This window comes from Myripristis murdjan, chromosome 3, assembly GCF_902150065.1.
Source record: "Myripristis murdjan chromosome 3, fMyrMur1.1, whole genome shotgun sequence".
NCBI classification, from domain to species: domain Eukaryota; kingdom Metazoa; phylum Chordata; class Actinopteri; order Holocentriformes; family Holocentridae; genus Myripristis; species Myripristis murdjan.
The window spans coordinates 27,594,698-27,657,633 of NC_043982.1; the positions used below are offsets into that span (position 1 = coordinate 27,594,698).

The 62,936-nt window shown below is 40.6% G+C and overlaps 3 protein-coding genes and 1 pseudogene across 4 annotated transcripts; 1 reads left to right on the plus strand and 3 right to left on the minus strand.

Moving 5' to 3' along the window:
• Positions 1-11,004: 11,004 nt before the first annotated feature.
• dhcr7 (7-dehydrocholesterol reductase) lies at positions 11,005-20,967 on the minus strand. 2 transcript variants are annotated; one of them, XM_030048560.1, is made up of 8 exons: positions 20,915-20,967; positions 18,148-18,259; positions 17,636-17,858; positions 16,865-16,955; positions 15,661-15,874; positions 15,169-15,373; positions 14,049-14,180; positions 11,005-12,974 (listed from the first exon to the last, which is right to left on the minus strand). In XM_030048560.1, the coding sequence occupies exons 2-8, from the start codon at positions 18,252-18,254 to the stop codon at positions 12,510-12,512; spliced, it is 1,437 nt and encodes a 478-aa protein (XP_029904420.1). In that variant the 5' UTR covers positions 18,255-18,259; positions 20,915-20,967; the 3' UTR covers positions 11,005-12,509. The 2 variants fall into 2 exon arrangements, with proteins under 2 accessions (XP_029904420.1, XP_029904421.1); XM_030048561.1 differs by having other exon boundaries at positions 18,148-18,254; positions 20,915-20,961.
• Positions 20,968-27,073: 6,106 nt separating this feature from the next.
• LOC115356849 (macrophage mannose receptor 1-like) lies at positions 27,074-31,666 on the plus strand. The gene is made up of 6 exons (XM_030048137.1): positions 27,074-27,213; positions 28,628-28,695; positions 29,347-29,727; positions 30,397-30,732; positions 30,852-30,903; positions 31,469-31,666. Exons 2-6 carry the CDS (start codon positions 28,659-28,661, stop codon positions 31,491-31,493), a joined length of 831 nt encoding a protein of 276 aa, XP_029903997.1. The 5' UTR covers positions 27,074-27,213; positions 28,628-28,658; the 3' UTR covers positions 31,494-31,666.
• A 781-nt stretch (positions 31,667-32,447) lies between these two features.
• LOC115376769 (zinc finger protein 771-like) lies at positions 32,448-40,453 on the minus strand. The gene is made up of 2 exons (XM_030076532.1): positions 40,175-40,453; positions 32,448-36,466 (listed from the first exon to the last, which is right to left on the minus strand). The coding sequence occupies exons 1-2, from the start codon at positions 40,338-40,340 to the stop codon at positions 35,463-35,465; spliced, it is 1,170 nt and encodes a 389-aa protein (XP_029932392.1). The 5' UTR covers positions 40,341-40,453; the 3' UTR covers positions 32,448-35,462.
• Positions 40,454-50,117: 9,664 nt separating this feature from the next.
• Positions 50,118-60,487, minus strand: LOC115354289 (uncharacterized; annotated as a pseudogene).
• Positions 60,488-62,936: the final 2,449 nt, after the last annotated feature.

The following is a 62,936-nucleotide window of genomic DNA, read 5'->3' on the forward strand; positions in this document are numbered from 1 at the left end:
TTTCTAGGCTCATTCCTGCCAAATTAACCAAAGTCCAGAGCAATACAATGATTGTGATGAGATTCTTAACAGTCCTGTTAAACCTCACATCTGTGCTCAGGTCATTGTACCAGTCAGTACATCGATCCCATCCATAGAAATGTACATAACCTGTTAATGACCATTAGTGACCAACCGCTCAAAAGCTGCTGAGGAGGCAGAATTGAGCTGAGCAGCTGAAATGGACACCACTCACCAGACCGCAAATTATTATGAATAGATGGACTAGGAGGAGGGGGAAGGGGAGGAAAGGATGAGTCGAGGCCTGGTTTGGTAAGACAGTCAGATGAGGAATGATGAGATGAATGACGCCTGGGTGAGTTTATAGATGTGGACGGAACATGGGACCGTGGCTCATGGAAAGAGGGCCTGCTATGGTGAGAGCAGGGTGGGGAGGCCAAGGTCAAATTCAGGGTGGAGCCGGGAGGAGCATGTGTTAGGAGCTGTCGTGGTTATGGATGAAGGTGTGGACGGGGCTGAGAATAATGAGGAAGGATTGGAGGGGTTGGAAAGGGAAAATTGGGGATCAGGCCAAGGGAAAGCTGCAGGGTGTGGATGGGAGTGTGTAGAGTGTGTGTGGAGAGCCTAACATGGTTTTGAAATCTCTGTGGACCTGTATCCATCTTTGTAGAAGTAGATTCCACTGCTGGACTGTTCATAAACTGCAACATGTGTTTGCTCTTTATTCCTGGCTTGGGTTCTGGCAGGCTTTCTCTGGCTCGATATCAGCGCTGGAACCAACACGCAAAGGTCATCGCTAATAATGTGGCGAGGCAGAGCTGGGCTCAGTGCAGTGACGGTTCACAGAATAGGCTGAGTTTGGAAAGGACTGTGGCTGTGGTGTGAAACAAAGAAAGAACAAAACACTGTGTAGAAGCCAACAAATTGCAAGATTTAACCATTATGAGATAGATGTGGAGGGGCTGAAAAGTAACAAGATATCTTACCCAAGTAGCAGTAGGCTTACTGAGGCAGATGTAATAAAAATCTAATTGAGTTGCTAATTTAAAAAACATTTTAACAATAAATGCTATTGAGTTAGTTTTGCCATAGAAAATATTGACAGATGTGATCTTTTCCGCACAGTTTTTACACTTACAGAAGGCCAAGAGTTCAAAATATATCATTTTAATTGGAAAAACAAAATCAAGAAAGACACACATAATAGTGTTAATGGTTGCACAGATTTCTGACAACATGTTTTCATAGCAGTATCCCAAAAAACAGCTTTTCTGCAATGTAATCATCTGCCTGCATTAGCAGTGGTTGGCGGTCTCATCCAATCCCAGGAACCGAGGAAGCAATTCCATCTTCTCCTGACTCCTGGGACTAAAGTTTTTATAGGAACTTTTCAATTTGGACTGTGATTACACAGTTTTAACAAGTGATTGTTCAGCTTGGCTCAGCCTTCAGCGCCCTCTCATTAGCTCACTTGCTACCTAAGTACACATAAACAATCATAGCACAAGATGGTAAACCATGAAACAGCAGCGATAAATACTGCTACTGAATAAGCTGTAAATTTTGTCATCTATAAATTATTATATCCCCACACATCTGTACATGAAAGCAAACACGGCCACCAAATGATAAACTAGATGTAAATCCATTGTAGACTACCTGTTGTGAGTCCAGCTAACTAGTCAAATACAGTTGCCTCAAACTCTGCCTGGACTTTCATGCACGTTTCATCAGTGGGATCCCCCAGAGAAAGCATGTTAAATTGGCCTAAAAAAAGCTCTGTCACCTTAAAGAGTTGGTAAACCCTAGATGGCTGACATAGACAGGTGCGTGGTCTATGACGGCAGGTGAGGTCACCACCCACAAAGAACAAGAAGTGGTGACCTCACCTGCCAAAAAAGACAACACACCTTAACTTGCAGCATTAGAGTTCAAGCTGCACACAGATTTGGCTTTGGGGTTTAATTCACCCTGCGCTAAGTCCCGCCCCCCCCCCTTGGTTACTGTTGCTACACCTGTCAAGCTTTCACACCCAGCATGTCAATCTATGGCATCTTCAATGATATCAGTAAGAGATAGTCCTAAGGAAATAATAGCAAATTTCTGGAATAATAGCGTTGAAATATCAGAGAGAAGTAGACGGAAAGGTCACAATATAATTTTCTGGCGGAACATTGTGAATGAAGAGGAAATTAAAATCGAGGGAAAAGCACAGTTTCTCCTGTGCAGTTAATGTACAGGACATATACAGCAACAACGTTTTTGCATAGCAGGGTGCACAGTCAATAAATTGTTTTAAGCTAAAGTTTAATTATGATTCCCCATGGCTTTCATATGTTTTAGCCCATTGCTGGCAAAACTATATTATCCTGCTTTTTCATGTTGTTCAACTCTCGCCAGGATATTGCTCCCACATCGTGGTTTTGATGCATACATTAGATCCCATAAAGGCACAACAGGAAAGTCCAACAACAAATCCCTTCACTCTGTAAATTTGGTTAAGTTTTGGCAGGGGCTTCCTCAGGGTGAAGTTAGGTAAGTGACTGAATGTGTTTCACGACAGCCAGGCAAATCTCGGCATAACACTGTAATTTGATTAGTCTATTGTAGTTAATAATGACGCACTATGTTCTAATTTGCAAGCCAACCTTTTTGTTGGAGGTTTTCAGCAGCCTCCATGATGTTCCCTTCTTCAGACAGGCATAGGGACAGCAGCTTGGGACAGGGATACTCAGGAGTAGGCCGCCCATTCACAAAATGCTAAAAGATGTTAAAATGCATCTCTGTCTTGCAATCAACGTTACTACTTTTTCTGCTATGTGGTATATTTTCTTCCTCAAATGGTACACAAGTACCTAACTTAAAGTTAAAACATAAGTAACCTATAACTAATATTCATAAGCGTCTAACCTTGGAGCAAATGGCTCCAGGGTTTTTCAGCATCAGAAATGGAAAATACATGACACTTCCCTCTAAACTTTGAGAAAATCTGCTGTCTGACTCACCATTTTCCTTGTTCTGAAAGCTTCACAGGCCTCCTGTGCTTAGTTACGTTTGCTAACGCAGGATTGGACAGGGAGAAGCTAGGCGAAGGGTCAGTTACTCTTTAATGTGCACTGGTTGGCAGTGTTCAAAAAAGTTATAGAAAAAGTGCTCATAATGTCACATTTATATTTCCAGGATGCATGAACAAACACATGCATCAATATGGGAGCTGAAATGAAATTCTTCTGCACTGCACATGCTGTCTGTGGGCTTAATAAAGTCAGGTTACTCCTCTCTTCTTGACTGAGTGACTGTTCACTGAGATGGTCTTGCAAAACTTGGACCGAATGTAATTTAAAATGTAGTAGAGTACAGTATGTCTGAGAAGTCACAAGGTCAAGCTGGAAGTAAAAGTACTAATTAATTAATTGCACTCAACAAAGCACAATTACACAATAAAACTACTTACAGCAATGAGAATAACTGTTATTATGTTCACACATGTAGAGTTCATGACAGGTATTGTATTATATCAGATCCTTGATTCTAACTTGATGACTTGAGCGCGTCTCAAGAAATAGAAACGCCAAAGGGTGGCATTGCCAGACATTAGCTGTCATATGCAGTCTACACTGTGCAGCATTATAATGGCGTCCAATTGTGGCAAGCATGACTGAAGGTAATGGAAGAGTGATTTATTAAAGAGGAGGCTATTAGGCGCTGCTTGAGGTTCAGCTGCCACTTCAATTATCATTAGATCCAGTTCAGACCAGTCAGCTAATGTGTAAGCGAAAAGTGGAAGGCACATTCAGCATCTCTGTGGGTCAGAGCAACGTGGTGATTCTGCAGAGAGAAGGACCAGTGATTCCATGACACTTTGAGTTTTAATCTATTGGCAGATGTGCAAAGTATCTAAATACATTTTCTGCAGTATTGGGCTTAAGTCCAGTTTTAAGATGGTGACTGTTTTGTTAAAGTTTACTAGATTTCAGTGGCAGATATTGTGCTTTTTCCTGCTCTACTTTTATCTGACAGGTGTAGTTACTTTGAAACTAGCCAACAGTATATGGAGCACTTAGAGCTTCACTGTTAAAAATACCTCTTGCAAGCTGATGAATCTATAATTTTTGAGTATTTTTCCATTATGATACTGCTCCTTACATGAAGGTTTAAAGTAATTTTCCCACCACTGAGAATTTGCCTGTAATTGCCACAATGTGGGGAGAAGATTCCTGCTTTTTTTAAAATAATGTAACAATTTATTAATTTCCATATGGAGGTTGTTTTTTTTTTTACTCCATTCACAGGGAGTTCAGAGGTCAGCATCCAGACTGTTTCAGATTCAATGTCTTGCTCAAGGACACCTCAGCAGGGTGGATGCTTGCTGATGAGGTGGCTTGAACTCTGGTCCAGTCTCTGGGTGCCCTATGTTGACCCTCCACTTAAGGTAAAACTGTTTATTGGCATTGTTGGCATGCCTCCTTCACAGCTGTAGGCACTGAGCTGCAAGCTGATAAACCAATTAAGAAGGCAAAGTGCCGCACTGTGACCAGAGCTGTGGAGAAAACTAGTAAACACTGAAAATGTCAGCGTTACTTTGAATGTTATCTCTTTATCATGATGCCTCTCTAAGTTTAGAGGGGTTGTAAATGTCATATTATATAAACACCTATGTTCATCTGGTATGAAACACTTACGATTTGAAGATTAACTGATTTGTCAATCACCAGAAAGATAATCAATTAAAATTTCAGCAACTGATTAATCATGTTACTCATTAATCACTTAAGATTCCCAAACATTTGCTGATTCCAGCTTCACTAAGATCACAAAGATGCTAAGATTTTGTTACTCTCTGCTGTTCATATCGTTATAAAATTAAAACTTTCAGTTTTTTGTCTGCTGGTCAGACTAAGGAAATAGTTTGAAGACATCACTTTGGGCTTTGCTAACTTCACATGATCAATAGTCATTATTTTTCATTCCTTATAAATGATTAACTCATTAATTGGAAAAAAAAAGATAGATTAATCAACAATGAAAATAATCATTAGTCGCCACCTTACTTTTGATGTCTGACTTTGTTTCCTATTCTTTTTCATAGTTTTATATTCAGTTAACTCCTTCCAGCTCTGTTTTCTGGGTGTGCAATGTCTTTTGAAAGAAAAGTCAACATCTTTTCATGAGTAAAACTGTGAATCTTGAATCTTTCCCATGTGTTGCTTTTATCTATTGTACAGAATGTTTTCTGTCATGTGAAGCTGTTTTTTTTTTTACATGAAACTAATTGTGCTGCTTGACCCAGACTCCCTGGAACAAGAGATCATGTATCTCCATGGGACCCTCCTGGCGAAATAAAGGCTAAATAAAAATAAAATGAATAAAATAAGTTATAATGAGGGCAGAATTTGACCCTCAGATCATTTGTCAGTGGACTCCAGTGTCAATTGGTGTCATCTGATGCAGGGTGAAGCACGGTCAGGCTGGCTGTAGGGTGTCCTTACTGTTTGGGCTCTGCCCCGCTTGGCAGCTTTGTCTCTGGATCTGGTGCCAGTTAATATCCTTCACCCACCTCCCTACCCTCTGGACAACTGGCTGTCACCCCGCAGCTTCATTTATACACACACACACACACACACACACACACACACACACACACACTTGCTCTCCCTCTTACGCACAAGCATGCCCTGCCGTCTCCAAAGCAACCAAACATGTCAAACAAATCCTGTCCCTTTGGAAACTACCCACCTGTTTCTTCTGTCTGTGTTTATGTGCATATGCATGTGTGTGTTCTTTATGCGTGTGTGTGTGTGTGTGTGTGTGTGTGTCTGTGAGTTTGTGTGTGTGTGCGCGCATGTGTTTGTACAAGTGGAACTGTGTGCATATGTGTATGCATGCCTATGTTTGTGCAAGTTGTGGTGTGTGTCTGTCGGTTTAGAGGAGGTAAATTACTCATCTGCTCCTCTGCTACTCCCTTGCCTTGTGTTTTTGGGAGTGAGCTTCAGTGTCGCCAGTCGCTCACCATCATTTGTAATCCAGTAAATGGTGGATGTGTAATCACAGCCATTCTAGGCCCTTTGCAGCTCTGTCAGGCTCAATTTGCCTCCATGTCAACACTGCAGAACTCAAGTTTTTCCCGTGGAGTCCCAGTATCAAAATTTCTGACTGTGAGGAGGAGTCATGCTCTGGACTCCCACCTTCAAAACTGATGTAAATTGGCCAATTTGGTGGCTGAGCTGCTGCTAGCTTGGCTGTTGGTGCGTTGAGTGCCTCCGCCGCTCACAAGCTTGTTAATGTGAGATGTAGCATCTAGAACCAATAATTTTTACCCCATGAGCTGTGGATTTGCATGCATTTAAGAGTTGTGCGGGCTGAGAATCCTTTTTAATCCATTTAATTCCTTCTCTGCTCCTAATCCTTTTTTAATTCAACTCTGAGTGCCTTGCTAGGAGCCAAGCTTAAAGTGTAAGCATGACAGTGTAAACTTGTTTTGGGTGGCCCCTGTTGTACAGTTGGACAGCCTGTTTTGATGTGTCAGTATCAAAACAGATGAATACTGTCCTGTTCCTGGTTGCGTAAACAACCTTAAATTTCAACCTTAAATTTGCCCCTTATGTGAAATATTTCATTCGTTTAAGAGTGGTGCATAAAATGTTAGACTAAGGTTTTTTATGTTAGTTACTATCATATCACAGCAGCTGTGCACTTGATTTGACATGGTTATGCTTCAGTTGCATCATCGTTATTCTTTACTTTGCAAAACAAAATTAATGTCAGTGTTTTAGCTTCTCCAAAACAGCCATAAACAAGAATTTAAAAAAGAAAAGAAAGCCAAACTGGACAGAAGAGAAGGTGTTCAAGGTCCAGCTCAGGTTTTGTAATGATGTTGACAACAGGCTGACGGTCAAATCGATACTCCCTAACAAGCTGCACAATGCTTGTAGTGTCCAGTGAGTTTTTGCTATGCTGAATAATGCATCTTTGTATCTTCTCTTCCTCTACCATAATTATAAATTCAGCCTCTGTCCTGTGTCAGGCAAATTATTTTCCTTTGAAGAGACAGATTCATGTCCCTTAAAATTTTCTGAGGACATTTTAACAATGCATAACAGAACTTACATTAATACGTAGGCAGCTAAGGGCAAAAACATATAGATCAAAGGATTATCCCTTACAGCATCCCAAGGAACCCCTTATTGTGATTTTATGCACCTCTTTTTCTCTTAAGGCATCCGTTGGGTGGGTTTATGCACCCATGCACTGGAACGGAGGTGAGGTATGTTGTCTGGCTGCAAGCTAAAGACTAAAGTAGAAGCTTTTGGTCTGGAGTCGTAAAGTTCAAGTTGCTGCATCGTTGATTTGAGGAGAAACAGACGATCTGATGGAGGCTCTGTCTTCTAACGGCTTTCCAGCAGTCGCACCTTCTTTGTTCTTCTTTCCCAGCTGCAGATAACCCTGACTTCAATTGCAGGGCCTGACCTGTACCGTCATTGTAGCTGGTTTCTTTTTGTTTAGTCTGCTGGTCAGTCTGTCCGGCTTATTAGTCCATTAGATGACAGGACAGGCCAGGCCGGAGGTCAGAGTTCAGAGGGGAGAAAAGAAGACATTGATAGAAGGAAGGAGGGAAAGGCCAACATCTGTGGAGGAATGGATCAAATGCAAAGGAGGGAGACTTTTGAGCGATTCCTTTTTTTTTTCTGAGACAGATGTTCGATGAGAGAAACAGAAAGGGAGGAGAAGACGACTTTTCAATTGGGAAGAGAGAGGAAAAAGCGAGGCGTAGTGTGAAATCCAAGCACAGGAAACCAACATTATCAAGGTCAGGACTGCTCCTTCGCCATCAACCACAATCAGTCAGTCTATCTAACCTCACCCACCGCAATGTGATTATTAGACCTGGAATGATCTTTACAGGCCCGCTGTACTTTCTGGTGCACGTGAATCGTCCTTGCCCATGATTTGCTGACAAATCATGTACTTTCCTACCTCTTAAGTGCCCCTTTCCTCCTGGTTACAGCTCTCTTACCCCCATACTCCCAATAAAACTAATTTGGCCTCCCGGGAAATCAGCCTGCATTTTGCTGAGGACTGGCACCAACTCCAAGTACCCCATTGTACTTTCTGTATATCTCATTTCACCCCTCCCCACGTCCCAACCCACTTGTCTCTCATTCTCTCTCTGCCATTCAGTCAAACTCTCTGTTTGCTACATCGCAGATGAATGTGCAGCTGTAAAAAGCAGCTTTCACAATGTGGACATTGTGTACGCTGACCTGCCATTTATATGGATGAGCACTCAATCCCGACTCACAAATTCAATAGTGCAGCTTTTAGCGTCTTTGCAAGATCGGCTCTTTCTTCAAATGTCCTTCCCTTTCACAGAGAGCCATTTGTCAACTCTGTTATGAGTGATGCCAACCTCAGCCTCACCCAACACATCCTTGCTTTCAGGGATACTTTGAGAAGCAATTAATAACCTCAAAGGAGAATGAAAGGTAATTGGGTTCTGTGTAATGCAATGTAAAGAATTTGCTGAACACCATGTTGGCTTTGAATGAAGGCAAAGGGGGCAAATCAATGGATCTTCCATTATCATAACTGATTTACATCCATTACTTATGTCATTACAGTGATAGGAGTCCTGATGATGGTGAGATTCAGGGTGCAGGCCAGTGCTTACATGACATAATAGGCTGCTGGGTACAATGGACTTTGAACACACTGAGAACTAACATTAACACCTATCACACCATCTCAGTGCATTAAACAAGCACTTTAAACGTCTATTGTGAATATGATACCAGAGCTGCCTGGAAACATCTTTGCATTAACACCTTTGTTAATAAGATAATAGCACAGACTGCACTGGCAATAAGATGTATTAACAATAAATGCGAGGACACACCTTGACTGAATGTTGCTTGATTTTAGCTTCATCTTAACCTGTGACTTTTAAAGATGCAGTATGACTGTTCAGACTCAACTAACAAAAAACATTGAATAAGCAAATAACTTATTACTGAGCTGGCCCAATGTGAATAATGTCAACTCAGCCATTAAATTTCATGCTTATTATACTTTTTTTTTTTTTTTTTAATCAGTGGAGTCTAATGGTCCTCAGTGCAATCAACTCTCAGCCATTTCATATAGTTCACCTTTAGTGTTTCTTTTAGATTGCATGTTTACCCTTTTCATGGTGTTGTTTTGTCTTGTTCCATGTTTCAAGTGTTTTAACATTTTTATGTTTTTATGAGTACATTAAAGCTATCTAGCAACTAACAAGTTATACTGGTGATAGTAGTATGCATGTTTGTCCTTGATACTCCAGCCCAGTATTTCCCTGTTTAAGAAGCAAATACAATGGAGAAGCAGTGTGTGTGTGTTGGAGCATTTATCCTCAAGGAAGAACTTTTGAACTTCTAAATACACTTGTGTTTCAAGAGAACTGAGGATGCAGTGCATGACTTTGTGTGTGTGTGTGTGTGTGTGTGTGTGTGTGTGTGTGTGTGTGTGTGTGTGTGTGTGTGTGTGTGTGTGTGTGTGCGTGTGTGTGTGTGTGTAATATCTCGAGTATAATTATGTGAAGTTTAAGCTATTTGGCCATCCAAATACAGAGCTTCCCTGTTTTCTTGCCAGATCATGTTTACTGCCATATCTGTTATGGTTCCCATCGCTGCTCGTATTTATAAATATGAGCTGCAAACAAAACTGAAGAAGCCCTCACGTCACCTGGCTGACCACTGGGATTTACAGTCAGCTGCTGCCCCCTGGTGGCTGCCACTGACACCAAGCTCTGATCAGGGTTCCCCTGTATGACAAATGTGCAGTTCCTGAGTTTTGTTTTTCCTTGACCAAATTTTTAATCACACTTCAGATGCAGAGTTCGTGCTTAAGTTTATTATTCAGTTTTACTCTGCAGAGGATGTGAACATACCATCTTCACACAATGGAAAATAAATATTACATTACTTTTTCAGTTAAAGCTGACAGAAGTCCACAATATTCCATGCCTCGTCCTAAGAAGTTGTCAAATTCCTTGATTTTCCTTATCTGGAATGGACTTCCAAGATCCGTGTGAGAACTCTTTCTGATGCAGATGTGTAAAGCAACAACCTATTTTGACAGGTAGACTATTTTATCTGAGCCTTAGTCACTCTGTAGTGAGAGGCACTTAAAAATAATTTTAGTCAGTCATTTTATTCAATTTAGAAAAATGGCATGACACTATTATAAAAAAAAAAAAAAAAAAAAAAATCCTTTAATTGGCTTATTGTTCTGGCAAGACCACTTACTTGCATTAAGGTGTGGTGTTTGCTCTTTACTTATATTTTATAATAAATGAGCATCATTTTTAATACTGTATTAACAACAGTGAGTCAGCATTAAAGCTCATAAATAAACACTACGACATGCTCTCTTAACTAATGCGATTGTTATAGCTTTGCTGCATTACACCAAAGATTCACGACCAGATGAATTGAAGCTGACGTTTTCATGCCATTATTTTTTGTTGAGGGATGCTTAGATATAACAATATGTCATCTTTTTTTCCCTCATTGCAACTCGTAAATGTCATTGTTTGATGAAAAAAGGGTCATTTACCAAGAAATTTCACATTCTACTATTACTATTTTTTTTGTCCAAAAATTCATTGAGTGAAATTAACAATTAACCATAACACTTGACCTCCATGTTGTCATATGTGTGGAAGTGTTCATCATCTTTCTTTTCTTTTTTTGAGGGGTAGGGGCATTTCTGCTTTTTCTGGCTGTTGCAATAGTAGGGAAATACTTCAAAATTGGGAGAAAGAAGGGACACCATGCAACATTGATCTGAAACAGGACTCACACCATGTTGAGTCCATGGTATGTGCTTTACCTGACTGAAAAAGAGAATTGGTGTCTGATTCAACATCCATCGAAGAAATGACACTGACAAGAATGGAATGTAAAACTGATGTAGAAAGTTCACATCCCAGTCTTGAAATACCAAAAAAAAAACAAAACAACATAATCGGTTTCAAATAAAATATCAGGTTTATTTTCTTTTCACAGTGATTACATATTTGGCTTCTAATTGAGCCCAAACAGCTTGACAAGTGCTATTTCTTGTTGGTGCTGGATTGAGGAGGGAGGCAGCATGTTTGTGACTTCCTCCTAAATCCCGGAGAAGCTTTTACATCTGTCCATAATGGCACTTAATTTATGCGCACAGACAGGCATCAAAACAAGTAAGCTCTCCTATGCTCATCTCCCTCTAACCTACATCCATTAGCTTACCCACTATACAGCCAACAAAGATAAAATATTCAAGAATACTGATATTTTCCAAACCAGGACACATCAAAATGTTGATTCCCGTCAACAGCCTTAATATGACAACTTCAAAATCCCTCAACCAACCATAACCCTAACCTTTCCAATATGGGCCCATCTTGACTAGAGGTGTGCTGGGATTCATAATAAAGCTGGGTTAAACCATAATGAACATATGCTTTAAGTAGGAAACACACTTGATCAGTTTGAGAGCTGCATTTATCTTTCTACATAGATTACAAGATTTTTTCATGAGGTAGTGTAAGTATTATTCGTGGGTGCAATGTCAGTGCTTAAGCACTTAAGCCTCTAACTGGTTAAAACTGCACTATGGTAGTATAACTGGGTAGATGTGTGTGGCTGTCTCACCTGTAGGTAAAAATCTTTCACCTGAGCCTCGACTGAACTGGTTTGATTTGTGCTCAGTCAAACCAGCAATATCTAGTATTGTATAAACACATTGTATAAACGTTCACATCATGCACTTGCACAGTGCAATAACCTATACACTGCTGCTGAAACAATTAGTCAATTGATCAGTAAGTTGACTGACAGAAAATGAATTGATTATCATTTCGATAATTAACTTGTGATGGGCACTGGTCTGTAATTTTAAGATTTTATACACAAAATGATCAATTAGTTAATCAAAAAATGTAATGGATTAATCAACAATGAAAGTAATTGTTAGTTGTTGCCCTACTATACACATGTACATAAATTCATATAAATTGTGTATCACATTGAGTAGCAAAATAGAGTCATTATGGTATATTCATGACCCATAAAACGATGCAAAAATACAAACATTGTGTTTATCTTATATTTCTTTCATAGTTCCTCTATTGCTAACATTTTCCCAAGGAAAGAAAACAGAGATAATGTGGGTTGTGCTCACATGAAAACTACTGGTAAAGCAGGTGAAAGGATCCAACTAATGGAAAGAGAAAACAATAATTGTGTGCACTGCAATGAAAAGGCTCAGAAAGATACTTCCTTAAAATAATTATTAAAAAGTTACAATTATTTTGAGTATGATACAAGTATCATCTGTCCAAGCCTTTTGATTGCAGTGTGCACAATCAGTTTTGTTTCTCCCCATCGACACAAAGCGCAAACACATACACACATACACACACACAGAGCTCTTCCCCTGCTACCTATCATAAACATTCCCACCAATCATCACTTGCATTCCTCCTCAGTCTAAAACACTCCGGGGATGAGGCGGTAAGGCACAGCGTCAGTGTAGCGTTTCCAGTCCTTGCCGTACTTGCTGCTGCAACGGTGCTCGTCCCGTACACAGCGATGCACCAACAGGATGGTCATGTAGACGATGTAGAAGTAGGGCAGAAGGTGGCCGAAGCCACAAGCGGCACAGTACGCCAGCGAGCCCATCAGGTCTCCGGTGTAGTTGAGGTGACGTGCCACGCCCCAGAAACCCGTGGTGAGGAGCTTGCTGCGGTGGAGGCCGCCGTCAGAGGATCGGTATGAGCACTCAATGTAGGTGGGCTTGCGGCCCCAGATTTTGCAGGAGCCCTCAGTGCGTCGGAACAGGTCCTTCTGGTGGTTGGTGGAGCGGAAGATGTAATAACCGACCAGACCAAGCGACAGGACGGCCAGAGCGTGAGGGGTAGAGAGCTGCACCGGGTGGTAGACCAGATACAGACCCTGCAGACAGAGGAGGATTTACTTTTATTATTGCTTACTTGGTTTGATTTATCACTCTTGTTCTACATGTAAAGAATCACTGTACACCGAAATGCACTAAAACATTGACATTCAACACACAATGATTTTAATGTCATGTCTGTTTATATACTCTTATCCTAATCAGGGATGCAAGAGTGTTGGAGCCTATCGCAGCATGTGTATTGCAGGGGCAGGGAGACAGCGTGGACAGGTGGTCAGTCCACAGGGCAAAAACACACCAGGCAGAAACCCACACAGACACATGGAGAACATACAGACTCCACACAGAGAAGACCAGGGAGTTGGGACCCAGGAGCTTGTTGCTGTGAGGCAACAATGCTAACGACTGAACCATTATCATGTTCTAGTTATTTATATTTATTCAGCTGTATTTAGATTAGCTAATTTAAAAAGTAAACTGAATATGAGAGAGGAAGACAGATGATGATACGTATGTCCTCATGCAGGATGAGTCAAGTCAAACCCCCTTTGGTTTAGAAGGCCTTCAAGTCCGATTTCAACTCAAACAAGCACAATATTTTAACATTATGATATATTGACACCTTAATATTCCATATTACAACAGCTTTGTAAACTGTTTGAACTTATACCAAAAAAGAATTTAGGTCCTGAATTCACAAAACAATGTTGTCAGCAGCAATAGAAGACAATAGAGAGGATGATATGAAAATTAAAAAAAATCACGATTCTTCAGCAAGGTTTTGGTTTTGTCACAGTAGTGGTAAAATGTACTGTAATGTTAATCACTAATACACATTTAAGTCACTACGGAGGGCTAAGGAGATGTGAGTGTGTAATTCTATACAGAATAAACTTAAAAAAACAAACTATTCATAAATACTTACTGTGATAGTTAAAATTTGAAACACTTTACTCCTACTTTGATTTTGGTGCATTATTTTAATAATAACTTTCAACATTGGTGCAGGTCTTTGTATCTATTTGAGTCTTGAATAGTGCTGGCTTGTAATAATAATGACCAACACATCACACATAAGTGCAAGTGTGTGTTAGTGTGCATGTGTTTGTTACCTGCAGCGTGTAGAGGTAGGGCAGCCACACACAGTCTCCCCAGCCCAAGTACCATCCAAAGTGGTCATGGCAGATATCAATGGTCTTCAGGTACCACGCCTCGTTCCAGAAGAAATCCAACACATATATGGCCTGGAAGAGAACAATGATAGCAATTACAAAAACGATATAATTTTCCAGTGATTATCCCATAGCTTACTAAGCATACAGATTTGAATGGTGCATCTACAATATGATACAACATGCTATAACACAATAATACTTGGCTTGGGAATTTGTCCTGCATCACATGACCCACATTCTCACAAAACAATACATGAACTATCAATACATCAAATCAATAAATCAAACACAGATACCGTATTTCCCCAATTAATCGCCCAGGCGTTTAATACGCAAAATCAACTTGGACCCCAGGCGTTTAAAAGAACCAGGCTGCTATTCGCTGCAGGCCTTTATTTATTTTTGCACAGACCTGCACCAGGCCATTACTGTGATGACAGTTACTGTCCAACATATTTACAGTCGGTCGATTTAAGATTACGGTACACCCTTTTTTTCTAACATTAGCTAGCTCTCTTATTTTGACAGAAAACGGAAGTGTCGCAGTTATTGTGCGGCTAACTGTTTACTGCTGCAAAAATAAGGCGAATAGCCTTATTTTGGATTTACCTCAATATAATGCAAATAATCGCTCCAGCAGTTATTCGGGTGGGCGTTTAATACACAAAATGGGTGCAGACCCCAGGCGTTTAAAAGAACCAGGCGGCTATTTGCAGCCGGGCGATTAATTGGTGAAATACGGTACACACACTGTGCACAAATATAGTAAACCCTCCGGTGTAAAACCTGTACTGCATGGGTTTCCCTCTGCACAATTCTCTGAAACTCCCTTAAAATATCAATATGTGGACTAAAATTCCTTGCTGGATTTCACTCGTTTAAAATTCTACTGGGATAAAGGAACATTGACTGACTTTTTTCCTCTATTAGATGTTACCCTGTACCTCCTCGATGGTAGAAGCTGAGCATTATTACCCTGACCTGTGACTAACAATTCATGAAGCAAAAGTAGTTTGAAGTAGATTGTGTCCACCCCCAACCCCCTCCACCTCCTCACCTGCAGCACGTTGACCAGTATCATGGAGTTGGTGACATGGCCGTACAGCTGCTGCTGCTTGGCCATGTACGACAGGTTGATGAGGGTCCAGGCCACGATGCCGGGCCGGCCGTTGAAGAACAGCTTGAAGTCGAACCACTTGCCGATGCGTGGGTTGAACTCGATGCCCATCATGTAGTTGTAGAAGACGTTCCCTGTGAACTTGCTGTGGAATCACAAGAAATAAAAGAAAAGGCAGGTTGACACAGCACTGTCTTACTGCAATTACGTTCCTTTACATGTTTCTCCATGTGTTAGGGCTTGATCATTTTCAAACTTATTGTGATTTATAACAGCGCAAAGCAGCTGTTATGATGTTATATGTAGTCAAAATCTCAGTATTTTTATGATTCAGCCATTTCTAGCATTGATTTAAAACATGAATTCAAATTAATCAATTTGTCGCACAGCACTCTATGTGTGTCATCCTGTCATGTGTCAGTCAGTACTCACCAGTCCTCGGCGTTGGTGGGGAAGAGGTAGGCCTTTATGAAGGCGAAGGTGGAGACGGCGTAGCCCAGGATGTTGGTGCACCACAACAGGGGGATCCAGTTGTCAACGATGATTGTTGGAGAAAACCAGTGGAAGTACTGAGCATTGGCAAACCACAGAGCATGAGTGATCAGCCAGCACTGAAGCCCGTTGATCTCATACTTGTTTATCAGGCCTGTAGCAAAATTATAAATAATATTAATTAATAATAAAGATATGTGCAAACTGCCTTGATAGAAAATAGGCCTTAAGGAGGAATTTATTGAGCTGAGTCAAGCTGAAAATGTGACATAAACGCCGTGTAGGCAACTGATTGGACAGGGAGTGACGAGAGCGACTCCTGCACAAAAACAAAACCCGACATTAAAAAAAAAAAAAAAACGGCAACAGCGGCCGTGCGCATTGATCGTCAGTGAAGTTGTCAAAGTCGGAAAATGGCAAGCAAACCGCTACCGCGGTCAAATAAAGAGGTGGAGACTTTTCTGAGCTTGGTGGCGGCCCAAAAAATCCAGAGGGAGCTGGACGGTGCGCCGCCTTGCTATGACGACTCCACCCACGGCGAGGTGCTACTCAACTGTAATGGAAAACCACCTAAACCGTGTCGAGGCGAGTAGAGTTGAGCCGAGTCGAGCCGAGTAGATACTAATGGAAAAAGGCCATATGATGTCATCTCTGTCACAAGCCTGGGATAGCCTGAGGTGAAAGTTCAATATAATTACGCATATGTCATGAATAAATATTCTATATATATTCTTTATCTCTCTGTCACACTTTTGATAAAGCAATAGTTGAGAAATTGCAAATGTTGCAAACTGGTCACGTGGGGGACACGCTGAATGGGTTGAAATCAGTGTCAGGATAATCATAAGGGCATTTTTTTCATATTGATATAAATCGCGATATGGGTTATATATGCAAAATCAGACATTAAATTCTCACCATGCAGTTCAATGCATGGTGCAGTTCAATGCACCATGCATTGAACTGCATGGTGCAAGGGTAAGTGTGTGTTAACTTAAACAAAATAAAGTTTCTTTAAGTGTTTTATACTGTGTCTCGTTTTATCAGATCTTCAATAAAATGTGCTCGTTATCATCATTTTTTATGACAGCTTTGTGTCTGACAACATCATCACATCACAATAATGTCTGTGTGTGCTCCTTACCAGCAGGAGTTCGTGCTCCCTCCTGTACACCACCCACATAGCCAGGAATGAACTTGTGGGTGACATCAGGAACACACATGTACAGGAACACCTGAAGGACAAACAGAATCAATTTCACCCTGTGGCATCAGCTGAGATCCCTGTCTGTGGAGAGCTGAATAGGATTACGATTGCTGAAAATATTATTTGCAAAATGACACTATTTCCCTTCTTTAATTCTACCTTATCTTGATCACTCTGATGACTGTTTTTATACCTCTAGGCCTATGCCTTGTATTTCCTTACTGATTGTGTTTACAACACAGTCAGTAACTGCTCATGTGTTGTGAGTTTTGTTTTATTGTGTTTTGATCCTTTGAATAAATTTTACTATAATTATAATTTTGCCCTTTGGTTAAGTTTGTGGAACACATTCTTCCTCCTCTACTATTCTCTAGAATTATATTTACATTTACAAAAGAAACTGCAAAAAAAACAAACAAAACAAAACAGTAATTTACTGAATAAATAATCACTTTCAGTAATTCTGTTATCTATTTTTTCACATTTATGAAGAAAAGGGATATACTGCATGTGTTAATTTAATGTAATGAATGTTAAATTTTGGCTCCAAGTGTTTAATAAAATTGTTGACTTGAATTGTGACAAACTCAAATCAAATTTAATAGTCAAACAGATCTTGAATAAGGAATAGTGAATTTGATTCAAAGGCTTCACAGAGACTATCCCTGGTCCTCTCTTCTCTTCTCTTCACCTCTCCTCTCCTCTTACCTGGAAGGCCACCCAGATGCTATATATCTTGGCAGAGGTCCAGGTGAATGAGGGTGCCTGGGCCCAGATGGAGAGCAGGGTGGTCTCTCCTCGAAACAGCTCAATGAGAGGTTGGCTGATGGAGCACTGGTACTGGTCACAGGCCATCACGAAGTAGAAGACGATGAAGGGTGCGAAGCAAAGCAGACCGATTACACTGATCAGGGAAAACCAGTCAACCTCCCTGGGAACAAACAGAGCATAATGTCTCAGACCAGCTGCTAAGAAAAAGATGCAGTGAATATGAAGGTTCCCTTCCCTTCCCTTGGGGAAAACATCAACACCATACGGAACTCGCTAAAACCCACAAAAACCTATCAATCTTAAATTTGGTTTTAACATTTTTGGGGTTTGAGTCAATGTGGACATGAATCTTCAGGCCCAGGTATAACTGTACTCTGTAATAACACTGATGAGGAAAGAGATCATTTTTCTTGGAGAATTTGTCCCAAAAAGCAACCTCATTAGCTCACCAGGCTCTGCCCCACTGCACGGATTGCTCACTCTCCTCAGACGCTTGCCCATTGGTGCTGAGCTTGTTACGCCTCCTGGTGGCTTCCATGGCTGCTCCACCGTTCATCTGTGCTGGAGGAATAGGTTAAAGTAGACATGAATATGTGCTGATTTTCAAATCATCGATTATGCTTTCACTTCTAGTACTAGCATTTATGAGACATCACCATGAGGCACACACCATGTACAACTATAAAAGCTACTTAACTTATTGTTGCATCACATGTGCTAATGTGCCAAAAAAATATGTATTCCTCTGTCATCTGCACCATCATAACAGTGTCTTCACAGGTCAAAACAGGTGGTTTAGTCTCGAGAGACAGGGTTCATACACTTTTTTCATGGTCAAATTCAAGCACTTTTCAAGGACTTTCAAGGTAAATTTTTTCAGGTTTTCCAGTACCATTAAAGGAGAAATCCGGTATATATATATATCCTTTGTTTGTTTTTTTTTAATACTGCATACAGGAAATTCAGGTATGCAGTATTAAAAATCAGAAAAACAGAAAAAAAAAAACAGAGGGAAAAAAGAAAACAGCTTCTACAGCTAGAAGTATTTAGTCTGCCCTCTCCTTATACAGTAGATGTAGGGTATAGGTAGATCCCCCTAAGGGAAAATTCAAAATTGACATAACAATTGCATAAGTAAAATAAGATTAAAAAAATAGATTACATTAAATGAACAAGAAAACCATTTAAGAATATTATATAATAATAATAATAATAATAATAATAATAATAATGATAATAATAATAATAATAATAACAATAAATATGTCAATATAATTCATACATATTATTAATATACTGTATCAATATGGTTCATAGATAGATAGCATAAAAATAGAGAGAGAGAGAGAGAGAGAGAGAGAGAGAGAGAGAGAGAGAGAGAGAGAGAGAGAGAGAGAGAGAGAGAGAGAGAGAGAGAGAGAGCTTGCTGCTTTGGTATACGTCTTGTGCTCCAGTAGCCAAGCGGTGTCTACTCTTATGTCTATCATCTTATGGGCTAACATCAGCTGTGCTTCAATTCTAAGTTGTGGGAAGTTCCTGCAGTTTACTGTTGAGAAACGCAGGCTTTGTTCTTAACTTAGCCCTTAATAATTGTCACTAATTGACACTGCCATTCAGACACATCACATAGTGCTTCTACATTTAGGTCTAGCATGCAGCTAATGGTTAGCCACAGTGGTGTAGTCTAGTTTATTCTAGTGGGTATACGCACGCACGCGCGCGCGCGCACACACACACACACACACACACACACACACACACACACACACACACACACACACACACACACACACACACACACACACACACACACAGGCTCCCTTTCTGAAATGTTAACGTTAGCTCCAGCTGTAGTGTCCCCCGAAAAATGGTCAAAAAGAGCCGCTTCGTAACACAGAGAAGGCGACATTATGAACGGGAAAGTGAACGTTATGTCAAAAAAACATACTGATACGTATCTTTGCGCATTTTAAGTAGTTATACGGAAATGCGGGACCTTTTCTAGTGGGTATACGCCGTATACCTGCGTATCACGTAGACTACACCACTGGTTAGCCAACAAATCACACATGTAGGGCTAGTCATCTCTGTGACTTACTTTTCATGACTCGAGAGTGCTGACTCTCCCATAGCGAAAAGTTGAAGCTTCTTTTTGCATATTTTGCAGCATGCTACACGTGGATTTGGTCCATGTTTTATCCGCTGTTTCTACTTTTCATTACCCAGCCAACGTTCATTAAAACGGCAACCTCCCGGCACGTTGGTCGCATGCTGCTGCACTGCCCTCTTGTTGGGGGCGTGACACATGACAATCAATCCAGCTCTTGTGAAACCGATCAGAGCGTAAACTGTGAAGGCGTCATTTTTAATCCGACTTATTTTATTTCTCTCCATTTAATAAGTGGTCCATTTAGTCAGACCAGAAATATGGTAACAATTTCAAGCATTCAAGCATTTACAAGCACGTTACCCAAAATTCAAGCATTTTTCAAACCTTGAAAACATAACATTAAAATCCAAGCATTTTCAAGGTTTTCAAGCACCCGTACGAACCCTGGAGAGAAGACTTCCATGAACCAGTAATGAGGTAATGAGGCAAATCAAAGTGCATGTCCTTGGGGATATGAGATAACAACAACATAGCCTTGTGTGGAGGCCAACCTGATAAAACTAAAACTTGTACAACAGAGCAGTGTGGCTTTGCACAGATACACCCGTATTAGTACCAATGTGGTCACAAGACTTCTGCTGGTCACCACATTTAGTAGTAACCTCTCTCTCTCTCTCTCTCTCTCTCTCTCTCTCTCTCTCTCTCTCTCTCTCTCACTCACACACACACACACACACACACATTTTAGCACTAAGAGACTGTCGTGTCAGCTGTAACTATTCATACTCTCACACACAAAACAACGGTACTTTCAGTGGTTGTCCATTCAAATCTATGCAACCATCGACTGTACAATAACTATAACATTGCATAGTAAAAACTAAACTCTGTATTCGCTTGTCTTCTTTCATTCTGGTTTCTTAGATGTTGGGTTGTCCCATGAACTAGCTACTTTTCTGACAGGCTACGTTACTCTAGTGATGTCAAATATCGGTTATCCTTCCTGTTTATGATAGCTGGGGTATACCATCAAACGGAAGAGAAAAACAGCAGAATTTTGCTCAATTATGAGCTTATTAAAGAAAGCATTACTGTAGCTCACTCACCGCTGGAAAACTGACACCAGAAACCGTCTTGCTAGCCGCCTCCCTTCTTCCAGGTGCTGCTCATGTAACCGCTGGACTACCAAACTCCGCCCATAACGCCACTACGTAATGATCTCAGCCAATAGCGTCACAGCGGGGGCGGATTCAAGAGGTGGCTCTGTCCGCTGATTGGTTAATGCGGCCTGGAGCCACCAGCACCTGATGAGTGGTTTATCCCTGAATACACAGCGCACGGCAGCCTTATGAAATCGTTATATAGATTTCATCCTGATGTACCTCTACGCTGAGCTATTTATGCTGGTTTTATGACAGCAGCAGAACATTATTTGGCTTTCATAATAAGTTCAGCTGCTTCAAACTAGCGTTTCACATAGCCTATAATGTTATTTTGTGAGGTGTAAATCCATTTTTTTGTGACAAGCACTGAAAGTGTGTTAGTGAAATGCAATGGCCATAATTTCACCCAGACCTGGGTGTATTTCATCTAAAGGTAATAAATTGTGCAAAATGTGCCCATTCATTAGTCTGGGTGGCCAGACCATACAAGCCATACTGCTGAGATTGTAGGAATTATTCCATTCAAAAGCAGAATTATTGACATTATGGGCTATAATTTCACAAACCAGACTGCCCAGTGACCAGCATAGCAATGCACATTAAAGCAAGTCTGCTTAACCAGTGAGCGACTAAGTCAGCAACCCTGGTTGCTGAAAATTACACCTCCATGGTTGTTAGAAATTAAATCTAATTAGTACAGAATAACTACTGTACATCAAGACAGATATGCCCCATGTGCTGTTTTATCCCATCCTGCTAATATGATTGTACAACATTCATGGCTAATAACAGGTTGTGTAATAATTCCTTCCCAACTTGTTACTTGGGATACAGATATGCCTGTTGGACAACTGCATTTTACTTTTGACACTGAGTAGTTTTGGTGAGTCACATGGTGCATAAAAGGGGGAAAGTTAGAATCATAAATGCACATGTGCATAGACAGAACTCAAATTACCTTTAAAAAAATGCTTAGTCTACGTGTCGTGAATATGACTGCTTCCTGTCTTGTCTTTCTGTTGTGGATTCCTAAAACAATAAAAATATCTATGCATATTAAATTAGCATATTATTTTGATACCACGCACACTAGCTTACCGCTGACATTATGCAAATTGTAATGTAGGAAAATATCAAACTTATCAATTCACGTTATTGTTCTCTATGTCCAACCAGTTAATTTAGTCACTCATGATGGCATCCAACATGCAAATAAGTGTCCTCCTGACCAGTGGCGTCGCCTGGCCTGGGCATCCGGGGCTCTTTTTTCTTTAGCCCCGGATAATTTTTCCTCCTCTCTGCGGTTTACTACAGAGTAGGAATATAATATCACCGTGCGCTATTCAAGCGGCATTCGCGACAGGTGCGTCTTTGCGCAGACGTATGCCTAACGTCGGATGTAACAATAACAACATTAATAAAGTTATACTGTTAATTTACCATACATCGGCGCTGTCACACTGTGTCCGCTTTGGGTGGAGATAAAAGGCAGGTGGATCAGGAGGCAGCAGGGAGAGGTAGGCTATTTCTCCAGGGAGGCCACCGGACACAGTGGGTTACCCGGCTGCTCATATATGAATCCCCGCAGGCTTTCTATGTTTTTTTCGGCAGCATCTTTGTGATTTTTTGTGCATTCAGCGTGACATATTTTGGGCCATTTTCGTCGTGGCGTATGCTGAAAGAGTCGGGCTTTACGGTTGCCCTCGTTCGCCCTGCGTCCCATATGAAGCTGCACGTCAAACCAGACTTTACAGACAAGCCCCCAAGGTGTGTTTGAACTTGGTGCCTGAAAGTGCTTCATCTTCTGGCAGCCTGCCTCGGTTATGGCTTGGTGGTGGGAAGATTTGTCACGTCCTTCTGGGCGGAGTTTCTTTACCACACCGGCGAAAACATTGTTGCTGGTGGTGAATTCAGCGTCTTTTAACAGACACCAAGCAGCTCCTCCAACCACTCATCCAGGCTCAGGCCACCCAGCAAATCAAAATTCACCACAAAGTCTGACATTTTGTTTACAAAAGTCTTGAAACAAATGTGACCTAACGAGGAAGTGGAGCGCAGAGTAGTTGGTTGCTAGGCAACGCTATGTCCGTTTACAGTGGCGCAGGGATATTTTGTGCTGCGGTCTGCCAGTGGGTTACCCTGATTTTACAATGGCATGGAACGCGGCTCAGCCAATCACATGGGACGCGCCCATTTTATAATGCTTAATTATTGTATTTAAGCAGATCATTACAGCTAGCGCGTAAGATTGAGAGAGAGCAGAAGGTGGAGAGAGAGAGAGAGAGAGAGAGTGAGAGAGAGAGAGAGAGAGAGAGAGAGAGAGCACAGAAGATGGAGAGGAGGAGATGGAGAGTGAGATTGAGAGAGAGCAGAAGTTTGGAGAGACATTTGTATATTGTTCATTGTTAATTCTGAAAATAAATGGGTGTTTTTAAAGTACATGTTGCAGTTTTTTTGCAAGTAAAAAAAAAGGTGCCAAAATGCATGAGAAAGCATAAAAATAGAGCTTGTTTATCAATTTTTTTCCGGGGGAGAATACCCCCGGACCCCCCTACAAGGCAGTGGGCTCAGCCCCCAATGTCCTGAGGTCCAAGAAACGCCCATGCTCCTGACATCTTTCTGCTCCAAGTCAATGTTCACCTCCTGCCGTCTGCTCAAATATACTTACATAAACTCACCACTAGAGGGCAGTGCAGAGTCATGTGAAAAACAGCCTCTTGTCTTATTTGACCATGAAACCTTTCTCCTGTGGGCCCACTTGTAACCTCTGTGATGTTGCCTCATGTGATGTTGCAACATTTATTCTATGAAATGTTATATTTAAAAAATTTTCACCTTTGAACATGGTATTTTATTCTTTCATGACCTGTCTAATTTTTGTTTTGAATCTTTGAAGCCACCTGACATCACCCTTTCACTTAAAGAATTATCTATATGATATGATATCTTACAAGGAGATTGCAATAAAAATCATCTATTTGTCTCAGGTAGATAACTCAGCCCAGGTTACATGCTTTAGCACATGGTTTGTTATGTAATCATAAGCAATGAGCAACATCCAAAGTAAGTTCAGCCGTTTAAATCCAATCCATAAATGGCATTGATTTTTATTCCATGACCTGTGAATTTGTAACTTTCAAAAACAAAACTTCAGTCTTCATCATTAGTGAGGTCCAGCACAAAACAACAGCACAAAATAAATAAATAAATAAATAAAGATGAAATTTAGCAAACTTCCCTCATTCCCTGTGTGAAAACAACAAGGCACACTTCAATTCTTGTGGGAAGAGAGATCTTCTGCCACTGAAAGTTCATTAATGTTGTTGAATTTATTTTAGAAACAGAATTCAGCATTTTACCAACTCCCTAAGCAAGTCCAGCTTGCTAATTAGGCATGCAGCTTTAAGGTTGCAACAGTTCAAGTTCCCACTTTTGGATAATGCTGCCTCCACTTAGGATGCTTTACATAGTGTATGGTAAACAGAGGGATAGAGGGTATGTTCATATTACAGAGGGAAGAAGGGGACAAGGAGGCTGGACTGTAAGCTGTATAGTAAAGTGTAAATTGTACCCACAAAAATGGGTACATGATAAATACGGCTCATAATTATGACTTATAAAGGTAAAGTTTCTGAACCAACTGAACCAACATATATGTAAAACTTAAGACATCTGTGATAAAGAGGGTAAACCCTGGCTCAACCAAAGGTGTTTCTAAACCAAAATATTTTGAATGACACAACAATGAGTTTGGGATTGTGAGTGTGAGCTCAGTTTCACTTAAAGAGGAGAGTCTTCATTATTTTCACATCCACATTTGGAATATGTCACTGATTCTTGAGAATTTGGATAAATCATGTCCCACTAAGAAAAATGCTATTTCTGCTGGAAATGTACAACATTTTAATGAATAAAAAGAATCAAGGGCATAATCAGGGGGTCCTTTGCACATTTGTAAGGTTCTTTTATAGGTTTATTTTTAATTTGTATTAATTTAATGATTATATGTTGGCCCATGCCCTACAAAGCCAGTTGTCCTCGGATAGGAGATAATCATTTCAACTTGATTAAAACAACCAAAAGTAATAATTTCATTGAATAATATCTTTACCACATGAAAGGGTACATCACAAACGATGGGTTTTGAACAATATTTACTATTATTTTGTGGTTGCTCAAAATGTGTCCCAGATATTTGTCACCACCGTCAGATATTTATTTAAAAAATAATAATAAAAAAAACTACAAGGTCAATTACATTCCTGAGGAGCCCTTTTCAAACCTTCAGCTCTACTGCATGCTTCAAGACCACTCAGGCTCCTGGAAATTTTCTATTTTCTCTTAAATCTCTTCATATTTTTGGACACTGCTACTGTCACAACCATAAACTGTCAACACCGTCACTTCTGTATAAAAAATATTAAATTAGATTATGGAATAAATGTATACTTTTTAAGAAGAGGTCTGATGCAGGTAGCAACAGGGGGGAAAACAAGATGGCTAATGTGAACAACTCATGCTTATCATGTGAAAGAGAAGGTTTTTGTCACCACCGTCAGACGTCACCACCGTCAGGTTTTATGTCTGACGGTGATGACTGAAGTCTGAAAAATGCTTATAACAGTGCTCAGGATTGTTAGTTTTTGTACCAAATAGTTAAATAAAGTTGTTAAGCAAGAAGCCATTGACTTGAGTGGTATAAATTTTGGAAATGTATGTTTTAATGAGGCCACTGTCACCACCGTCAGATTAGTGTCACCACCGTCAGAGGCAGTTATATTGGTTTTAAATGAATATGCTTACAATATGTTTCTTTGGTGCTGTTGAGTTATTAAAGTAATAGTCTCTAATACAAAAATATGTTTTTCAAATTAAAAAAAAAAAAAACATTACGGTGACGGTGTTGACAAAAACAAAGTAGCCTAATAACTGGAAAAACCTATTTTATGAAAAAAATGCAAAATGAGGAGGTTGCACCGGTACATTGCTGAACAGCCAAGACCTTGGCCTATAATGATATACCTTCAGATTTTGTAATTTAACACACTTTTTTTTTTCAAAATTAAAACCTGTTTTATCCAAATTCCCAAGAATCAGTGATGTGTAAACCTGAACAGCTGATTAGGGATTTGTTTTCCCACTGCGTTACTGGCTCTAATAAACACTGTGGGACTTTGGGAGATAAATATTTGTCTGGTTTCTTGCTCCAAGTCAGACAGTCCACTGTTGTATACCTTCTTTGCATATTGAAGACTGACATTGCTGTGTCACACAGGGACCAAAGTCACTCAACAAATGCTCCAAGCACCAGTTAGTTTCACATTTGTGTGGTCATGCAGGGGCCACCTGCAATACCTTCACAGAATAGTTTTCAACCTATTCAAGTCACATTCCACATTCAAGGGCATGATAGGGACAGCACCACCTGGATGCATCACCTTTGTGTTATCTTTGTATGTTGGCTCTGTGTTATTCAGGCATAATTCCTCTCCTGACCCGGGAATATGGCCACCATGGTGGACACAGGCTCTCTGGTTGAGGCTCAACCTGCCTATCTATAAAAGAGCAGCCAGATGTGTGTCAAGGATATCCATGAAACAGTCTGTTTGCCTGTTTAAGAAAAAAAAACAAACAAACAAACAAACAGCAACTATAATGTATGAACTGAGGATCAAGGGTGTTCAGGTGCAATCTCCTACCCGATCAACCATGCAGTACAACAACAGTTCAATTCATGACATATTTACATATGAGTATGGTTTTGGTCATACACACACGCACATTTTAATGGCAGTCAAATGCGGCTCCTTCTGTGCTTTCATAAGCTCATCAACACCTTAGGCACTTCCAGGAAAAATGAAATGTCATTTACACAATATTCAAATAGTCTTGCAACCAAGTGCATAGCATTTTGTCAGGTAAACAAAAATGCAGTGATGACTGGCTATCTTTATCTTCAAATGATCAGACTGTCATGTAAGGGAGGAAGAGGAGACAGAGGGGTGGAAACATTTAACAGAACACAGGATCGGATGTTACCATGCCATGTCCAATAAAATGGGATGTGCTGCTGCAAAGAAACCTGTTGCATGTTAGAGGAGTGTACTGATCAGACCTACATTCACTACACTGATACTGCACTGACACCTCATCCATACTGCCAGGTCACTGCTGTCCTACTTCCAGTGAGGGTTGACACAGACGGAGTGACAGACTACGTTTCTGTATTTTACACAAGAGAGGTAAAGCCGTTTCTTTGAACAATTATTTGTGTCCGCTGTTAGAGAGAATTTATTTTATTCAGGTTATGACTTTGCTGGCGAGGAGATGGGTAAGTGTTCATATTAAAATCAATTTGCTTCACTGGTTCAGCACTACTTACGGAATATCCTCAAAGGTTGAAAAATATGCTATGAGTAACATAACTATTTTGAGATTGTGAATGCAAATGTATTAGGATGTAGGCTATTCGTTTGCTTTTTCACACATTCATACAGAATAGCAAAACTCTTGGGGCACTTGTTTCATATAGGTGTAGCTCAAGCAGTTACCTTGCAAACTGGTAATAATAGGGTGTAGGTGGATTTATTTATTTATTTATTCATTGGCTCCATGTCCATGAGGAATGTGTTAAGCATTTTCACTGCAAGTAATTACACACGTTTTGTGGTAGGCCAGGACATTTACCAAACTCTGAAACTGGCAAATAAACACACACACACGCACACTCCAGATCAATGCTCACCTCCTGCCGTCTGCTCAAATATACTTACATAAACTAACCACTAGAGAAACTGGCAAATAAACACACACACACACACACACACACACACACACACACACACACACACACACACAATTAAATAAACAGAAAGTGTTTGCCACTAACATTTGTTTTGCTTTGGCAAGATATGGAGTTGCATGTTCACATGTGAATAAATGAATATAAACAACTTCATAAATAAATTTGAGAACCTCCAGAAAACAGTTATTATAAAAAATGTTACCCAGGTTTTTGTGTCAGGTATCTTGTTGACTGTCTAAATAGCCCTTTAAATGAAACATAACTTCCCCCATTTATAAAATCAAAGTTCTTGTGGGAATCGTGTATCGCCTATAATGCTCAGGTTTTCTTTTTGTCACAGTAATAGAGGTGTTCATTCAATTCTTTGGCATTGAGCTAATAGTTAGTGGTGCTGTTGTGCTGTACTGCATTTTATTGCGAGCTGTTTCTACTATTCTGTCCCCCTCATATAAATAGGGAGGACAAAAAAATAGAAACACCTCTCAGTATAATGTAGTCCAGTACAGGAACTCGGCAAACTACAACCTCAGTGATAAACATAGAATTTGCAAAACTGAACATAATAAACTTTCTTAAAAGGTAACATCTATGGCAGAGCTGTTGTATTGAACTGCATTAGATTGTACAGGTGGGCCTAGTAAAGTGGCCACTGGGCGTATGTGAATATGCAAGCCAAGTTTGCAATTTTGGTATTGGCAGCTTCTGAGTAAAGAATAACTTGTCGCTGTTTTGATACATGTTGACACTGATGTTTAAAAGGAAATCATTGGGACTGATTCCTCAAATATTGCATATGATTACAAAAAATTAAGCAGGCCAACACATTGGTTTTCTTCTTATTCTGCTGACAGCAAGTGCACAAGAACTGTGGTACCTTACATCATGAGAGGGAAGGCATTTATCATCATGATCTTGTCAGGTTAGTGCAATTTTATACCCATAGATTTCAAAAATGAGGAGGGAAAACACTTGAATGCAAACATTTAATTTACTCAAATGAGTGAGCACATTGGCAGGGAGCACAAAACAACTGGCCATGCGATGTAAAGCGTCAAGCTGAAGCTTCTCCACAGGCAACATTAACCTGGTAAATGATTACATGTCACTGGAATAGAGAAGGGGAAAGACAGAAAGATGATGCACACATTGTAACTGTGATGGTCGACTAATAAATTAACTAATATGATTCCAAATGACATGTAGTGTTACACACATACACTGGTAATAAATAAAACAAATAAATAACCAAAAATAATGCAAAAAAAAAGGGTAGATTACAAAAATGAGAAAGTTGAGAAGACAGATTAAATGAAGCAAACTAAATCATGTTTTTCATTAACAGTAAGCTGAACATCATCTAAGCTTAAATATTTCATTTTGCATTCAAGTAATCTCCTATCTCTCATTGTTTATTTATATTTTTGGCCTTTTTGGGAGGCTCTGTTCTCAAGTAGGAGTGGATTGTCACACATTTTCCAATTTATACTGATTTTTTTTTTTTTTTTTTTTTTTTTTTTTTTTTAAAGTTTGTTAAATGTGCTTAAATGACATGCTTTGACTGTCATCACAGGGCTGTGTTCCCTCTCCTTATGTTTTCCTCGTGAGTACCACGTTGTTGAATATGAAAAAAACTGGACTGACGCCCAGACCTACTGCAGGCACCATTACAAAGATCTGGCCACCATAGCCAGTCAGGAGGATGTGACCATGCTGTCTCATGCTTTGGGCAATTGTCAGCGCCACGCATGGATAGGGCTGTACAATGACATCAACAGCTGGAGGTGGTCTCTGGAAAATACTTCTTACTACAATGAAGGAGAGACCGAGTTCAGGAGGTGGAAGTCTGGTGAACCCAATGACTACTCAAGGATAGAGGACTGTGTCAAGTTTAGGCAAGGAAAATGGTGGGATGATCCTTGCAGTAAAAAACTCCATTTCATCTGCTACAACGGTGAGAGGAAAGTTTACAAAATGAGTAAACAGCCCATTCTCATTCCCAGGGTGTTAATTACTGCTCCTGCCATCATGCTGTAATTTAGCTAAGCAAAGGTTTTGCCATGTCCAGATGATGAAAGTAGCCAATAAAAACATCTCAGTTTGGGTGACTGTGCGAGACGTTTAGGATACACATTATTTGTTCTGTGGGAGAGAAAACTGAATGAGGATTTCATTACTACCGAGTGGGTCCAGAGAAAGGCCATCATGTGAAAAAGATTACTGAAAAAGTTTTTTTATCTGAGGATTCATCCCTATAAAGCATACACTAAATTTTATCCTCTTACTAAAAACAATCTGATCAGCTCTTATCTTCTTATCAAGACCTCACTGATATTTTTAGCCGCTGCACAGTTATTTTTGTTTGTTTATTTGTTTTCAATGTGTTTGTGCAGAACAAATAAAAAAACCTACTGGCTCAAGAGAATATTTTAAAAGCAATTACTTAGTGAGCTTCTTATGTGGCCCCTCAGTCACTGCCATTCAGGCTTGTAAACCCACATGGCAAAATGCTTTCAAAAGTACAGTATTGCAGATATTCCCTCTTGCTCATTGGTGTTTGATTATACCTGAAACTACTGCATCATGACGTCTGCTAAAAATATATTTTCATGTGCTGTCAAAGCCCTAGGCTCGCACAGATTCCATGTGGTGAAGGAAACAAAGAACTGGACTGAGGCTCAGAGGTACTGCAGGGAGAACTACACAGACCTGGCCATTGTGAGGAACGAAGATGAAAACACAAACATCTCCTCTTTGGTCAGGCCTGCGAATACGTTTGTGTGGATCGGCCTGTTCAGAGTCTTTTGGAAGTGGTCAGATGGAAGCACCATGTCATTCACCAACTGGCAACAGAAACCAGATGGAAGACAAAAAGAGACATGTGTGGTTACAAGCTCAAATGGCAAATGGCTGGTTAGGCCTTGTAGTGAAAGAAAATCCTTTGTCTGTTATGGTGCTGGTGAGTTCAGATCTTTTTGAAAGTTTGTCAGTTCTTTACTCACAAAACCCCTCTGGTCTGGTCACAGGCCTTAATATATGACACTTTGTTTTAAAACTCTAAACCACCCTTTTCTTCAGCTAAAGAGGAAAATCAGCCTCAGTGGATCCTGAAGAGGCGATGCTGCAAAAGGTAATGATGCTTAAACACAGTGCAAAAACGTTATTTCACTTCATTTGTTTCTTTATTTGGAAGGGACAAAGCACAGTTCTAAAAGTTTGGCACCAGAGTTAGCAAGAAGCAAACTTCCATCTGCATTTCATCATCACAAACATGAGGACACAGCAAGAGGCAGGAAAAAAATGGGGGAGGAGAAGCTGAAGTATTTTTTTCAGTGTTCTCATTTGATTTTTTTTTTTGTAAAGAGAGTGATGTGGATGGTCTGAGAATGTTGCATCGCTTTTTCTTTCTGAGAAGCTTAAAACTTTGTCAAAGTAAATTAGATAGATACTACAGTTACCCCTTCTGTTATCTTTGTTTCAAGTTCACTAACATTTTCATCCTTCACTTTGACCCCAGTAATTTAAACCTTCATAAAATGATGATAATTAACATTTTTACCTCAGTTTATGTGTCAGATACTTAATGTATTTTGTTGACTTCCTAAATATCCCTGTAAATAAAACATACCCACCCACCACCCACCCCCAGTACCCCAAACAATGAGGCACTAATAAACATTGTTTGTGCTCCTCAGCTGTGAGAGAAAAGTGGAGGACTGAGGCGCCTGATGGAAAGGTCGTCCACAAGGAAGAAAAGGAGGAGAACTGAAGCCTTGAATAAAGGCTTTGATTTTCCATTTTCTGATAATTCACTTGATGAAATGTTACTCATGACTTCACCAGAAAAAATCACAATATTTATGAACATGCCAGCATATTTTACATCTGAAATATGTTTTTCACAGGAATCTGAACCACTACAGTACTTGTAGAAAATTGTAGTTTTAGTTTCAGCTGAGTTTTATTTTTATTTCGATTTCTTCTTCTGTATTGGAACAGGACTGGAAGGAGGAGGAGTTACTTTTGTCTTCATTGATGTTTTAGTAGTTTGGTAAAAGTTTAATGGATTTTGTTTTATTTCTGGTGGAGGTTTATAAATAACTATAATTTATGAATAACTATAAATTTACTTTTCAGTTTTGAGAAAAGGCATCAATTTTGGATGTGACACGCACACACAAACACACACACACACACACACACACACACACACTGCACTCACTACCACTTTGTAACTTCCCTTTGGTTTCATTTTCTGCATCCAGTGTTTCATGACTGTTATTTATTAAATTAGTAATTACTCAAAATTATTATTAATCATTGACTTAATTTCTGCCTTGTTTCCTTTTAATGCTTTAATGTTTTTTTAAATTAAACTATTTTGTTGTGCATTACAAAAATTACAAAATTATAAATTAACTACATAACTTGGTGTGAGCTGCAACTGATCTGCAGTTTTGTTTGATTTTATTCTGATTGTGTGTGAAGTGCTATATCAAAGAATATTATTATAGATACCTTTGACACAGTCTGCAACTGTTTTAACAAAACATTTAATGGAAAGTAGTGTACTTCAGATTCAGGGGTATTCACCTACAAAGAAAACAAACAACAACAAAACATTAACAGGAAAAAATGTTTCAGCTGCAGTGACTGTATGGTTAACATTAAAGTTAGGTAATGTCAGCTTTTGCTGTAATTGAGTAATGAATGTCTGATAACAAAATAAAATCAGACCATAGCTGTCTGAAAATGCAGCACCACTCCTGGTACAGGCGCTTGTGATTTCACACCTCAACTACTGCAGCTCCTTACTGGGACGGCTCCCGGCAGACACTCTCAAGCCTCTGCTGATGATGCAGAATGAGTCTGGTCTTCAACCAGCCCAAAACAACACACGTCACTCCGCTGCTCATATCCCTCCTCTGGCTCCCAGGTGCTGCTCACATCAAATCCAAGTCCTTGATACTCGCCTACAAGGCAGCACCCAAAGATGCACCTACCTATCTGGACTCCCCCTTTCAGGTTTACGCTCCCTCCCACCCACTTTGCTCCGCCACAGGGTGGCACCTGGTGCTGCCAGTACAACAAGGCCCTAAATCACCAGCTACTCTTCTCCTTGGTGGTTCCTCGGTGGTGGGATGATCTGCCAAACTCCCTATGATCCACAGAGAGCCTCTCAATCTTTAAGAGAAGGCTAAAAAAACAAGCTCTTTAGGGAACCCCTTCTCAGCCTAATGGGTTGGGTAATCAATCAGTCAATCAATCAATCAAATAAGTACCAGAGCTTTCTGGTACTTGATGTTGTTCTCTCCTGAACTGATCTTTGCTTGTGGTAGTGGTAGTAATCTGATAGATAAATAAGTCATGCTGTTTCATTGCGTCCAGTTTTATTCCAACAAAATATCTACAGTTGTATGGTTTCTCTTTTGTTTTTAAAAATTCAAACTGCTGTTTTTAGAAATAAAATGACAGTCAGATAATAAAATGAATTATCCTCCATGCAAGTTTATGTGATATTTACTACAGTTGATTTTCTCCTACACACACACACACACACACACACACACACACACACACACACAAAGCTGTGCATTTCTCTTCTGTGAGTTGAGTCCTCATGAGTGTTTGGTATTTGGTCACAGTGAATTTTTAAACAAAATTTGCAACTGTATGGTTTTTCTTGGTGTTCTCTTGGTGTCCCTCCTGTTTTCTTCTGAAATATGTGCCACCAGAAAATATTTACAAGCATCTCTAAATGAAATGAGATGATCTTGTCATGCAGTTTATAGTCCAAAATGCTTAGTGTATTCTGAGACAGGTAATATCTGCAGTAATAATTTATACTCTGAGGTCTTATTAAGACAATTTTATCTGACTCAACAATGGGAACACAAAAGAATGCAGTCTGGAAAAAAATACAAAAATACAAAAATGACCATAACACTGAAGAAACAGGAAAAGACAGAAACACAAATTTCACAAATTATTCAAACAAACAAACAACACCAACAACAGAAAAAAAGTTCCCCACATTCAGATTTTCACTCAACCATCAACTTGATCATAGGGCAGTAACTTTCCCCCCCCCCCCAACAAGATTGTTTCATGAAATTTCATACCAATGAAGCAAAATAAATATTGAAATATTGACAGCAGGCACTTCAACTTGTGACACATTCAAATATCATTAAAATATTACAGTCACTTGGCATGTAGTAGACACTTGTTATAAATAACCTTGTGGATTGATTTAGCCTTCAGACGAGCCTGGCCCTGGTGCCCACAACACATTCCTGTAATTCAACACAGTAGGTTTTTGCTTCTTCAGTAGACTGAAGGCCACAGCATGCAGGTGATGTAAATAATACCTTCTTGCCCAATTAGGTTACCATAACAGCAATTTTCTTAATGTCAAATCAGGTGGCATGTTCCGCTTAATTTAACTGTCAGGAAGTTCATATTAAGGTGTGATGGATGGATAAACTGGAGTTTCAAAATAAATAAATAAATAAATAAATAAATAAAAATTCCATTACATGCATATAATTTATGTTGAGGTTTATTTATGAAAAACACTAATATTAGCAACATTTCAATTATAAATGCTGTACAATAAAAACTTGATAAAAATGAAGCTTCAAGACAACACATAAGCTCCATCTCCAAGGAGAATTTGAGCCATGATCATTTTTGAGGGGGTCAACTTGGACCCCTGCTACATTTCTAACCGGGCGATGTCTTGTTTGAGTGGATCAGCAGAAAACTCGAGCTATCACCAGGTATCAGAGACTTCAATTTGATGCTTTTTATGACCTCTAATAAGAATCTTTACTAAATTAAAAATTTTTGGACAAATCATCATTTTCTTACACACTGCAGGAAAATATAAATATAAATGCTAAATATTAGGCACAATGCACAGGTAAATTTTAGGTAGGATATGGCAGCCTATTAATTAGAGGATTCAACTGATCTTCTTCAATTGTTTGATAGCAAGGTGCTACTGTATTCACTTTTTTGTTGGATCTCCCTCTGCAGTTAAGCCTGACAGGTAAGTATAAACAAGAGTTGGTTTAAGCTACAATAATTTTCCCAACAGGCTGGTGTAACAGTTATAGCATATAAAGTCAGTGTTGGGTTCAGTGGTAGGCTATAGCTTAAAAACATCAGAAACATTGAATCTGGTGCAGAAGAATTCAATAAAACTGTGGAATTTTTAACCAAAGGCAGACAGGTAAATGAATTTAATTGTTAATGGTGAAGACCTCATAAACTCCAAATTAGGACTATTCAATGGCATTCAAAGGTTAATGCTGAATTTATTTAAAAAATTTTGAACAGCTAATGATTATGTTGCCCCAAAACTACAGGGAATAGACAATGCCTCCAGTTGGGGCTGTTTATTGAACATTTCTGATACCAATACTGGTATTGGTACCCTGAATTCAACACTCATGTCATTGTTTGGCATCAACAATATTGTTGTATATGGTATATACTGTATATTTTGTTGTATATATTACTGTATACAACAATGATTCTCCAAATGTTAGTTGTAATATAAAAATTTCAACTAAAACTGTTTGTGATGATGCCGATCACCACCAAAGAGTAAAAAATTGCAGGCTCTGGTTAAAATTGATCAAGTAAATACCACGTGGTGAGCAGAAGCGTTATGCTACATGTCTATAGGTTTTCTCCTACATGAGTCTTCATATGAATGTTCAAATGAGAGCGTCGGATGAATCTTTTTCCACACACAACACAACAGTACGGCCGCTCTCCTGAGTGGGTCTTTATGTGGCGTGTCAGATTAGACTGAGCGCTGAACTTCATATTACAGATAGTGCAACTGTACGGTTTCTCACCAGTATGAATTATTGTATGCTTGATGAGATCGGCTTTCTCTCTAAAACATTTACCACAGTCTGTGCAGCTGTGAGGTTTCTCTCCCGTGTGAATTCTTATGTGGGCATTCATGTTTCCGACTTGCGTGAATCCCCTGCCACAAAAAGTACAAGTGTAAGGTTTCTGACCAGAGTGAGAATTCATGTGAGTCTGCAGGTAGGAGCGCTGAATGAAACTTTTACCGCAAACACTGCAACTGTAGGGTTTCTCTCCCGTGTGTGTCTTCATGTGGCGTGTCAGAATGGATTTAATTCTGAAATTCTTGTTGCAAACACTGCACTTATACGGTCTTTCTATTGTCTCCCCTAGTTGCTGTGGTTTCTTTGTGTTTGTACCCGACTTAGCATCTCCACTGTCTCTCCAATTGTCATCACTGTCACCATCTTCACTCTCAGCTACAGACTGGGGTGAAGAAAAGGACTGACAGTCACTGGCTGGTTCTGATGCAGTGCAACCCTCTTCATCAGGCTCTGCTTTCATCTTCTCAGTGGAGCTGCTGGGTAAAGGCTCTCCTTTATTTTCCACAATGTGGCTTTGATGTGGGGGGTGTCTTCCATCTTCATCACCTCTCTGTACGTAGATTATATTGAACATGGAGTCTTTGGTGTCAGCTTCCTCCACCCCTTGGAGCTGCACAGTTTCCTCGTTAGTCCACAGTTCCTCCTGTTCTTCTTTAATCTGTGGGAGCTCTTGGTCCTCCTGGCCCAGGCTGGTCCTGCCTTCCTCACAGTGCTGCTGCACACAAAGAGCCTCATTTTCCTCAGCAGAGAGTTGTGGGGGAGCTGGAGAGAGTGACAAATGAGATAAGATGTTTAGAATAGGCGTCAATGTGTCAATTAATAAATGCTTCAGCTCCTCAAGACCAGAAAAAGTCTCGTCTGCAGTTTCTCCAACTGCTGGAAAAGTGACGCTGTTAGCCCTAGCCAACATTTCCTCTGAACAAGGGGATCTCAGAGACACCCTGCTGCCTGTAGTATTCCTATAATATTCATGTAATATTTCTATGATCATTCAGTAGTGTCTGTGCTGCTAAAAATGCACCCCAGACCAAGCCACTCAACAACATATTTTGGGGGAGACATGACTACAAATACAGTTTTTTCTAGAGATGTTTGCTCCCACTGGGCCATGTCCCCTGTTCAAAAATAACAAATCACCTGCTGTCTCCTGCTATGTCTCCTCTGCCATTGTTGTGCGGTGTACACATATTGTTGTGCCTTTAAGAAAAAAAAAGAAGTTGTGGAAAACAGGTGCCTGAATTTTAGAGCAAATAAAACAAAAACAAATATAGTAATCCCTCCATGTAATCTATTTTTAAGACCGTAACTGTATTAAGAACACCACCGATTTGAACTATAACTGTAAAAGAATACATTTACTCATATTTTGTATTCTAAATTTAAATTTTTGGTAGTGCTGATACGGCTTTTGAAATACATGTCAAAAGCCGTAAATTTAGACACAAAAGGCAAACATGAATAATATCTATTATGAGTCTGAGGTCATTTTAAAGCTATTCTGACACTGTGAATATGAACCAACGTCACATGCTTGTGAACATATGGCACGCACAACGGCACCAGCTGAAAAAATATTCTAAGGGAAGCACTGTAAGCAGAATCTGAAAAAGTATTACAGTTGATGTTTACTCAGGTTTTAGCATTCACAACACTCAAAAGTTGCCTCGCTTAACTGAATCTTGCCTCTACCATCCAAGTGACATTATCTGTGATAGCAGCCGTGTCTCGTGCATGCTTACAGGCGGGTGACACTCAAACTCTGCATGCATAGTGATCAGTTCGCTATATGCTCTGGTGAGGGAGTGCCCATGATCAGTCTACCAAACAACCACAGCTGGCAGCACACATTTTCAGGTTGTGGTTGATGACTAGTGGGGCCTGCTTTGCTTTTTGATCAAGTGCATCCCTTCACCAGAGCACATAGCGAAAGGAACGAAACTGGATCGCAAAATAATGTCATATCAGACAGGCTTTTCTTGTGGATTTTTCATGGAAAATGCCAACCTTGTTGTGAGTTTTCCTTTGGCATCAAGCAACCAAAAAAAAAAAAAAACTGTAGCATGACCTGTTAAGAGTTAATTGAGAGTTAATTTGCCTAGACATTGCACATTCTGCAATGTGACTGCTGTACATGCTAACATTGCCATGTTGATGCTGAAACAGCATATAGTGCAGCTCTTTTTACAGTCAGCAATTTTAGTATTAACCTCTAATAAAAATGTCAAAATGTAGAACCTAGTCAAAATAAATGCATTTTTAAACACACTAAAAAATAATTTGCAAAAAATCCCCAAATTATCAACACTCCCTACACTAGATATTCCAAAAATGGTATTCAAACCTGCTAAGGATGACAAATTTTAGTTCAACAGAACAGAAAAGCAGCTACGGTATAACCTGAGACCCCTGTGTGCTGCCTTGTTACACTATTCTTTCTATGTCCTGCTGCTGTAAATTCACTTGTATGTTTCTTATCAGCAAAGGCACTAATTCAGAACAGCACACATTTTCTGGATCGTTATTACTCACTCCTTGATTCATCATAAATGTAATCCAACAAACACAGAGTGACACAGAGTGTATGCATTAGCCTACTGGCAGCAATGTCACTTTTGGCCAGCAGATGTCTTCCAACAGATGCTGTACATAGAGAGGGATTCAGTGGCACTGGTCTACTGAGGTGTGGAAAAAAAACTGATGTGGTCAGATGAATGATCCTTCACTATATTCCACTTGGAGAACCCTACAGGCCTTAGGCTAATGCTTGAGGGGGTCTGCTGGCTGTGTTACACTATAGAGGACATTTTCCTAGCACAGTTTGGCTTCACTTGTCCTGTTCCCTCAATACAAAGTTATTATAAGCGATCACCTTTTGAGTGAAACATCTTGATGAGAGTAATCAGTTCCAGGATGACAACGGCCCCTAATTTAGAGCTCCAGAGACTTCTTGAATCTATACCCTTAATTTCTAACCCTTCTGTATACAATAAATATTTGGACTACAGGGTGTTCCTTGTCAATGTAGTTATTTATATTTCTCCAGTGCTAGATTTTAAATACTTGAATATAAAGGTGAAAGAATTTGGCAATCCAGTATCTCACCACCCAATGCTATAAACCAGGCCAAATTTAATGGCCAGATTTAATGGGCTGATGTTCTCTGTTCTATGTACTGATTATATGTATTGATTAGGCTATATGATTATAACCATACACAAATTGTTGTGACTGGTAGTAAACAGAAAAGTAAAAGAGAAATAAAAGACCTTACCACTCTAAAGCCTAGGATGGACTATAACACTGTTTAACTTGTGCCTACCTAAAACAGTTCAGAGTAAACGACTGGTCTGCTTGCCATAAACACTTCCCTCTATCCAAATTGCATTTGGCTGCTGTCAGTGTCACTCTGCAATGCTAATCTTGCTAACTGACAAAATCAAACATGGGAAGAAAAAAAAATGCTCCCAACAGGCCATTTTTGTGTGTATTTTGAAATCTGAACGCATGCAGTGGACATGAATGATGCCCAGACCCCCTGCATGTCTTCAGACACCATAGGCCCAGGTGAAATACTGAATTCTTTAGTGCATCCCACAGCTCCAAAACCCACTCCTCCTGTCCTCCACCACCTGCCTGGGGCTTCCCTTTCTGACCAAAAATTGAGAAGCGATGCAGATCTCCTTTTGCAGAGGATGTACCTGTGTAGGGAAACACCAGCTCATACATGTGCCCAAGCTGACACTTACAGGATACGATTATAATATGCATGTTTGGTGGTGAGTGTGCATGTAAACTTTGATTAATTGTAGATGTACTGTAGCTCTAAGCTGCAACATTTGAGATGGTGCCACATCATCATTTGCAGATGTTCCTTTTTTAAGATGTAGCATCACATAAATTTTCCCTGATGGCCCCTACTTTCCCTCAGGAGGAGCATGACAGCTTGGAGCTGTAGTGCACTCCTGGGCAGTGTGGGCATGGTCTGCAGCATGGCCACACTGTGCGGAGCAGCCTTGTGTCTTGGGGTTTGGTTTGATGCTGTCTAAACTGGCCCATGAGCCCCTCAGATGCAGTAGTTATGCCCCTGCCTGTATCAGCTAACCTTATTAAGACATATTAGGTACATTTGTTGTTCTTGCATGTATTGCAACAACTGCATTTACTGTTCTTAAAAGACTACTATGCACAAAACACAACCATTGTGTGGGACAAATGCAATTTTTGAGACGGCCATTTTGCATCCCCTCCCGCATTCCCTCCCAAAACGTTAAGGGATGGGAAATGGCGCTAGCTGCTGTGTCCTGCAGCTGCTGAGCCCAGCCGTAAAAGATGACTAAGAGACTGGTTGGCCCAAGAGATGCGTGGACTGGAGGCTTAACTATAGCTAAACAGCAGCTACCGCAGTTCAAAGAAGTCTTACTCTGTCTCAGGACTGCTTTGGATTCAAAAGTTGAGCAGACATGTCCTCACCTTTCCACCCATCCTGCAGCCTTCGTGGTCGGTCTGTCTCCTGCTTTGAACGCGAAACTTCCTCCTCATAGTCTTTGATAGTTCTTTCAAACAGGTCAAATATTTCCTCGGCGGCCGCTTTCAGTCGCTCGTTGACCAGGGCTTTTAGTTTTTCTGTTTTGAACATCGCCGGGGATGAAAGTGCACAAGTTTTGACGATACCGACACCGAGCAGCTCCGTCCACTGAGGAGCCGACTCTTCTTCTACTGCGGGAATTGGGAACCAGATGGGCTTTGGTGCCGCTCGCTGGTCAACAGGATGCGACACGCTCCACTGCGCCACTATTAGAGGAATAAACTGAGCTTCTTAAACAAACAAATAACTACACAAACAAACAAAAAACTCACTCACTTGGACCAAATTGACCCCATTTCAACCAAAACTTGAACGCAAGGATCCACATACGGTTTATTATAGGCCTATTGCTATGATCTTGTAAATACAGCCAATGTTACTCAGTGGACGCACGGATGCAACTTCAAACATCAACGTGTTTATGTTTGTTAGGATTATTTCAGCAGTATGTGGGTTATATTTTTGTATTTCGATAGCTTAGGACCTACCAATGTGTCCAGATCTCCCACAACATAATCTGAGGCTAGATACGCTAAATCTGTGGTGCCAGACAAACAGAGTGCTGTTTCACTATCAGTCAATATCAGAGTGCTTTTGTGGTTGTGACAGAAACCAACACAACACATGCCAAATGGTCTCAGAGTGGGGACTGAGATGCTTCAGTTTATCTAAGGCCTGTCTGAAAATCTAGTAGATCTGCAGGCCAGAGGGAGGATAAGGGAATTTCATGTAGACTGTCATTGTTGGATTTAGGTAAGTAGACCATGATGGGCAGCATTCAGATACTTCATAGAAAGTAGCCTATTTGAGTAAAAGGCAACTCTTTTCACCTGTTTCTGTTAACAATGGATAGTAGTAAAAGAAATATATGGCAAAGGAGAATGTATATTTGCAAGATGAACTCGAGTACTATGTAATGATACTATTTTTACATAGAAAGGCTGCAATAATTGTATATGTAAGAAGGTTATAATGGAGTCTTTGGAGACTTTTGTTTTTTTTACTTTGTCCTTTTCTTAAAGCCTGTGGGTCTAATTGTTTAATTTCAGACAAACAGATTAAACCATATTTATTAGTGTTTGCTGTTGTGATGCTTTGTGGCCAGAAGATGACAGCACATACCAAGGGAAAATAATCTATTGAGCGTGACTGAAACACGTTGGAGCTGCTACAATGCAGATGACTTTTCTACTTTCATTCAGCACTCTGGTGAAGATGAAAACCAGGAGTTTGGCCATCATTTTGAATGATAATCACCCCAGGCAGAACTGACGCCATGCAGACAGTGGTTGATATGTTTAAATTTAGCAGGGTGGGTAATGGGCCAATTAATTGTTATTTTCCTTTAATTTCTTTCTTTTTTCCTATGGAGAATTAAAATGGTAAATGGAATTTGTTGGTTTTCACAAATGTGAATCATTCTCATTCCCATCTGTCTTTTTAGTTTGATCTATGACAAAGACATACCCTTAAATTTCATGTTCTACTCCAGTGGATTATTGCAAATAGTGCAGTTGAAAGGCTGCTCTCGGGGTTTGCATCAGGATTTGTTTTATTCTGTTTTATGCAATATGTGGTTTTAATGGTTATTTTCCAGCATTTTCTCCTAAAACTAGCAACATACTCCACAGTACAGTTATATGTAAATGAATGAAAAGAACATAACCGATAAAATGTATGTATGTTGGTGTATTTGTATCCATTTAGTGTCCCACTTTTTCCCCACTTTTGTATCCAAAAGTGAGGAAACACTGGAAGATATTCCTCAGAATAAGAAGTGAGAATCAACATCACAAAACCACACAACATGCCTGGTGTGACTTCAGAGAGTGGAATAGAGCAAAACTTCAGGAGACTTATTCTGAAGCAAACCTCAGAATAATCCTCCTCCAACCCTGACCTATTTACGTCAGTCATCGCAAAGCACAAGGTTATGTTTAGGGTTGGTGAATGAATGTATCAATGAATATCAAATATAGGTGTAGGGGTATAGGTGTGTGTGTGTGTGTGTGTGTGTGTGTGTGTGCATATGTGTGTGTGTGTAGGAGGTGGTTAACCTATTTAAGTCAGTCAGTTCAGTTATTTATCCACCAGTGGGTCCTAATCTAGTCTTTGACAAATACCGGTCTTAAGAGCCATGTATGGTATTGTTGGTTTAGAAATGGGGGTTCTGACACTTAGATCCATTGTTTCTTTGAGGAAAGAAGATGACATACCAACGAGGGGCCCACACACACACACACACACACACACACACACACAGAACATAACAGAGACCAGACCACTGTTCTCATGTAAACCTTGCATGCCAGCATGACAGTCATCATGATGATCTCAGCACGATCTGCATTCTTCTGCAGAGCATCAAACTCCTGAAAAAAAAAAAAACTCTTTAGAAAGGGGAAATGGCTTGTTGTTTTGAGTATTTTGTCATGTTGTTACCGACTCTAAACCTAAACCTAACCTCTAATCCTCACTGACAAGAGTTAGTTGCAAATATACGTGCCAAAAGCAGTGGAACAAGATATTGGTGAATACATGGCTGCCACTAATATTTACAATTACCAAATTCCTGACTATTGTACCCCACTATATTAACCAAATTGCAGTCCCATTACAGAATACTGATTTGAATGGAAATGCCACCTTTGTCTTTCCAGTCTCATGGCTTTTCTCAAAATATGCACTACAGAAAAGAGACACAGAGATCTATTTGTGGGAGATTTTCTTAATCATTTCAGCTTTATTTGTAAATATATGGTGAGTGAAACATGAGAGAAAGAGACAGGATGTCATGTCAAATAGATGGCCGTGTGTGACATCATGGCTTCAGCTCTTGTTCACCACTTGTTCCACATGTCATCATGTCCCTTTATGTCCCATGTCTCACCTGCCTGCATGTGTTGTAACACATATGGCCCTTTTCCATTAGTATCTACTCAGCTCGACTCTACTCGCCATGACACGGTTGGGTGGTTTTCCATTACAAATGAGTAGCACCTCGCCGTGGGTGGAGTCGTCATAGTGAGGCGACGCACCGTCCAGCTCCCTCTGGATTCTTTGAGCCGCCACCAAGCACAGAAAAGTCTCCACCTCTTCATTTGACTGCGGTAGCAGTTTGCTTGCCATTTTCCGACTTTGCCAACTTCAGTGATGATCAATGCGCACGGTCGATGTTGCCGTTTTTTTTTTTTTGTTTGTTTTTTTTTTAATGTCGGGTTTTGTTTTCGTGCAGGAGTCGCTCTCGTCACTCCCTGTCCAATCAGTTGCCTGCACGGCATTTATGTCACATTTTCGGCTCGACTCAGCTTTACTCAGCTCGCTTGGAACCCCAGCTGAGTAGGTCCTAAAATGGGACCTGCTACCAGGTACTACCACCTAATGGAAAAGCTCTCAAACCGAGTAGAGTCGAGCCGAGTAGGCACTAGTGGAAAAGGGCCAATAGTGGGCTATGGTTAAGGGAGACTGAAGGATGTGGATTGAAACCCCTGACAGCAAACATCACATGCTCTGACATCCCTGAGTGGTGCCAGCCAAAAACTTATTTCCTGTTGAGATCAATGAAGTACTACATTGTAACTGCATTATTTGCAATTTCATCTTGTGACTGGTCACAAATAGTTAGGTGGAATTAGAGTTTTAGATGCCAACATGCATGTTGTCCAGCTCAGTTTCACTGTTCTGTGTTTGTGACAGAGCAATGTGTCCAATCACTGCTTTTCTAATTGGACTTTTTTTTTTTTAACTTTCTATTTTCTATTTGCTGAAATCACTGGTGCAGCAGCTCAGTAGAATTACACTGTTGAGTGATTTTACCACACAATGGCTACTTGCTTCCATCATGATGCACACTCATCAAAGAGCAACAGCTCCATGAGCAATGATGATTACGTTCCGAACAGTGTAGCAATAAACTCTGGTGTGAGCTGTATATTATTAACACTGACCCCATTACGCCACTGATTGATCCGCTGAATTGTTCATTTAATCAGTTGGCTTACTTTCTCTTGCATTGTTTCACTGTGTCTTTATGTCCAATCTTTTCTGTCCTGCTAACTTTACCTCTGCGCATTTTCTCCCTTTTCTGTTTCTCTCCATGTTTCCCACTCACCTTTGTTCTCCCTTTGTCGTTTTTCCTATTATTTCTCCCTTACAAACATCATAAATAGATTGAGATAAGAAAGTCAGAGAGAGAAAAGAAAGCCAAAAAGAAAGAAAAAGGGTGAGCTATAGACACACAGGAGACAGAGACAGAGAAAGGTAATTGTTCCATGGTAGACTCATAGCAATGTGTATTCGACAATTCCAGTCTGGCTGCTCGAGTACCTTGACCTTTCTCTCCCTCTGCATATTAATGGCCAGGCTTACTAAAGCACAAAGTCTCCTGTAGCTTATTAAGCAGTCTCTGTAGTTGATCAAAGACTGCATTTACACTGGCACAAAATATATTTAGACCTGGGACCTAATCTCTCTCCTGTCTGTCTGACAAAGTCAAACAAAGTTTTGCAAACTAGTTTTATTTGAACATTTTTGACTCTTTTTCCTTGCTCTGTTTTTTTCTTTGTTTGTCTGTGTGTGTGTCTGTTAGCAAGATAACTCAAAAAGAGGGATTTGGATTACTTGTTGGAGAGACTGTTAATGAGTAAAGACAAATCTGATTCAATTGTGAAAGGTCCCCCAAAGGTCAAAATTCACATTGCTGGGCCTTATCTTCAGAACTAAACACCGGAATATTGCAAATATTCTGGTTAATACAGGAATAAGGTGTGCATGTAAACTTGCTCATTGTGAAATGATGAAACTGGTGTGCCCTGTTGATGCAGGTATTGTGAGTGTGATGTTTTCTCTTTGTTGCCTGCGTGTCCAGCTATAAGATTATTTGTTGTTTCTGTGTTAATGCCATCAAAGAAGTTTCTTGGGGTCATTTTGGACAATAAGTAAAGATTCTTCATGTTAGAGTTACCTATCTGCATCACCTTGCTGAAAATTGAAAATTTAAAGCTATTATATTGTTCAGATAAGAGCATGCACCATGTGTTAATGCTGAGTCCTGATTGTAGTGTCCTGGGTTCGAAGGCCATTTGCCGCATGTTATTACCTCTCTCCTCTGCCTTTCCTGTCTCTCTCTACTGTGACTGTCAAATAAAGCAGAAATACCAAAAAAGATATTTTATTGCTTAAAAACAAAGAGGAACATCTGAAAGTAAAATTACTGAAACCTATTTTGCCTGAAGTATGCAGTGTGCTCAAGAGCAAAACACCAAACCTCGCCTGCAGTGTGGTTTAATGGGCTCAGATGGGGTCAAAGAGGCTTTCTGACTGTCCAGCCCTGCATAATACTGCAGTAGTAATAGCAGTCTCAGTGGTATTGTGGATTTAAGTGCATATACAGCATTAGCTCCTGATGAAGACTTTACAAGTGCACTACTGAAATAATGTCTGAAGCAGAACTGAGCAGAAAATTTTACAGTTACAATCTGAAATTCAGCACCGCCTTTGATACAGCTGATATTTTCATGATCAGCATGACTGGACCTGGTTCTGATTTTTTCTCCCTGTAATTTAAGAAAAGCTAGGGCAAATGTCAACAAAGCTTCAGAGTACTTTAGGACAGTCTTGTTTTTTTGAATCAGGAGAGAGTGATTTCATGTAATTGTGGTTTAAATCTAGAGAGAAAAAAGAGAGGTGAAGATTATAAATATGAGAAAGGAGAAAGCAGGAGAATGTGAAAAAAAGGAGAATGGCAGTGTAAGCTTTTCTTTTCTCTTCATTACACCTCCTCAGATATCTCCTCACCTACTGCTGACCTGATTTTTGTTTGTTTGTTTGTTTTTTGTTGTCCTGTGTGAGATTATTTCTATGAGAGACATGACAAAGAATATACTGGAACTGAGCTGACAACATACGAGGTTACAGTGTCCACATGGCAGCCCATCAGTCATGGAAGAAATGTTTTTTTGATGCATTTACATTACAAAATAAATCATTCGAGCAGGCTCTTAAATAGGATAGAGATGCAGGTGTTGTCCATTCATCCACAACATAGTATCCTTCAATCCAGTGGGAGGTAGATGGAGCTACGGTACCACTAATGCAGAGGTGTGACAGGTAGAAATGCAGGGTATAAACTCTGTGCTCTCCTGGCCTAACAGCAGTTTCCTTTAAAATCCTTCAGCAGCAGTCCCATGCCCTGCTTCCCACCACGCCACTTATAATTTTCTTACAAATTTCCAGCTCAGTTGCAACAGCACTTAAGACCACCGACTATACTGAGTCCAAGGCCATCAAGTGTATTTTAGGCATGAAACAGTGAAACAACAGGTACACTGAAGCAGGAACCAAATCTTATCTGGAGTGTTTGTTTTTCAAGGTCATTTCATTTATCTTCAGCAACAAAAGGAATGAATGGCAGTCCCCTCTATGGTAAATTTCATCACCTTTTAATGCACAGTGGGAAGCAGAGAAACGCAGTTACATCCACCAGTATATCCACCTTCTGCTACTGGCCACTGGGCTAATTTTCTATCTTCAGAGTTAGTGGTATAGATTTGAGCTGACAACCTGTCAATTGCATGCTCACATTTCTATCAAGTGGTGTGTTTTTAGAAGCCTGAATGATAGCGTAAGAGACAGGATTTCCAGGATTTTATGAATAGAATAGAATAGAATAGAATAGAATAGAGTAGAAGAGTTAACTTCTCTTTAGGTCCCTCAGTCTACATAATGGTTTGGTAAAATACCCAGATTGCCCAAATCGTGTGCCACCTACTTAAATGAAACTATGGAGTTGGTACTGTTTATGAACACTCTGTTCCTCTGTTGGTTGTGTTTGTGCTCCAAGGTCATTGTAGTCAGGCTGTCACATGACTGAGAGCTGGTCAGAGTGAAAAGTTGCTCTCTGCCTCACACACCTTGTAATCTGCAGCTTTCAGCATCAATGTCATCAAACAAGGTGTGTGTGAGTGTGGGTTAGAGAGAGAGAGAGCGAGAGAGAGAAAGAGATGCTGCACTATTCTCATTGCTCTGTGTGTGTGTGTGTGTGTGTGTGTGTGTGTGTGTGTGTGTGTGTGTGTGTCTATGTGTATGTGAGTGAGGTAACTGACCAGTTGCATGATGTATTATGATGTACTGTACCTTCCTTGTCTTCTCCTCTCCTAAATTTCCCCTCCTTTGTTTCCTCACGGTGTCCTTTGTTCTTTCTTCTATTTTCTTTTCTCTATTTCAGTCTCTTCTTCTTTCTCTCCTGTCTCTCTCTTATCTATTCATTTAGTCCCCATTTTTCAGTCTCTCTTCTTTCAGTTTGATCTCTTCTCTCTTCCTACACTCAAATAAATTCACACTCCACACCCTGAAATCCTTTCAGTTGAAATTGCCATGCAGGGAGGTAAAATAGCCAGCTAGATCATTTACCACATCTGGATAGCAACATTATAAATGCTAATTAGCAAAACCAAAATGGAACATTTTGCTGATGCACTGTTTGAACACCTGATGCTTTCATACTGCAGCTTACTCCAAAGATAGGCTGTATTCTTCAACAGTGCTCTGGAACTTTTAAATAGAAAAGTTTTTGTAGCCATCAAGGCTCAAAATACAGGATTATTTTACCTCACTGCTTACAATATTACAAATGTAAACCAGAGGAATACATTCATTAGAGTGGAGATATCCACCAGGTATGTCTCCCCTTTTCTGGACTGAGCAAAATTCAGGAGATTCAGCAGACAACTGTATTGTCTTTGTATTGCTTTTCAAATTACAAAATAAATTATAGCATGATTCAAATATAATACAGCACAGTATACAAAATACACTGGAAAGAGCATAAAATTAAATAGCAAAATTCATTCTTGAAGCATCAAGCTGTTTAACCTATCAGCCTCTGACATTTTTTACACTTTTTTCTTCCATGTGTCTGCCCTGTGTTCTGTTGACTTTCTTCATCAACAGTGTGTTTTAGAAAGGTTTTCACCACAACCACAGGAGGTTCCTCATCATACATAACTATGCACAAAAATATTCAGCTGATGAGGACAGACATAACTAAACATATGATCCCCTTTAAGTGGTAAACAGACTCCAAATACAGGTAAACATGTATTTCGGTATTGCGGTAATGATGTTTAGGGTGAGGGTGCTTTACTGTCATAAAGATTTAGGAAATAAACACTGACTTTTTTCTTCTTGTTTGTTAATTCTCCACATCATAATGTTCACCTGTATAAAAGGGTGAATCACAGCAGGTACTTTGCCACACTGTCACCTGATTGATACCTGTGGTGACATCACTGATTGGGTGTGACCAGAAGACCAAAATGCCTGAAAGTGTCAACCCCAAGAGAGCGACACAGTAGAGATTTTCTGCTATAGCCTATGTGATTTAGTGTGGACTTACTCTTTAACAATACATGACAAACAACATGACAAATTTTCCTTTTCTTTCTTGTATTTCTATATTAAAATCCCACAACCTCATGGCATGCTTTACATGAAAGTCCTCCGATCATATAAGTTGCTATCATACCGTGGTGGTGGCAATCATGGTGGCTGCAACTGATTCATTTTGTGAAATCCAAAGTCTGTGACAGCTTATAGCTATGTGCAAAGCATTTTTCCCCACTTCTCACCTCTGAATTCATGAAACAGATTCCTTCTCGTGTTACTTCCCACATCCTGAACAATGGAGGCAAGATATGACCAAAGAGCTGTTTTGGTGTGACTTTAAAAATAAATGGCCACGGTGTTCCAACTGAATGTATCACAGTCTCACATCAACACAAAGGCACATCACTCTGAAACTGCTGGATATTCAAGGTTCAGAAATCAGGTGGAATAGCCTATGTGAAGATATGAAGTCAGCATGGTGGCAGTGTCAGTGAGCGCTCCTGCACTGTGACACTCCGCATCTCCTGATGTTCTGCCCCCTGGCGTCAGCTCATGGGTCACTCTGCAGAAACAGTGGAATCTGGTTCCTTCTTACACAGGCTACACCAAAAACCTCTTCATCAGAAAAAAGTAATTTCTAAACATGTTGAATCCACAACAATTACAGCTTCATGTGTTTGTATTATTTTTTACACATGTGATTAAAGAATTCATGTGCCATGTCTTTGTCATTGGTGACTATAACATAAACAACATTAAATGTTTATTAAAAAAAAAAAAAATACAATTTTCTCATTACTGCCTGAATATTTAGTTAAAGGCAAAGTGGTGTAATAATAAGAACAAGAAAAATATTTGATTACTTACTCTTTTTTAAAAAAAAAAAAATTGCAGATGTTTAAACAGCATAATATGAATTTATTTGATTTGCACAATCAATTTTTCTGTCAAACCAACAACTGAAGATCATTCAAACAAAATGTCTTGGATACTCACTCTAAAATATCAACTAATGATTACATTACCAAACAGGTAACAAAATATTGGTAGAAAGTTAACAAAAAAAAAAAAAAAAATCTATTACATCACACCACTGAAAAAACTTGTAGCAACCCCAGTGACGCAATGTAACACAAATTACCTTTACACAGGAGTGTCACTGGTGTTGCTCCTCTTCCTGCTGACATAATTTATAGAAAAAAACTACATTTCTAACCAAATGGTAGCCTTGTGTCAGACCACATGTCTTGAGTCATATCAAAATCCTGAAACAATTCAGTGTAATCAGTTTTTATGTTAAATTTTTTCACCCACGAAGCTATGAAACGAATAACACAAACTTGTATTCGAATAACTTCAGAGTATGAATACACCTTCTGGTGCTACTTGGACACATCCTCAGTGAAGAACCCGGGGTCACAGGGTGTTTCGGGTCTTTTGTCTTCATACACCCTCGCCCAGGCGACCCAGCCGGGGATGATCAGTCCCCGGCTTGTGTCCAAGTGGTATGATGTTCCACAGTTCCCCCCTACAGATCCACAGCCACTGCGAGGCCCTCTCTGCAGCCTCTAAGGTGTTCTTAATGGCTCTCTTTAAATGCAGTCCTTTCACTCCAAGGAGTTTGAGGGTTCGCAGCAGTGAATGGCCAGCAAAGCCTCGGCACCCGACTTCGACTGGCTCACAGCGGGCTTTCCAGCCGTTGTTCTGGCACTCTGCGCTGAGCTTTGCGTACTTGGCCCTCTTGCGCTCGTGGGCCTCTTCAATCTGGTCTTCCCAGGGGACGGTCAGTTCCAGGATAACCACTAGTTTGGTGGACTTCGATGTTAGTACCACGTCTGGGCGGAGAGAAGTGGTTGCGATGCTGGCTGGGAACTTGAGCTGTCTTCCAAGGTCGACTTGAAGCTGCCAGTCACGAGCGGTGGTGAGGAGCCCCCCTGTAGAGCTAGGCTGGTGGTGTTGTGCCTTCTGCCCCGCTCTAATGAAGGTGACAGACTTTCTGGGGGCTGCCTGGGTCTTACTGTGCTGGATTGCTGCGCAGATGGAGTCTGCCAAAGCTTTCAACACTTGGTCGTGGCACAGCGGTATCACCCTTCCCCTAGTGCTCTTGAGCATCTGCTCAAGATGTGCTCCAGGGTACCCCTCTTCTGGCACAGCTTGCACTCAGGGGTGTCTACCAGTCCCCAGGTGTGTAGGTTGGCCAGGCTTGGGAGAACATCATAAACTGACTGGACAAGAAACTTGATGCGAGATGGTTCTGCTTTCCACAGCTCTGCCCAGGTGATTTTGCGGGAATCTGTATGCTCCCACCCGCCTGCCACTTCCTCCTGGTCTTCATGAGGATTCCTGCTTCTGCAACTTTGGTGTCTGCAGAGTCCCTGTACATCAAAACCTCCCTGGAACGGGTGACTTTAAAGTCCTCTGTTAGTCCACTGAAAGGCAAGTACAGCTTGGTGGAATGGCCGTACAGGGCAATGCTGCACAAGGACAGAGGGAGCCCCAGCCATCTCCTGAGGAACTGACTGATGGTCTTCTCTAGAGCCTCTACCATTGTTATTGGTAATTCGTAGACTAACAGGGGCCAGAGTGTTCTTGGCAGGACTCCGTGCTGGTAGATCCAGGCTTTGAATTTCCCTGGGAGACCAGATTTGTCAATCGCTGTGAGCCAGGTGGACAGCTCGACCTTGGTTTGTTGTAAGGCAGCTGCGTCCTTCAGGGTCAAAGATCTTTCCCATACTCTTGACAGGTTTCTCGGCCACTGATGGAATCGTGGTCTCTCCAAGGGCAAAGCGGAACCGATCGGACACTTTACCCTTTTTCAGGACCAGAGAACTGGACTTAGCGGGCTTGAAGCTCATCCTTGCCCAGGAGATGAGCCGCTCCAGCCCCTGAAGGAGCCACCTGCACCCTGGAACAGATGTTGTTGTCACAGTTAAATCATCCATTAAGGCTCTTATGGGAGGCTGCCGAGTCCCAGATCTTGACTTGGGCCCTCTGCATTCCACCTCGGCAGACTTAATAATCCAGTTTACGGCCAGTGAGAAGAGGGTTACTGAGATGGTGCACCTGGTAATTACCCCCTTCTCAAGGCAATGCCAGGCAGATGTTACTTAGCCTGAAGATACTCGTGCGCTGAAGTTGTTGTCGTAGTCCATGATGAGGTTGCGGATCTTGCCAGGAACATGACGTCTTGCCAGTGCGGTTTCGACGAGCTTGTGTGGAATAGATCCGTAGGCGTTGGCCAAGTCAAGCCAGAGAGCTGCCAGGTCTCCTTTGCTCTCTCTTGCCTCCCGGATCAGCTGCGTCACCACAACCGTGTGCTCCAGACATCCAGGCACTCCTGGGACTCCTCCCTTCTGGACTGAGGTATCGATATAGGTGTTCTTCAAGAGGAAGAACAGGGAGCTGTGGGCACTGCTTGTAGACTTTGTAGGGGACACCACTGGGGCCCGGAGCAGAGCTGGATCTTGCAGCTCTGACAGCTTCTTCCACCTCCTTCAGGGTGGGTTCAGCGCTGTTAGAAAGCTTTGTGTACAATTTAAATAACCCATGACATTTAAAGCAAATGAGATAAGACATCTGAATTAGCATGCGCTTTTGTCCACTGCACTTAATCCAATGACCTCTTGAACCGAGAGGAACTTCACAGAGCCAGTGCATTATTTCAAATAAAAGCGTTTTGTGTAGCAATAACACCAATGATGTGAGTTTGGGTGACTGATATTCATTTGATAATATTAATAATAATTAATAACAGTACTACACACAAAGATGAGAACACTGACACAACACACCACACACATAAACACACTGCACAAGAATATACAATGATGGAAGCCACATTATGTATGTGCATGCACAAATACTGGCGCACACACCACATGGAGTGATCAATCACACACACACACACACACACACACACACACATACACACACACACACATAGCTCATTACACAGAACCCCCTACAGTCAGCATTTAGACTCCGTTAGTCAGGGTAGGGAGCATGTTGGATCATTACCAGCTCATATTACATTTTAGTTCCACTGTTACACTTTCACATATCTAACCAGCTGGTCTGGTTTCCTCAAGGAAATTATTACCTCTTTAAAGCACACTCCCACCATTAAGTTGTCAGTAGTTTTTAATCTATTTACCCAGACTGCTGTGCACTGGGAGCAACACTTCACAACCGGGCAGAGTGGATCTGATGTTGGAGATTGAGGGACCTGACGCTTTATGGAAAAAAGGGCCTTGTAGTCACAATGGTCATGCATAATGGTCAATTGCTATATTTTCAAGATGAAAGGGTACCTGTTTTGAAGTACTTTGAATCACTTTTTCGGCACTTCTCAACTAGGCTTTTATTACTGGGTGCTGCAGAATTTTGAGATTCAGAAACTCGCTCAAAGATGTTGAGGCAGCTGCCTCAAAGGCGAGAGTTAAACGCTTCACATCAGCCAGATTGTGCCTATAAGATCTGGGGATTTATATTGTTGGCCCTTAAGCAGGGGTGAAAATCCCATTTCATTATTGGGGGGTGGGGAGGGGGTCAATAAACTCTCTCTCTTATCTCTACTCTCTCTTGCGCTCCTTTGAAATTTGCCATACAGTGTTGAGCCCTCAGCATGCCCTAACCAAATTTCTTTGCTCACTGTTCTATTTCCACTACAGTCCATCAAAGTAGCTTTACAAGAACTAGAAACTCAAAATAAGCTCTAAAACTAGAGGAAATACCTTGGATAATGCAACTACATCAAACTATTCTTCAAAAAACATATTTATTGTAGTGTCAACAAAAAACAAAACAAGATATGGCATCAAATAATGACATTCAGTATATGTTTGAGCTGTACACTGCCCCTTTGAGATCAAATAAGAAAATGAAATGAAACTATCCCACATAACAATGCAAATTAAAATGCAAAAAAATAGATATCTATCTAGAGACAAACTCAAAATATCAGTAAAATTTAAACTATTTCTGACATTAATATCCTGACAGACTTTTTGAAAGAATAAAAAGCTCAGTATTTACTCCTCCTGTTGTCTGTTCTCTCTCTCCCTCACTGTCCTGCACTCACTTCAGCTTGTAAACAATCATTAGCTATTAGCTTAAACAGTGAGCTGAAAGAGGCAGGTTTTGGACCAAGCAGGGGGAAAATATCGCTTTTCATATTACAGCCTTGTGCTTGGTGAACAGGTGGTGTGATAAATGACTCACTGGCTTTCACTTGAGGAGGTTTTCTTGCTAGCTTTCATCAGGCTGCTGCCTCTCGGGCTGACGGACTGACTGAAAGTTACCGAGGCGGAGGCTGAGCGGATGCGGACCAAACCACTTTGAGGCATGGGGGAGGTCATAACATTTTAACAATTAAAAACCCACGATTTTACACTTATAATTAGCACCGCTTGCATTGTGTTTTCATTGAATATTACTATATTATTCAAAATTATTTATTAGTGTTAACAATGATTTTTTTTTTCTGGAGGGGGGACAACTTTATGGATGGAGGGGTCTTGTCATCATGCAAAATGCCTATCTAACTCATCTAACTAAACTTGCATTTACAGGTGTTGTTTGGATACAGTTAACAGCTGAACTGAATCTATGATGGTAATTATAGGCACGAAAACTTATCAAAACGTCATGATATAAACATTAAGACCGTCTAAAACATGCTTAATAATTCCAGCAATGGTGGCTGATCCAGAAATTCAACTGGACCGAAAGGTACCCTAAGAAGTAGGCTGTAATGTCGGCCGTGAAGCATCGTGGAGGTGTATCCTGCAAATTAGTCAAAAATAGGCTGGATCTGTCGACTGCATTTGCAGGACCCCGCATGATAAAATTGAATTGGGACAGCACTTGTCGTGCCACCGTGACCTAAGCAGAGTACAAATACGACCTAGGTAGCGTACAGCCTTTGAAATGGGACAGAGCCTCAAGCTCGCCTCGGTGCAGGCTCCTACTTTTCACATGAAGATACAGTACAGGCCAAAAGTTTGGACACACCTTCTCATTCATTGCGTTTTCTTTATTTTCATGACTATTTACATTGTAGATTCTCACTGAAGGCATCAAAACTATGAATGAACACGTGGAGTTATGTACTTAAAAAAAAAGGTGAAATAACTGAAAACATGTTTTATATTCTAGTTTCTTCAAAATAGCCACCCTTTGCTCTGATTACTGCTTTGCACAAACCATGTCGATTGGGTTCAGGTCCGGTGACTGTGGAGGCCAGGTCATCTGCTGCAGCACTCCATCACTCTCCTTCTTGGTCAAATAGCCCTTACACAGCCTGGAGGTGTGTTTGGGGTCATTGTCCTGTTGAAAAATAAATGATCGTCCAACTAAACGCAAACCGGATGGGATGACATGTCGCTGCAGGATGCTGTGGTAGCCATGCTGGTTCAGTGTGCCTTCAATTTTGAATAAATCCCCAACAGTGTCACCAGCAAAACACCCCCACACCATCACACCTCCTCCTCCATGCTTCACAGTGGGAACCAGGCATGTGGAATCCATCCGTTCATCTTTTCTGCGTCTCACAAAGACACGGCGGTTGGAACCAAAGATCTCAAATTTGGACTCATCAGACCAAAACACAGATTTCCACTGGTCTAATGTCCATTCCTTGAGTTTCTTGGCCCAAACAAATCTCTTCTGCTTGTTGCCTCTCCTTAGCAGTGGTTTCCTAGCAGCTATTTGACCATGAAGGCCTGATTCGCGCAGTCTCCTCTTAACAGCTGTTCTAGAGATGGGTCTGCTGCTAGAACTCTGTGTGGCATTTATCTGGTCTCTGATCTGAGCTGCTGTTAACTTGCCATTTCTGAGGCTGGTGACTCGGATGAACTTGTCCTTAGAAGCAGAGGTGACTCTTGGTCTTCCTTTCCTGCGTCGGTCCTCATGTGTGCCAGTTTCGTCGTAGCGCTTGATGGTTTTTGCGACTCCACTTGGGGACACATTTAAAGTTTTTGCAATTTTCCGGACTGACTGACCTTCATTTCTTAAAGTAATGATGGCCACTCGTTTTTCTTTAGTTAGCTAATTGGTTCTTGCCATAATATGAATTTTAACAGTTGTCCAATAGGGCTGTCGGCTGTGTAGTAACCTGACTTCTGCACAACACAACTGATGGTCCCAACCCCATTGATAAAGCAAGAAATTCCACTAATTAACCCTGATAAGGCATACCTGTGAAGTGAAAACCATTTCAGGTGACTACCTCTTGAAGCTCATCGAGAGAATGCCAAGAGTGTGCAAAGCAGTAATCAGAGCAAAGGGTGGCTATTTTGAAGAAACTAGAATATAAAACATGTTTTCAGTTATTTCACCTTTTTTTGTTAAGTACATGAAGGCTGAATTATGCTTCCGCGTAGGAAGAGCGTACGGAGGTTGTGCGAAGCTTACGGGGGTTGTGCGACCGCCGCAGAGCCTTGCCGCGCGCCTCCCAAAAATTGTAACTACGCGGACCCTACGCAGGCCCACAAAAGCTGTGATTGGTCCGCCGAAGTACATCATTTCCGGCATTTCGTTGCAACCGGCATCACATCCTGTTGTTGTGCCAGCCGGCAGCGCCGTTTTTAAAACAACTGTTGTGTCTCGACTCGTTGGTTGTGTTTGAAAACTTTGGAGAGTGCTGGATCTCGCGGAAGAACGCCTGGCTGAGGAGGTGCGCAAGTACCCGCACCTATACGACTCATCCTCTCGCCATTACAAAGACGTACAGAAGAGCAGCGACCATACGTCACAGGGTCTACGTTGGTGGGAGGAGAATTGCTCAGTGTGTTTCGCAGAGGTATGTTGGACACACACGCGCTGCGTAGGAAATGCGCGCTTCGCACAACCCCCGTACGCTCTTCTAACGCTGAAGCAGAATTCAGCCTTAACTCCACGTGTTCATTCATAGTTTTGATGCCTTCAGTGAGAATCTACAATGTAAATAGTCATGAAAATTAAGAAAGCGCATTGAATGAGAAGGTGTGTCCAAACTTTTGGCCTGTACTGTACCTATGACTGCTTGACTAACGACAAATAAAATATTTGTTTGAGATTCTGCATGGTATGTTGTTAATAGTGGTACTGACAACAATGCTTCAGTATTTTAAGAAAATCACCAAGTTGGCCGGATGCTTGCCCTTTCAAATTTCATGCTCATCTGTGAATCTCCCAAATAGGAGCAAAGAAAATAGTCTCTCTTTTTTTTTTTTTTTTTTTTTTTTTAGATTGATTGCAGGAGGTCATAGGATTTCTTCAAGTCAGGAGATACCAAATAATCTTGAATAAAGCTAAAATATGTATATTTGCTAGAGGAGGAGTGTTGATCTAGGATTAAATATAAACTTTTATGTAGTATGATGTAATACAGAAAACTGACCAGTAGTCCTATGATTTGATGTTTTGTTCCCCTTCAGATAAAGTCTGACCAGGATGTTCAGAAAGTAGGCTACCACTAAAATAAAGTAATTAGTAATGTAATTTTAGAGAATTTTATAGAAAATTATTAGTAAATGTATTAGTAAAGTACATGATTACAGTATGTGGTTTGTCTCACAGTGTAGGCAGATTTATCATGGAAGTGTCACACATCAGGAGCCTGTAAATGTATGTGGATGCCAGCAGTAATAGATAGATAGATAGATATACTTTATTGATCCCAACCAGGGAAATTCTGGGTTAGGGTTAGGGTTAGGGTTGGTCCTGCAATGATTTCAATTTACACGTGAACACTCTGAGGTCCTCAAAATGAGTAAGTAAATAAGTAAGTAATTTATTTAAGACCACAGGCCTGCTCATTAGACATCACAGCTCCAAAACAAAACTTTGTCACATCTGATTGTGTCTGACGTTTGACTCGTCATATGCATCGTCATGTGCTGTTGATGGGCATTTAACACTACCTGCGCTAGATGAAACACTTATAGCGTTTTTCCACTATAGTGCCATGCCGCGCCGTGCCGTGAAATTCACAGTTCCACATTCATTCCCACTACACCAGCCCACTTGGTTCCGGGAACCAACCGTGAAAGATTTCAGCCCGGTTTGACATCTAGTGCTGGCCCGATTAGAACGGGGCCGCGTAGGCGGGCCTAAATATGATCTCCTTCGTGATTGGTCCGTTAGAATGTCAGTTAACCAGGCTGTTACAAACTGACAAGTGACAAGTGTCAACCATTAAACCTTCAGCCAGTAGGGTATTATTGGTCGGCCTGCCAACCGGTGTCGCGGCCGGCCCGCTTGACACCGACCGGTTTCACGGCCGGCCCGCCTGGCGCTGACTGGTGCCGTGGCTGACCCGCCTGACGCCGACCGGTGGTATTTTTATTCAAACAAGATTTTGTCCATTAAAAAAAGTCGCAAAAAGCTAATGTAGGCTAACAACTGACAGCTCCTCTTGTTACTATAACAACTCCATGGCAACAAGCGCGCCTCTCTAATTCTATGACGCCGACCCGCTGGTACCATAAGCAATGGAAACACTCCAAGGCCAAAAAGGCCTTCATGGCACGGCTCTTTATAGTGGAAATGAGCTATTAGTCTGTGAACAGGTACTGCAGTCTGCATAACAGTTTTTTTCAATTGCTTACACACATTTTCAAAGCTCTGTGTCTTTTTCTCAAAACTTTACACACAAATCCAACTACTGCTAACACAAAATGCAAAAAGCGCCCTATCTACTGCAAAATGAAACACAGTATTCAAAATATTGTAAACACATCTCAAAAGCAAGCATTTGTCTCACATCACAAACACATCTCCCATTGTGTCACATACTTGTGTATATCATTTACACACTGTCGCTCTAAATCTAAAGCTCTTTTGTTTCTATGGATTTTCTTGATATATTGCCATATAAGAGTGAAAATATAGTAGCATGCAAAAAGAAATCAACACAAGCAATAATGGAACCAAAAATATTTAATTTTCTGAATAAATCAGTTGCTGTTGTGGATGCAGCATTGTACAGCATCAAAGCAAAGTACACCAACCATCACATATGGAGGAGAGTGTGTGTGTGTGTGTGTGTGTGTGTGTGTATGTGTGTGTGTGTGTGTGTGTGTGTGTGTGTGTAACTGCCGGTTCGGGGTGAAGCGCTTAGCAGAGACAGACGGTACCCCACATCTTGACCAATCACGTGCGGTTTTCGCAGAAAAAAAAAAAAAATTCGGCTCCTGGAAAAAAAAAAAACACAGCTCCCAATCAGGAGCTGGTCCATTCGCAAACGACCCATCACTATTCCAAAGCGTCCTCCACGAACCTGGACTCGTCGTCCTCTGCGTCTTCCTCTGACTCCCCTGGCTCTCTGCATTGTTATCCATTGTTCAAGACAGAGAGTTTTATAGGCCTATGTCAAGGAGTGATTGGTTGGTGTTCAGTAAAGCAATTATTGTTTACACATGTGAGGACAGAGTCTGAGACACTGATGAATAAGTGTGGCATTTTGATTGGTTGTGTTTGAAATGGGAAATCAAGTTACTTCCTGATAGATTTTTGTGTGTTAGCTAGAGAATTGTGTGTATTGATTTGCAAAAAGTGAATAGCTAAATTGAAAACTGTGTCAAGTCTGAGAATTAGTTTATGGTTTTGCTGATTTGAGGTGAAGTTGTGAGGTTTGAGTGAAAGAGTTTAGAAATAGTGTGATATATAAAGGTTTTGTGTGTAAGCAATTGAAAAAAACTGTAATCAGTCATAGAAAACCAATCAGGACATTCTGCAGCAATTTAAAAAAAAAAAAAAAAAAAAAAAACAGTCATTGAGCACTCTGACTTGCAACAGTCAGCGGTTATGTTTATCCTCATGAGTAAAGCAAGACAATGCTGCTGCTGCACTTCCTTGGCAGAGGTAATATGCAACTATGTGAGAGTAAATTGGTGTTTATGGGACTCAGTTCCCCAGCTAAAACGCATTTTGTTCAGTAATTCTGTCAGTATGTCATATTCTGTCAGTACTGTCCTCAGAACCGGTGGATGTGAGGACAGAATGTCTTCATTCATTTTCATGTGGCTCTCCACTCTATTCCAGTAGTTTTGTGTGTGTGTGTGTGTGTGTGTGTGTGTGTGTGTGTCTGTTGTCATCTGTGTTAAAATGCCAGCATCAGTTCAGGCCGACTACCAGACTGATAGATGTGTCCCACACCATCATTTCAGAAATCAGAATCAGAATCAGAAATTACTTTATTGTCCCAGGGGAAATTTGTCGTGGACTCCAGTACCTCAGCTGCGAGTACAATACATCACACTCAGAGCAACAATTAAAAACACAGAAAAAAAAAAAAAAAGAAAAAAAAAAGAAACACACAAGACATTTGTCACAACAGGATTGTATGGTTGATACACTTATGATTGCTGCCGGTGTTTGATAATGTTTCGTAAAACAGTAATGGAAAACATAATATGTAGCCTTCCATTAAGATAGATAGATAAGATTAGATAGAGTATTTTATTGACTCCCAGAAGGGGAAATTCTGATGTTGCAGAAATTATAATATCACCAAAACAATATTACAATAGATAGAAAACCCCCAGGATGTGGTGGGTCCGTCTGGGGCAGAGATGTACAGTCTGATGGTGGCGGGTAAGGTCCTGTGGCTCTGCTCTGTGGTACACTGTGGCGTCCTGAGTCTCCTGCTGAACGTGTTCCTGTGCCTCTCCATAGTTGTGCAGTGGACAGGGGGGACTGCCCATGATGGTCAGAAACCCAGACAGTGTCCTCATCACTGGCTGACCTCTCTCCTGTTGGTCTCTGTCCACCCGTCCAGTTGTTTCAAGCCATTGATTGTTGTTGTGCAGCCACGTCTCAGTGAAGCGCATTGTGCTTTATTCCTGAAACTCCCTCTGACTCCTCATCAACACTGCTAGCTCATCCATCTGCTATCCATAGAAGGGATAGGTTGATTTTTTCTTTTCTTTTCACTCTGTTCTACGTCTGCTCTACACCCTATTTCCACCTCTGTAGCTCTTTCAGTACTTCTGGCTGCTCCCTGCAGAGCATGGCTGTGCTGTCAGCTGGTCCTATGTTTAAACACTGCAGCTTCTACCGGTGCACAAATTGCCTGAAGGTGGTAGAGGTGTTAACAACAGCAAACAAAAACAAGTACAACCTTCAACCACCAAATTGTATCTGTTGTTGTGAGACTAAGGAACATTAAAAAGTATTAAAAAGTAAAATGACAAAAACACACAAATAGTGAAAGGATTACAAACAAACAGACACTGGAGTTGCCACAGCAGGCAGCCACTAGTGCAGAGCCATTAGGCACACATTAACCACACAAGAAACAATTCCCATTTCTATGACAATCATTTAAAAAATCCCAGGGCACTGTAGATGCACTAAACCTCCTATTACCTTCAAAGTTACTAACATTTTTTATCAGCCGGGGCCAATTTGACCTCAGACATTTAAATCTCCAGAAAATGCTTATAATATAAACTCAAGTTTATGTGTCGCTGTCTCACTTTCTGCTTAGGATGCCTTGTCATCATCATTGATGTCCGTTATTTCAGGCTTTTTGAGGCACTGCCTCATGTTATTTAGTGCGTCTGCACAAAACTGAACATGTCATTTTCTACTGATACATGCAAGAGATTGGAAGATCACACGTTGTGGGACATATTGTTGTTTCCTGTTCATTTTTATTATTTTGGCAAGTCAAGATGCCAGCCATTGTAACATATTTGGATGTCTTCACTTTCAGACAAACAAGTTGACTGAGTAGCACTGATCAACAAAAGTTGATTGATCCACTGCTTATCACCCCTGCTGATGTAAAATGGTCATTTGCACATTGGAGCAAGCGAATTACTATGTACAGTTATGTATGGTTTATTACAAGTTGTAATATTGTTTTTTTTTTTGTTTGTTTGTTTGTTTGTTTTTTTTCAAGTTTATTTAGTTATTAGTGGCCTAGTGTGAGCCTATCATTCACCAGTCTTTCTCACATTTCAGAGTTGCAAAAGGAACATTAGGTTATTTTAGTCCATTAGAAGAGGTTGGGTGGGAGGAGGCTCATGGGGCTCCTGTGTGTGAGAGTGAGATCTGAAAATTGATTAGAATTAGAAGGCCAGTCCTTCCACTAACACACACACACACACACACACACACAGTGCTATGCCTATGGTATGTAATGGGGTGTAGAGAGGTGGTCTTGCAGATTGTATAAACAGAACTCAAAATTCACTTTCTGTGTCATTGGTGGGCCACTCTCACTCTCTCTCTCTCTCTCTCTCTCTCTCTCTCTCTCTCTCTCTCTCTCTCTCTCTCTCTCTCTCTCTCTCTCTCTTTGTCTTCTTTCTTTTCATTCCTTCCTAACCCTAACCCTAACCCATTGCTCTGATCATGAGGGAGATGGTCTTCCTTATTTTCTTGTTATTTTTTTCTCCTTGTATTCCATTTTCATTTTCTCCACTGTGGCTAGTTAGGCAATAAACTTTATTAAATATACAACATTTCAGTTCTTAGACCTTCATCAGGTAAAACTAGTTTATTGCAACTATTACAACAGTGTGCAGGATTTTCTCTTCTGTTGCTTATAAGGATGTTTCTTCCTACATATATTTCTACAAGAAAATGAAGGTGTGTATGAGCCTTTACAGTCGAGATTTGAGCCCACTGTCTGGTGGAAGTCCTGATGAGGCGATAACGAGAAGTTGAAAGAAGGTTCTGCTCTGATATGGATGACATGTTGGGCTGTGACGCACAAGTCATTCTTAACAACTTTCTAAATTTGAGTATTTGACATTTTGGCACAGTATTTTACATCGTATTCTTGAAATTTTTTTTAGGCTGTGCTGTTCTTCAGTGGTCCCCCCCGCCACCTTTTTTTCCCTTGTGAATAGTGATTTAAATTGTGAGAGTACTGGCTGCAAAGGAAAAACAATGGCAAAATGTAGAAAGTAAATTGTGGAATTTGTCATCGCATCAGGTCGGTCAGTCTTCTTTCTCCTAGGGCCTAAAGAGCCCAGATAACATTCATAACATACTCATAAGTAGAGAATAGTAAGAGAAACGGCTAAGCCTAAATCTACATTGACACGGTGCAATATAGTCCACTTCCACATCCATTTAATCTCCAGTTATTAAAGCTGCCTGAGAGCACATCCATCTCTCTCTGCTGCTGTTTCCTCATGTCTTTCAGTGCGAACAGCTGGGGAGGAGAGGTGAAAGTCAAGGGGAGAGAGAGTGAGAGAGATGGAGAAAGATGACTCATCTCATGTCAAATTGTTACTTACTGTTATGAAAAATAGCACACCTTCATGT

What these genes read in the sequence shown, in the direction of transcription:
- dhcr7 (XM_030048560.1), bottom strand. Translation starts at nt 18,254, where the DNA reads ATGAACGGTGGAGCAGCCATGGAAGCCACCAGGAGGCGTAACAAGCTC. An exon ending in GCATCTGGGTGGCCTTCCAG is followed by an intron (nt 16,956 to 17,635) that starts GTAAGAGGAGAG and finishes TTTGTCCTTCAG; the next exon opens with GTGTTCCTGTACATGTGTGT. An exon ending in CCCACCAACGCCGAGGACTG is followed by an intron (nt 15,374 to 15,660) that starts GTGAGTACTGAC and finishes GTGATTCCACAG; the next exon opens with CAAGTTCACAGGGAACGTCT.
- LOC115356849 (XM_030048137.1), top strand. Translation starts at nt 28,659, where the DNA reads ATGAGAGGGAAGGCATTTATCATCATGATCTTGTCAG. An exon ending in CTTTGTCTGTTATGGTGCTG is followed by an intron (nt 30,733 to 30,851) that starts GTGAGTTCAGAT and finishes CCTTTTCTTCAG; the next exon opens with CTAAAGAGGAAAATCAGCCT. An exon ending in AAGAGGCGATGCTGCAAAAG is followed by an intron (nt 30,904 to 31,468) that starts GTAATGATGCTT and finishes TGTGCTCCTCAG; the next exon opens with CTGTGAGAGAAAAGTGGAGG.
- LOC115376769 (XM_030076532.1), bottom strand. Translation starts at nt 40,340, where the DNA reads ATGTTCAAAACAGAAAAACTAAAAGCCCTGGTCAACGAGCGACTGAAA. An exon ending in GCTGCAGGATGGGTGGAAAG is followed by an intron (nt 36,467 to 40,174) that starts GTGAGGACATGT and finishes CACTCTCTCCAG; the next exon opens with CTCCCCCACAACTCTCTGCT.